Source organism: Mobula hypostoma, chromosome 8 (genome assembly GCF_963921235.1).
Source record: "Mobula hypostoma chromosome 8, sMobHyp1.1, whole genome shotgun sequence".
Taxonomy (NCBI): domain Eukaryota; kingdom Metazoa; phylum Chordata; class Chondrichthyes; order Myliobatiformes; family Myliobatidae; genus Mobula; species Mobula hypostoma.
Genome location: NC_086104.1, coordinates 99,403,625 through 99,458,799, shown reverse-complemented (window position 1 = coordinate 99,458,799; position 55,175 = coordinate 99,403,625). Strand labels below are relative to the sequence as shown.

General features: G+C 45.1%; 1 protein-coding gene across 1 annotated transcript; it reads left to right on the top strand.

Moving 5' to 3' along the window:
- The first annotated feature begins 2,178 nt into the window (after positions 1-2,178).
- LOC134350183 (epithelial cell-transforming sequence 2 oncogene-like) lies at positions 2,179-54,033 on the top strand. Its single transcript, XM_063055160.1, is given in 15 exon segments — positions 2,179-2,400; positions 11,586-11,641; positions 11,643-11,696; positions 19,210-19,372; positions 23,485-23,737; positions 27,294-27,418; positions 29,214-29,338; positions 33,769-33,799; positions 33,801-33,888; positions 35,932-36,102; positions 40,101-40,124; positions 40,127-40,192; positions 41,847-41,939; positions 44,467-44,649; positions 53,896-54,033. Coding segments are annotated over 15 exon segments (1,680 nt in total). The 3' UTR covers positions 53,922-54,033.
- Positions 54,034-55,175: the final 1,142 nt, after the last annotated feature.

Here is a 55,175-nt window from a genome sequence, read left to right as displayed (position 1 = left end):
AGAATGTACAAACTCCACACAGACAGCACCCGAGGGCAGGATTGGGCCTGTATCTGATTCTGCAAGGCAGAAAATGCACCACGTGTTCAATCTGAACCAATCTCTTTAGAATCACAGAGAGACAGTAGCACAGACACAGCCCTTCAGACCAAGGAGTCCATGGCAACCCTCACCTCCTACCCCCCCCCCACCCCGATGGAGTTATTGATGGATCTGGAGGTGATATTGCTCAGAAGGATCTTTGGAAGTCATAAATAAGGCAGCAGTGTTGTGATTATAATGTTTTATCAGATATTCATAACAAAGTTTACAGTAGATGGGTGATGAGGTATCTCCACTGGGTGATAGATGTTGGGGCAGCTCACACTGCTCTTCTTGGGCACTGGTATGATTGTCACGCTTTTGAAGCAGGTAGGAATGCCCGACTGCAACAGTGAGAGATTGAAGATATTTCTGAACACTCCATCTAGTTGGCACAGGTTTTTACTCACCTACCTAGAACACCATCAGGGCTGACGGCTTGTGAGCGTTCACCCCCCTGAAAGATGTTCTGACGTCAGCCTCCAAGACAGATATCACAGGGTCACTAGACAATGCAGGAATTTGCACGGGTGGAGTTTGATTCTCCCTTTCAAATTGTGCATAGAAGACATTGAGCTCATCAGGGTGTGAAGCATCAGAGCCATCCATGATGTTAGCTTTTGCCTTGTAGGAAGTAATGGTCGGCAAAACCTGCCTGGGCTGATGTGCATTCGGTTCCATCTCCAACTTGAATTGGAATTGTTTTCTCGCTCTTAAAATGGCCTTCGGTAGGTCGTACTTAGACTTCTTATATGGTTCTGGATCACCGGTCTTGAATACCACAGATTTAGCCCTCAGCAGACTACAAATCTCCTGGTTCATCCTTGGCTTTTGGTTTGGATATGTCTGGTATTTTCTCAAAGGCACACACTCATCCATACAGGTCTAGATGGAGTCATTGACAACTGTGGTGTATTCATTCAGGCTCACGGATAAATCCCTGAATATTACCCTGACTTCTACCTCAGTGCACTGTGTTATGATCTGATCTGAATTAACAATATACAAGGCAAGCTTTTCACTCTTGTCCAGTACATGTGATGATAATAATCCAATTCCAATTCCAAAGAGCCTTGTCTTGTGATTGTCTTTTTACCAAAAAGGAGCTCAAACTAGATAAGGGAATTTCTTAAAGATTAAGGACCAAAGATTGACTTTTATTTGTTTCATGTACATCAAAAGATACAGTGAAATGTGTCATTTGTATTAATGAACATCACAAGTGTTTTTGGTCCCGGCATCAAAACAGCTAGATTGAAAATCCGCTGAATATTTCTAGACCAACAGCTGATTATACCGACAGAAAAGCAAGGATAAAGAAAGCTAGACTACAAGAAAAACGACAATTCAGACCCTAAACCAACATTCATGATTCAAGATTGTTTATTGTCACTCTTCAGTATGTGAGTGTAAAGGGAAATGCAATGATTGTTACTCCGGATCCAATGCAGCACAAAGAACAAACAAAAAGCCACAAAAAAAATATAAAATGAATCTTATGGAACACAATGTAGAAGTAACTGTACATTCAGTGGCCACTTCAATATGTACATCTCTACACCTCGTTTATGCAAATATCTAATCAGCCAATCATGTGGAAGTAACTCAATATATAAAAGCATGCAGACATGGTCAAGAGGTTCATAGATTCATAGAAAAGTACAACATAGAAACAACCCCTTCAGCCTGTCTAGTCTGTGCCAAACCATTTAAAGTGCCTACTCCCATCACCTGCACACTGCCAAGAACCTTTGGCAGACCAAACATCAGAATGGGGAAGAAAGGTGATCTAAGTGAATTTGACCACAGAATGCTGTCAGACGGGTGGTTTCAGTAGATCAGAAACTGCTGATCTCCTGGGATTTTCATCCACAACTGTCTCTAGAGCAGTGGTGCCCAACCTGGAGACACAGACTCTTTGCTTAATGGTATTGGTCCATGGCATAAAAAAGGCTGGGAACCCCAGTGTAAAGAATGGTGTGGCAGTTCTTTGGGCAAAAATGCCTTGTTAATGACAGAAGTCAGAGGAGAGTGACTTTCAGGTGAAATGCACCAGAACAGAGGCCCTTGACACGGGACAGTGGCATTCGGGGGGCGATGGAAGCCACAGCTTCGCAGAAGTTGCCTGGTGTTAACACAGCAGTGTTCACCAGATCGAAGGCTCTGCAACGCAGCCTCAGACATTGGGAGATGCACGTTCCATCCCAGACCTCCAGAGAATTGGATCTACTGGTATCTGACCCAAAGTCATTCAGCCTCAACCAACAAACCGGGCTCAGCACATGGACACCCATAACACACAAGGCAGCCAATCAACAGGTGAATGGTAGCACATGGCACACTCAAGGCAGCCAATCAACAGGTGAATAGTAGGACATGGCACACAAAGCAGCCAATCAACAGGTGAATAGTAGCACATGCCACACAAAGCAGCCAATCAACAGGTGAATAGTAGCACATGGCACACTCAAGGCAGCCAATCATCTTGTGATTATTAGCATGTGACACGCAAGGTAGCTAATCAACATACACTAGCAGGCTGCTGGTGCAGCCAATAAGAGGTATCCTTGGTTTATCAATCAATCTGATCTTAAAGGGAATACAGGAAAAATAGTATAATTTTGGTAATATTTTCTTATATCCTTTTATACTTTTCTGTTCCATTTCACTTCAGGTACTCTTTCAGCTTTGGATTTGATTGGTGGTGTTTAGAAGGTTGCCGGAGGTTACAAAAAGGCATTGGCCAGGACAGAGAGCTGCTTGGAGAAGTGGCAGATGAAGTTCCATCTGGAAAAGTGTGAAATGATACACCTTGGAAGGTTGAATGTGAAGGAAAAGCACAGAGTTAACGGCAGGATTCTTGGCAGTGTGGAGGAACAGTGGGATCTTGGAACCATGGCCATAGATCTATCAAAGCTGCAGCACAAGTTGATAGAGTGGTTAAGAAGGTATATGGTGTGTTGGCCTTTATTATTTGGGGGATTTAGTTCAAGAGCCATGAGATAATGTTGTTGTTCTATAAAACCCTAGTTGGACCAGTCACCTCATTATAGGAAGGATGTGGAAAAGTCAAAGTCAAAGTGAAATTTATTATCAGAATACATACATGTCACCACATACAACCCTGAGATTCTTCTTCTGTGGGCGTACTTAGCAAATCTATGAAATAGTAAGTGTAAATAGGATCAATGGACAAGAAACTGTGCAAATACAGTTATAAATAAATAATAAACATGAAATAACAAGACAAAAGAGTCCTTAGATGAGTGTAGTTATCCCCTTTTGTTCAAGAGCCTGATGGTTGAGGGGTAGTAACTGTTCTTGAACCTGGTGGTATGAGTCTTGAGGCTCCTGTACCTTCTACCTGATGGCAGCAGTGAGAACAGTGTACGGACTGGGTGGTGAGGATCTTCAATGATGGATGTTGCTTTTCTATGGCAATTCAGCCAGATTTTCAATCTCCCTCCTATATGCTGGTTAATCACCACCTTTGATTTGGCCAACGACTGTGGTGTCATCAGCAAACTTGAATATGGCATTGAGGCTGTGCTTAGCCACACAGTCATAAGTGTAAAGTGAATAGAGCAGGGAGCTAAGAACACAGTCCTGTGGTGTACCTGTGCTGATGGAGATGGGGAGGAGATCTTTCCTCAAAGGATGGAGTCAGCCCTACTGAGTTCCTTTGTGTGAGTGTGTGTATGTGCGTTAAACATACACTTTCACCAACTAACCCACTGTTCCACCCCCACTACCACTACCAAGCTTCACGTTATGTATGTGTAGCCCCCTTGGCCAGCCTCAGGGTCGCTCCGCTTGCTGTCGTCTAGGGAAACAGCCTTCGGCCCCACCAAACTGGGTAATAGTTTGTGTGGTTGCTGTGTGATGTACCCCACCCCGCCCAAATAACAAACAATACACCAGATACGATTAAATGATTTACAGTTTATAGATATTACTGGAACTATATAATTAATAGAGAATAAAATATAAAAGGAAAATAAAAGGTGCCACACTTATCAAAGTTCAATCTCTTCGTGCACAAACAGTTGGAGCTCAGGACCCTCTTTCTTTGCCCTGCGACCCCTCGGACCACCTCGACCTGCCGCCTGGGACCGACAACGGTGGTCGACTAGACACTCCACAGGAATCCGTCTCCGTCTCCTCTCCTTGCCGAACACCCTGGGCCTCAGACTCCTGCTCGGGGTCCGACCCTATTAGCGGACTCACAGCACCTGGTCCATCCTCTGTCTCTCTCTCCCGCTTTCTGCACAAAAACCCGCCCATCACACTAACTTACAGACACACAGAAAGAATAACATCTATCCCAATTGGTTTGTTCACCCTCTTATCAGTAACTTGATCCAAACTAACTGCTAACTACTTTATTTTCAGAAGGCCTTTGACAAGGTGCCGCACATGAGGCTGCTTAGCAAGATAAGAGCCCATGGAATTACAGGGCAGTTACTAGCATGGGTGGAGCATTGGCTGGTTGGCAGAAAACAGAGAGTGGGAATAAAGGGTTCCTATTTTGGCTGGCTGCTGATTACCAGTGGAGTTCCACAGGGGTTGGTGTTGGGACTGTTACTTTTAGACTACGGTATTAATGGATTTGTGGCTAAATTTGCCGATGATACAAAGATTAGTGGAGGACCGGGTAGTGTTGAGGAAACAGAGAGCCTGCAGAGAGACTTAGATAGTTTAGGGGAATGGGCAAAGAAATGGCAAATTAAATACAATGTTGGAAAGTGTATGGTCATGCGCTTTGGTGGAAGAAATAAACGGGCAGACAATTATTTAGATGGGGAGAGAATTCAAAATGCAGAGATGCAAAGGGACTTGGGAGTCCTTGTGCAAGATACCCTAAAGGTTAACCTCCAGGTTGAGTCGGTGGTGAAGAAGGTGAATGCAATGTTGGCATTCATTTCTAGAGATATAGAATATAAGGGCCGGGATGTGATGTTGAGGCTCTATGAGGCACTCGTGAGACCACACTTGGAGTATTGTGTGCAGTTTTGGGTTCCTTATTTCAGAAAAGATATACTGACATTGGAGAGGGTTCAGAGAAGATTCACAAGAATGATTCCGGGAATGAAAGGATTACTGTATGAGGAACGCCTGGCAGCTCTTGGGCTGTATTCCCTGGAGTTCAGGAGAATGAGGGGGGATCTCATAGAAACATTCCAAATGTTAAAAGGCCTGAACAGATTAGATATGGCAAAGTTATTTCCCATGGTTGGGGATTCTAGGACAAGAGGGGACGACTTCAGGATTGAACAACGTCCTTTTAGGACTGAGATGTGGAGAAATTACTTTAGTCAGAGGCTAAAGTCATTGGGTGTATTTAAGGCAGAGATAAGTAGGTTCTTGATTAGCCAGGGCATCAAAGGGTACGGGGAGAAGGCAGGGAAATGGGGATGACTGGATGAAGTGGATCAGCTCATGATTGAATGGCGAAGCAGACTCAATGGGCCGAACGGCCTACTTCTGCTCCTATATCTTATGGTTTTATAGTCCAAAGACGGTACTAGTTAGCAGGTTGATTGGTCATTGTGAATTGTCCTGTGAGAGGCTCGGGTTACATAGGTGGGTTGATGAGAGGCACATCCTATTGAGCCAGAAAGGCCTGTTCCACACTGTATCTCTAATAAAGAGAATAAACTATAGAATCGTTACTTGTACATTGTGTCTTATAGGATTGCTTTTATATTTGTATGTATTGTGTTTTTTACTGAGATTTTTATGCTTATTGTATTTCTTCTTGCGGCATCGGATCCCGAGTAACAATTATTTTGTTCTCCTTTACACCTGTGTACTGAAGAACTTTGAATGTGGAATCTGGAATCGTGATTCTAAAATTTCCCAATCATTTCTCACCTCTCACATGTGTACTGTATATGGTGTTGGAGTTCCACCTAGAGGCCTGCCAGCTCATTACACTGACAGGCCGCCGGCTCCCTCTACTGGTGTCCTGCCTCACTGCGCCTGTAGGGTAACGCAATTGGTGGAAATGTACATAATTCACAACCACTGACATTGAGTTGGGGGTTTACCTTCAAGATGCTGGTCCGTCGGTATGACATAATTACAATGCTTGGTGTTCAGTGTTTGGAGTACAATAAATGAATTGTTACAGTTACTTTAAACATAATATGGCTCACACCATTTTTAGGAAAACCTACATTGGTGACCCCAGTGCTCTAGGACGTTTCCAGAGTTATTAAACATGTCAGCCAATGCAGTCGCTTTGAAACTGCTGGAGCTTTGGGGGCAAAATGCCATCGCTTGGTTTGTACAGGCTGCAGCATAATTCATGCTGTGAGAAATCACTGCTGACAACACCAAATATTTCTATGTGGTAACATTGCTCAGTAACTCCACGGCTGTGAGAGTAGTGAGTATACTCGAACACCCACCTAGACACGATAAATACTGATCACTGAAAACTCACCTTTTACAGACTTTTGGACTATCAGAGTCTGAGCACGCCAAACAGTTGCTCTCCTTGCCCGGCCTTGGTGATGGAAAGCCCTCAGAGTTAATGAACCACATGCTGTCTCTCCTTGGAAATCACCACCCTTGTTTTATTTTTAAAGAATTCTTCACGCAACAAATGCCCGGTCAAGTTCACATATCCCTTGCTAATGTCCCTGAGAAGGACTATAGGGAGCTTGTAAAATGGCTGATAGTCTACAGTCAACTAGGCAGTGATGCATCATTCCTCCTCCTTTCTCTACCTCAATAGCCCAGTCAGCAAGGCCCCCAACATAATGACACATGCGGCTACAAAGCGGACGATGCCAGGCCTGTGGTTTTACCACACTTGCTTTGGTACAAAGTCTAGGCAGTGCCAACCACCTTGAAGCTTTGACAGTGCCGGCACATCAGGGCATCAGAGGTCTGTGCCAGGGTCACCGACTGTTCATCACTGACACCCTTTCAGGGCGACATTTCCAGTGTGACACGGGTGCCCAAGTGAGTGTGCTGCCAGCATCGCCTCTTGATGAGAAGGCAACGAGTGACAAAATCTCACTGGATGGGCCAATGGCAGCAGGATCCAGACAGAGGATGTGATGGGTGACACTCTGCTTCAGTGGGCAGCGCATGGGATTTCATCCTGGCTAAAGTGGCTAGACATCTGCTTGATGCAGATTTCCTGTGTACCCAAGGACTATTTGTCAATCTTAAGAACTGCCAGCTCGTGGATGTCAAGGACATTGGGTTGTTACCCTGCTCCCCCAGTAAGTTCCCCAGAATGACTCTCAAATGCATGCCCCACCCTATGTGAATTTACTTGACTGCTGGGCAAATTCCCAAACCTCGCCAAGCCCACATTCTCTACTACAGTCACAAAACATAGGTTCGAGCACCCCATTCCCATAACCGGCCCACCAGTCCATGCCTGTGTACGTGGACTGCACCCAGAAAAGTTGGCAGCCACAAGGCTGAGTTTGCCAATGTGGAAAGATGGCATTGAATGCTGGTCGAACAGCCCCTGGGCTTCGCCCCTCCGTATGGTCCCTAATTCTGATGGTGGTTGCCACCCATATGGCGATTACTTTAACAAGACCACCACTCCTGTTTGTCACCTGGCCCCACACATCCAAGACTTTTTAGCATGTTTAGCCAGAAAGTTAATTTTTTCCACAGCCAATGTAGTTAGGGGATACCATAAGCTGCCTGTGTGCTCAGAGGACATTCCCAAAACTGCTGTGATAACCCCATGTAAGGGGTTTCTTCTTTTATGTTACTGCATAGACTAATCAAAATGGCTTCTTTGTTATGTTAACTGCTGAGAAAGTTCTCTCTCTAGCAGCTTGTTTGGGTTATGGAGAGAGTTGTATTCAGTTGCTAACCAATTGGGATAGATATTTTTTCTTGTGTCTATAAGCTATTCTGATGTGTGGGTTTTTGGGCAAAAGGCGCGATGGGGAGAGAGAGAGTGGACGTGATGCTGTGAGCTGGCCGACGGGGTGGACCCCGAGCTGGAGTCCAAGGTCCAGTGTGTTCGGCAAGGAGAGGAGACGAAGACAGACTCGTGTGGAATGTCTAGTCGACCACCGTGGTTGGTCCCAGGCGGCGGGTCGAGGGGTTCGGAGGGGATCAAATAGTGGAAAGAGGATCGTTACTAGAGCTCCAACTGTTTGTGCACGAAGAGATTGAACTTTGATAAGTTTGGCGCCTTTTACTTTCCTTTTATATTTTATCTCTATTAATTACATAGTTCCAGTAAGATCTATAAAGTGTAATCATTTAATTGTATCTGGTGTATTGTCTGTTATTTGGCGGGGTGGGGTACATCACACAGCATCCACACAAACTTGATTACCCAGTTTGGCGGGGCCAAAGGCTGCTCCCCCTAGACGACAGCGAGCTGAGCGAGCCTGAGGCTTACCAGGGGGCTACACCCGTTTGGCCTTTTTGAGTTTCTGAGTATACCGTTTGGGCTGGAAAATGTAGCACAGACTTTCCAACAGCTGATAGACTTTGTATGAAAAGATTTAGATTTTCTTTTAATTTACCTGGATGGCGTACTCGTTGCCAGTGCCTCCAAATCTGAACACGTATCTCATCTCCGCACACTTTTCCAGTGCTTAAGCCAACACTGGTTGATTATTAACCCTGCCAAATGCCAGCTTGGGTTGTGAACCATTGAGTTTCTCAGCTATCGCATCTCTGCAGAAGGTGCGAAACCCCTCCCATCAAAAGTAGTTGCTATTATGGATTTCCCACCGCACCACAATACTAAAAAACTACAGGAGTTTTTAGGTAAGGTGAATTTCTATCACCGCTTCATTCCACGAGCTGCTGAACTTATGCTTCTCCTGTTTCATGTGCTTAAAGGCAACACCCCTAATCGTGCTTGACTGGTCAGCGGACATGACCAGGGCATTTAGATCCCTTCCAGTCTGCCTACCAGCCTCGACTAGGAGTTGAGGATGCCATTGTCTACCTGCTGAACCGTGTCTACACCCACCTGGACAAGCCAGCGAGCACTGTGAGGGTCATGTTTTTTGACTTCTCCAGTGCGTTCAACACCATCCGCCCTGCTCTGCTGGGGGAGAAGCTGACAGCGATGCAGGTGGATGCTTTCCTGGTATCATGGATTCTTGATTACCTGACTGGCAGACCACAGTACGTGTGCTTGCAACACTGTGTGTCCGACAGAGTGATCAGCAGCACTGGGGCTCCACAGGGGACTGTCTTGTCTCCCTTTCTCTTCACCATTTACACCTCGGACTTCAACTACTGCACAGAGTCTTGTCATCTTCAGAAGTTTTCTGATGACTCTGCCATAGTTGGATGCATCAGCAAGGGAGATGAGGCTGAGTACAGGGCTACGGTGGGAAACTTTGTCACATGGTGTGAGCAGAATTATCTGCAGCTTAATGTGAAAAAGACTAAGGAGCTGGTGGTAGACCTGAGGAGAGCTAAGGTACAGGTAACCCCTGTTTCCATCCAGGGGGTCAGTGTGGACATGGTGGAGGATTACAAATACCTGGGGATACGAATTGACAATAAACTGGACTGGTCAAAGAACACTGAGGCTGTCTACAAGAAGGGTCAGAGCCGTCTCTATTTCCTGAGGAGACTGAGGTCCTCTAACATCTGCTTGACGATGCTGAGGATGTTCTATGAGTCTGTGGTGGCCAGTGCGATCATGTTTGCTGTTGTGTGCTAGGGCAGCAGGCTGAGGGTAGCAGACACCAACAGAATCAACAAACTCATTCATAAGGCCAGTGATGTTGTGGGGATGGAACTGGACTCTCTCACGGTGGTGTCTGAAAAGAGGATGCTGTCCAAGTTGCATGCCATCTTGGACAATGTCTCCCATCCACTACATAATGTACTGGTTGGGCACAGGAGTACATTCAGTCAGAGACTCATTCCACCGAGGTGCAACACAGAGCGTCATAGGAAGTCATTCCTGCCTGTGGCCATCAAACTTTACAACTCCTCCCTTGGAGGGTCAGACACCCTGAGCCGACAGGCTGGTCCTGGTCTTATTTCCTGGCATAATTTACATATCACTATTTAATTATTTATGGTGCAACTGTAACGAAAACCAATTCCCCCCCGGGATCAATAAAGTATGACTATGACTATGACTATTTGATGATACCAAATGATCTTTTTCCAACGTGACCCTACTGGTGCACCCACTCCCCACCCATAGCCATTACTACTGACACCTCAGACTATGCTGTGGGTGCTGTGCACGTACAGTTAGAGGTGAGTGGCAGTCACTCACCTTCTTCAACCGCCAGCTCCGTCTCCCCCAAAAAGAAGTACAACACATTTGATCGTGAGCTTCTCAGTCTCTATCTGGCTGTCCGCCATTTGCATTTTCTTCTAGAGGGTCGCTATTTCACGGCGTTCATTGACCACAAACCCCTTGGGCACACGAAGGTCAAAATATCAGACCCTTGGTCTACGCGGCAGCTATGCCAGCTGGCCGACATATCAGAGTTCACAGTTGATATACAACATAACAAGGGGAAAAATAATGCCGTGGCCTTACGCAGTCAGGTGTCCAGAGGTGGTGCATCCACCCCAGCCCAATGGCCGCAGTGTGTCATTTCACTGCTTCTTAAAGACTGCTCTGAGGGATTTCCTGACTGATGAGTGTTAACATGATCGTCTCCTCTGGATCCTGCTGGGGCTCAGAACAGCTCCAAAAGAGAACCTGCAGTCGTCCATGCCTGATTTGGTATAAGGGCAGCCGTTACGAGTGCCAGGTGATTTCATTCTTGATGCCACGACCGTCTGGCCAGTATGTCAACCACGTTCCACCCTCCTCAGCAAACTCAATCCTTTGCACCTATTCCTACCGCCCATCATGGTGCACAGCCCTCTCGGGTTCCTGTTGACTTGCACTCTGCCTCATTTGTTTTGACCCCCGTGATGCACACCAGCATCCCTTTAGGCCCCTTTACCATGGCCCGTATTGCATCTTGGAATGGAGAGAAAAGACTTTCATCATACATAGGAGGGTTAAACCTGAATGTATTTTCGTAGATCGCCTTAAACTGGCCCGCCAAGATCTAGAGGATTCCTGGCATCACAACACGACCATGAGCATGTCAATGCACCTCTGGATGAGCCAGGGGCACCTGCCGTTACTCAGCCCATGGAACACAGCAGCCGAGCCGGGGGGCTCCTCCAAGCTCCAGACAAGCTCACAATGCTGGTTTTCGTGAATTCTGGGGGTGGGGGGTGTCTGTGAGGGGTCACGTAATTGGGAGAAATGTACATAGTTCACAGCCACCAACATTGAGTTGGGGTTTACCTTTAAAAGGCTGGTCTGACCTGGTGATGTAATTACGTGAAGTATTTTTACTGCTCTTTTTGTATCTGTGTTTAGAGTACAATAAATGAGTTGTTGCGGCTTTTCTTAAACTTAAAACACTTCCACCATTTTATTTGTGAAAACCTACACACCCACCAACCAGTCCCAAGAAAACTCTGGCCACTCTTAACAGAATAACAACCTCCTTCTCTTGCAGCTCTTTGAAGAGAGAGTGATCCTTGTGGGTCATTGGTTTGACCTATGGACCGACAAACAGAAAACAGTTTATCTACAGTATTTTAAAGCATTGCAGCAAATCACAGCTCAAGTAAATATTAACAAAGCCATGGTCCAATAGAAGTAATATTTTCACCGTTGTACAGATTGTCAAGACACAAAGACTGGGAATAAAAGGTGCCTTTTCTGGTTGGCTGCCAGTGACTAGTGATGTTCTGCAGAGGTCGGTGTTGGGACCACTTCTTTTTGTATTGTATCTTAATGATTTGGATGACAGAATTGATGGGTTTTGAGGCCAAGTTTGCAGACGATATGAAGATATAGTGCTGCTAGAAAGTTTGTGACACTTTTCTCTATTTCTGCATAAATATGACCTAAAATGCGATCGGATCTCCACGCAAGTCCTAAAACTAGATAAAGAGAACTCAATTAAATAAATAACACAAATAACATTATACTTGTTCGTTTATTCATTGAGAAAAATGATCCAATATTATATGTATTTGTTGGAAAAAGTATGTGAACCTGTATTTTCTGTAACTGGTGTGACCTTCCCCCATCCCCTTCTACAGCAATAACTTCAACAAATCGTTTCTGGTAACTGTTGATCAGTCCTGCACGTCGGCTTGGAGAAATTTTAAGCCATTCCTCCTTACAAAACTGCTTCAGCTCTGGGATCTTGGTGGGCTTCCTTGCATGAACTGCTTGCTTCAGGTCCTTCCACAACATTTCTATACGGTTAAGGTCAGGACTTTGACTCGGCCATTCCAAAACATGAATTTTTTTTAGATTATGAGGACACTCAGTCCTCATTTATTGTCATTTAGAAATGCATGCATTAAAAAGTGATACAACGTTCCTCCAGAATGATATCACATGAAAAACATGGGACAAACCAAGACTAAAACTGACAAAACCACTTAATTATAACATATAGTTACAACAGTGCAAAGCAATACCATAACTTGATTAAGAGCCAGACCATGGGCACGGTAAAAAAAAGTCTCAAAGTCCCGATAGACTCATCATCTCACACAGGTGGCAGAAGGGAGAAAATCTCCCTGCCATGAACCTCCAAGCGCCGCAAACTTGCCGATGCAGCACCATTGGAAGCACCCGACCGCAGCGGACTCTGAGTCCGTCCGAAAACTTCGAGCCTCCAACCAGCCTCTCCGAGCACAATCCTCTGCTGAGAACTTTGACCCCGCCCCAGCCGCTGAGCAACAAGCAAAGCCCAGGACTTGGGGCCTTCCCCTCCAGAGATTCTGGACCACACAGTAGCAGCAGCAGCCTGAGACACATCCTGGAGATCAAGTGGATTGACCTAGTCACCAACAAAGAGGTCCTGGCCCATGCCTAGATACCTAGCCTCTTCACCCTGCTCCAACAACGCCGTCTCCGCTGGCTGAGCCACGTACACCGATCAATGAGATGATTGGAACACCTGACTCCTAGTAGCTTTTGCAGAAGGCATTATCCCAGAGGTTCACATACTTTTTCCAACAAATATGTGTAATATTGGATCATTTTTCTTAATAAATAAATGAACAAGTATAATGTTTTTTGTGTTATTTATTTAATTGGGTTCTCTTTATCTAGTTTTAGAACTTGTGTGAAGATCTGATTACTTTTTAGATCATATCTATGGAGAAATAGAGAAAATTCTACAGGGTTCACAAACTTTCTAGCACCACTGTAGGTGGTGGTGCAGGTAGTGATGAGGAAGCAGAGAGTCTTAGACAAATTGGGAGAATGGGCAGAGAAGTGGCAGATGGAATACAGTGTCATGCACTTTGGGAGAAGGAACAGAGGCATAGACTATTTTCTAAATGGGAAGAAAATTGAAAAATTCAAGTTGCAAAGGGACTTGGGAGTTCCTGTGCAGGATTTCCTAAAGGTTATCTTGCAGGTTGAGTTGGTGATGAGGAATGCAAATGCAATGTTAGCATTCATTTCAAGAGGACTAAGTATAAGAGCAAGGATGTAATGCTGAGGCTTTATAAGCCATTGGTCAGACCACACATTGAATATTGTGAGCAGTTTTGGACCTTTATCTAAGAAGGGGTGTGCTGGCATTGGGGAGGGTCCACAGGAGGTTCATGAGAATGATTCTGGGAATGAAACAGTTAACAATATGAAGAGCATTTGATGGCTGTGGGCCTCTACTCACTGGAATTTAGAAGGATGAGAGGGATCTCACTGAAGCCTATCGAATATTGAAAGGCCCAGATAGAGTGGATGTGGAGAGGATGTTTAGGTGGGTGGGCACAGACGCAGATTAGAGGAATGTCCATTTAGAACAGAGATGAGGAAGAATTTATTTAGCTAGAGGGTAGCGAATCTGTGGAATTCATTACCACAGACAGCTGTGAATGTCAAGTCAATGAGTATGCTTAAAGCACAGGTTGATGGGTTCTTGATTAGTAAGGATGTCAAAGTTTACAGGAAGAAGGCAAGAGATGGATAATAAATCAGCTATGGTTGAATGCCAGAGCAGACTTGATGGGCTGAATGGCCCTATTCTGCTCCCATAGAAAGCTGGGAAGCAGGACTTCCTGGGTAGTAATTTTTGGGATTGCTGCCTGTGCCATGCGCCAGTGAGGATAAAAACAGGGTGATTTGGCAAATTAATGCGTAGCTGAGAAGCTGGTGCAGGGGGCAGGGCTTCAGGTTCTTGGATCATTGGGATCTCTTCTGGGGGAAGGTATGACCTGTTCAAAAGTGACCGGTTGTACCTGAACCTGAGGGGAATGAATATTCTTGCGACAGGCTTGTTAGAGCTGTTGGGGAGCCTTTAAACTAATTTGGCAGAGGTGTGGAGTGAAGGGATTCAGTATAGGACAGATGGTAAAAAAGCAAAGATCACATGCAGTCAGACTGTCAGGAAGGACAGGCAGATGACAGGACATAATTGCAGCCAGCAGGGTGAGTATCAGTGCATTAGAGATGCAGAATCAAAAAGGGTAGCAAATACAGTGCTTCAGGTGTGATATTTTAATGCACAGAGTATAAGAAATAAGGTGGATGATCTTGTTGCACTATTACAGATTGTCAGGTATGATGTTGTGGCAATCACTGAATCATGACTGAAGGATGGTTGTAGTTGGAAGCTGAATGTCCAAGGTTACACATTGTATCAGAGGGATAGGAAGGCAGGCAGAGGGGATGGTGTGGCTCAACTAGTAAAGAATAGCATTAAATCAGTAGAAAGGTGTGGCTTAGGATCGAAAGATATTGAATCCTTGTGAGTTGAGTTAAGAAACTGCAAGGGTTAAAGGTCCCTGATGGCAGTTATATACAGGCCTCCCAACAGTAGCTGGGATGTGGACCACAGATTACAACAGGAAACAGAAAAAGTGTCAAAAGGGTAATGTTGTGATAGTTACAGGAGATTTCAACACGCAGGTGAATTGGGAAAATCAGTTTGGAAATGGATCTCAAGAGAGTGAGTTTGTTGAATGCATGTGAGATGGCTTTTTACAGCAATTTGTCATTGAGCCTACTAGGAGATCAGCTAAACTGGATTGGGTGTTATGTAATGAACTGGAGGTGATTAGAGAGCTTAAAGTAAAAGAACCCTTCGAAGGTAGTGATCACAATATGATTGAGTTCAACTTGAAATCTGATAGGGAGAAAGTAAAGTCTGACATAGCAATATTTCAGTGGAGTAAAGGAAATTACAGTGGTATGAGACGAGTTGGACAAAGTAAATTGGAAGGAGATGCTGGCAGGGATGACAGCAGAGCAGCAATGGTGTGAATTTCTGGGAAAAATGAGGAAGGCAGGATAGATGTATTCCAAAAATGAAGAGATACTCAAATGGCAAAATAGTACAACCGTTGCTGACAAGGGATGTCAAAGCTAATGTAAAAAGTAGGAGGAAGATAGAGGATTGGGAAGCCTTTAAAAACCTACAGAGAGCAAATAAAAGAATCATTAAGAGGGAAAAGATGAAGTATGAAAGCAAGCTAGCAAACATTATCAAAGTGGATAGTAAAAGCTTTTTCAAGTACATAAAAAATAAAAGAGAGATGAGAATAGATATAGGACTGTTAGAAAATGAGGCCGGAGAAATAACGACGGGGGCCAAGGAGATGGCAGATGAACTAAGATGAATATGCAGGACGTTTACAGAGACAGGTGTGTAAAAAAGGCCCAAACGATCATTGGGGACCCGAGTCACCCCAACCACAAACTGATCCAGCAGCTACCATACGACAGCATAAAAGCCAGGACCAACAAACTCCAGGACAACTTCTTCCACCAGGCCGTCAGTCTGATTAATTCATGCTGATACAATTGTATTTCTATGCTATATTGACTATCCTGTTGTACAAACTATTTATTACAAGTTGCTATAAATTGCACATTGCACATTCAGACGGAGGTGCTATGTAAAGATTTTTACTCATGTATGTGAAGGAGGTAAGAAATAAAGTCAATTCAATTCAAAGTGAGTATTTTGCATCAGTCTTCACTGTGGAAGACACTAGCAGTGTTCCAGATGCTGAAGGGTGTGAGGGAAGAGAAGTCAGTGCAGTTATTATTGCAAAGGAGAAGGTGCTCAAAAAACTGAAAGACCTAAGGGTACATAAGTCACCCGGACCGGAGGATCTGCCCCCTAGGGTTCTGAAACAGGTAACGGTAGAGATTGTAGAAGCATTAGTAATGATCTTTCAAAAATCATTGGACTCTGGCATGGTGTCAGAGGACTGGAAAATTGTAAATGTCACTCTACTCTAAAAAAGGAGGAAGGCAGCAGAAAGGAACTTATAGACCAGTTAGCCTGACCTCAGTGGTTGGGAAGGTGTTGGAGTCAATTGTTAAGGATGAGGTGATGGAGTACTTGGTGACACAGAACAAGATAGGACAAAATCAACATGGTTTCCTTAATGAAAAGTCTCGCCTGATGAACCTGTTGGAATTCTTCAAGGAGATTACACGTAGGATGGATAAAGGGGATGTAGTGGATGTTGTATATTTGGACTTTCAGAAGGCCTTTGACAAGGTGCCACGCATGAGGCTGCTTACCAAGTTAAGAGCCTATGGTATCACAGGAAAGTTACTGGCATGGTTAGAGCATTGGCTGATTGGTAGGAGGCAGCGAGTGGGAATAAAAGGATCCTTTTCTGGTTGGCTGCCAGTGACTAGTGGTGCTTTGCAGGGGTCGGTCTTGGGACCACTTCTTTTTATTAGATTAGATTACATTAGATCCAACTTTATTGTCATTATGCCGAGTACAGATACAAAGTCAATGAAATGCATTTAGCATCTGACCAGAAATGCAAAGAATAAAGGATTTAGATGATGGAATAGATGGTTTTGTTGCCAAGTTTGCAGATGATATGAAGATTGGTGGAGGGCAGGTAGTGTTGAGGAAACAGGTAGACTGCAGGACTTCGACAAATTGGGAGAATGGGCAAGAAAGTGGCAAATGAAATACAATTTTGGAAAATGTATGGTCATGCACTTTGGTAGTAGAAATAAACATGCAGACTATTTTCTAAATGGGGAGAAAATCCAAAAATCTGAGATGCAAAGGGACTTGGGAGTCCTTGTGCAGAACACCCTAAAGGTTAATTTGCACGTAGAGTTGGTGGTGAGGAAGGCAAATGCAATGTTAACATTCATTTCAAGAGGTCTAGAATACAAGAGCAGGGATGTGATGCTGAGACTTTTTAAGGCACTGCTGAGGCCTCAGCTTAAGCTTTGTGAATAGTTTTGGGCTCCTCATCTAAGAAAAGATGTGCTGGCATTGGAAAGGGTTCAGAGGATGTTCACAAGAGTGACTCCGGAAATGAAGGGGTTATCATACAAGGAACGTTTGATGTCTCTGGGTACTCACTGGAATTTAAAAGAATGAGGGTGGTGGGGGGTGTGGAATCTCATTGAAACCTTTTGAATGCTGAAAGGTCTAGACAAGGTAGATGTGTGGGGGAGTCTAGGACAAGAGGGCACAGCCTCAGGATAGTTGGGCATCCTTGTAAAACAGAGATGCAGAGAAATTTCTTAAGTCAGCGGGTGGTGAATTTGTGGAATTTATTACCACAGGCAGCTGTGGAGGCCAGGTCGTTGGGGTGTATTAAAGGCAGAGCTTGATAGGTTCTTGATTGGACACGGCAGCAGAGGTTATTGGGAGAAGGCCGGGGAGTGGGGCCGAGGAGGGGAAAGATGATCAGCCATGATTGAATGGTGGAGCAGACTTGATGGGCCAAATGGCCTAATTCTATTCCTATGTCTTATGGTCTTATATCTTGTGGTCTTATTGTCTGCCCCTGAGGTGCTTATGGAACTGGATTGGAGATTGAAATTGGTTTATTATTGTCACCTGTACTGAGATAGAGTGAAAAGCTTTGTTGGTAGGCCATCCAGACCAATCTTTCCATACATAAGAACACTGAGGTAGTACAAATGAAAATACAGAAGGAATTGTTACAGCTAGAGAGGGAGTACAGTGCAGGCTAACAGATAAAGTGCAAGGGGCACAATGACATAGATTGGGAGATCGAGAATTCATCTTTTCTTGTTTTAGACGTCCAGTCAAGAGTCTGATAATAACATAAAGTCAAGTCAAAGTCAAGTTATTATTAAAGTTCGTATATGTCACCATAGACTACCCTGGGATTCATTTACCTGTGGGCATTCATTGTAAAATAAAAAAATACAATAGAATTTATGGAAAAACTAGACACAAAGACTAACAAACAACTAATGTGCAAAAGAATACATTGTGCAAATAAAAAGCACATAAATATTATACAATATAATATTATAATATACAAAATATCATATAAAATAATAATATATATTGGTGTGGCACAGTAGCATAGTGGTTAGCTCAACACTTTACAGTAAGGCAGCCTGGGATCAGTTCTTGCCACTGCCTCGAAGGAGTTTGTACGTTCTTCCCATGACCGTGTGGATTTCCTCTGGGTGCTCCAGTTTCCTCCCACAGTCCAGAGACTTGTAGGTTAATTGGTCATTATAAGTTGTCCCGTGATTAGGCTCGGATTAAATTGGGGGAGTGATGAGCAAAGTGGCCCGAACGTGGAAGGGCCTATCCTGACTGTTTCTCAATAAATAAATATAATATAATATACTTTTATTTAAATACTATAATTATACGTATAATTACAAATGAATAATTATATAAAATTCAACTGAAAAGTACTGAGAACATGTGTTGTAGAGTCCTTCAAAGTGAGTCTGTAGATTGTGGACTCAGTTCAGTGTTGAGATGAGTGAAATTATCCTCACTGGTTCAAGAGCCTGATGGCTGAGGGGTAATAGTTGTTCCTGAACCAGGTGATGTGGGTCCTGAGGCTCCTGAATGGAAGCTGTCCTTCAACCGGGCGGTGTGTGCTTTCAGGGTTGTCTAACTTCTGCCCGATGGGTGAGGGAAGAAGACAGAATGTCCAGAATGGGGAGGGTCTTTGATTATGTTGGTTGCTTTCCTAAGGCTTTGGGAAGGTTACCTCATTAGGATCACATCCACTGTGATGCAGTGAGATTCAGATGTATTGAAAAGGACATTACTGAGCAGGAACATTGACCCTGGTCCTCCCTCCACAGCCACTGCCTGACCTTCTGAGTGTTTCCAGCAGGTTTGCTCAGGATTGGTTCACTGAAGCTGTCCCGATAGACAAGGTGGACTTCACTACTGTAATCCCCTGCTTCCTGTCTCTCTATGCCTTCTCGTTCTTGAGTCCCAGACAGCTCTGCTTGGCCTCTCAAGTCAACTGGCACTGGCGATTCCTGACTGAACAGGTCCGCTCTTCCACTGGCTTCGGTCCGGGTTTTCAGAAATACTCTGTTCCACTGTTGTGTGCTGAGGTTGGGGACACAAAAGGTTCTGCAGATGCTGGAAATGCAGAGCAACAGGCACACAAAATGCTGGAGGAACCCAGCAGGTCAGACAGCATCTATGGAGGGAATAAAGACCATAAAACATAGGAGCAGAATTGGGCCATTCAGACCATCAAGTCTGCTCCACCATTCCATCATGCCTGATTTATTATCCCTCTCAACCCCATTCTCCTGCCTTCTTCCCATAACCTCTGATGCCCTAATTAATCAAGAACCTCTGCTTTAAATACACCCAGTGACTTGGCCTCCTCAGCCATCTTTGGCAATAACTCTCCACCCTCTGGCTAAAGGCAAGGGATGTCCTTGTACTCTGTGGCTGTGCCCTCAGATCCTAGACTCCCCCACCATAGAAGACATCTTCTCCACATCGACTCTATCTAGGGCTTTCAATATTTGACAGTTTTCAATGAGATCCCCCCTAATTCTCCTAAGCTCCAGTGAGTACAGGCTCAGAACCATCAAACGTGATAAACAACCAGCATCGACTGTTTATCGTCTCTTGCTGAGTTCCTCCAGCATTTTGTGTACTTGGTAAGGTCGATGTTTATCGGTGATTATGAAGGTGACTGGTCAGCTAGGTACCACTCCTGGGCTTTATTGTCCCTCAGGCACACACACATCAAAGTCTCGCCCTTAAGGATAGAGAGTCACAGAGCCACTGACGCACCGGGGGCAGAAATCCCAGTTCAATCCCTTCCCCGACACTGTCTGCAAGGAGCCACAAGCAATCTGCTGGAGAAATATACCCAAAGGGCACCATGGGAGATAGTAATTAGCACAACGCTGTTACAGGTTGGAGCATCAGAGTTCGAACTTCAATCCTGGCAACCACTGTAAAGCACTTCATAATTTTTTCCAGTGAACACGAGTCTCAGCTGGATGCTCCAGTTTCCTCCCACAGTCCAAAGACATGCCGGTTAGTAGGTTAATCAGTCATTGTAAATTATCCATGGTTAGGCTAGGGATAACAATTGGAGGGTTGCTGAGTGACACGGCTCAATGGGCTGGGAAGGCCTGCAAGGACAGTCCACATGGTATCTCAATAAAATAAATAAATAACATAAACACGTTACAAAGACTTATGTACACATTACGGTTAGGGAGTTGTGGGATGATATGTTGGTACAGTTTAGGGTTAGGGAGTTGTGGGATGATATGTTGGTACAGATTAGAGTTAGGGAGTTGTGAGTACTATATATTGGTACAGATTAGGGTTAGGGAGTTGTGGGATGATATGTTGGTACAGATTAGAGTTAGGGAGTTGTGAGCACGATATATTGGTACAAGTTAGGGTTAGGGAGTTGTGAGCACGATATATTAGTACAGATTAGGGTTAGGGAGTTGTGGGCACGATATGTTGGTACAGATTAGGGTTAGGAAGTTGTGGGCACGATATGTTGGTACAGATTCGGGTTAGGAAGTTGTGGGCACGATATGTTGGTACAGATTCGGGTTAGGAAGTTGTGGGCACGATATGTTGGTACAGATTAGAGTTAGGAAGTTGTGGGATGATACGTTGGTACAGATTAGGGTTAGGAAGTTATGGGCATGATATGTTGGTACAGATTAGAGTTAGGAAATTGTGGGCATGATATGTTGCTACAGATTCGGGTTAGGAAGTTGTGGGCATGCTATGTTGGCGTCAGAAGCATGGTGACATTTGTGGACTGCCTCGAACTGTGTTGGTCCATTGATGCAAATGATGCATTTCACTGTAGTTTCGATGTGCATGTGAAAAATAAAGCAAATCTAGTCTTTAAATGCTGGGGGAACTCAACAAGTCAGACAGCCTCTGTGGAGAGGAACGAACAGTCGATGTTTTGGGCTGAGACTCTTTATCACCCTTCCTGATGAATGGTGTCGTCACAAAGCGTTGACTGTTGATTTCCCTCTATAGAGCAGCAGCTTGACCTGCTGTGTTCCCTCGCCTTTTCGCCCCAAAGACCTACTCAGTTCCTCCAGCAGATTGTTTGTTGCTCCAAATTTGTGTCTGCAGCCTCTTGTGTCTTCCCTCTCCATGTGGAGTTTGCAGTTCTCCCCATGTCCACTTGCCCCTCCCCAAATGCTCTAGTTTCCTCCCACATCCCAGAGATGTGCTTAAATGACCACTGCGAGCTCACCCCTAACACAGTTCTCCAGATGTGGTCTTTTGTCCATCTGCGGTGTGACATCCCATCCCTTGTTCTCAGTATCAGTTGTCTACCTTCCCTCTGGAGACAGCCTCTCTTTGCCCCCCACCAATCCCCTGCCCGTCCCCAGATTCTGTAGACTCTGCCGCTGGTACTGATCTGCACTCTGTCAATGTCAAAGAAAGGCTCTATGAATAAGCCAGGAAATTACAGACCAGTGAGCCTGACATCAGTAGTGGGGAAGTTCTTGGATGGTATTCTAAGGACTTATGTTTTATTTGATTGAGATACAGCATGAAACAGGCCCTTCCGGCCCTTCAAGTTGTGCAGCCCAGCAGCCCCCAGTTGAACCCTACCCTAATCACAGGGCAGTTTACAATGACCTATTAACCTCCCAACCAATACGTCTCTGGACTGTGGCAGGAAACCACAGCACTCTGGGGAAACACATGCGATCGTGGGGAGAACGTACAAACTCCTTACAGACAGCAGTGGAATTCGAACCCTGGCCACTGGAACTGTAAGGCATTGCACTAACCACCACACTCCCCTGCTGCTGGATATGTAATTAATTAGATAGGCATGGCCTGATTAGTGATAGTCAGCATGGCTGTGAGCATGGTAAGTCATGTCTAACCAATCCTAGAGTTTTTCCAGAAGGAAAGTTGATGAATGAAAAGCAGTGGAGGTGGTCTACATGGACTATAGCAAGGCCTTTGACAAGGCCTCCCATGGTAAGTTGGTCAAGAAGGTTCAGTCGCTCTGCATTCAAGATGAGGTAGTAAATTGGATTAGACATCGACTTTGCGGGAAAAGCCAGAGAGTGGTAGCAGACGGCTGCCTCTCTGACTGGAGACCTGCAACTAGTGGAGTGCTGTAGGGATTGGTGCTGGGTCTGTGGTTGTTTGTCAACTATATCAACTGTCTGGAAGATAACCTGGTTAACTGGATCCACAAATTTGCGGTGACACCAAGCTTGAAGGTATTGTGGACAGTGAGGAAACTATCAGAGCTTGCAGCAGGATCTGGACCAGCTGGAAAAATGGGCTGAAAATGGTAGAAGGGATTTGATACAGACAAGTGTGAGGTGTTGCACTTTGGGAGGACCAATTAGGGTAGGTATTACATGGTGAGTGGTAGGCCACTGAGGAGTGTGGTAGAACAGAGGTTTATGGAAATGCAGATCTATAATTCCTTGAAAGTGGTGTCACGGGTAGATAGGGTTGTAAAGAAAGCTTTTGGCATATCAGCCTTTGTAGATCAAAGTACTTGAGTACAGGAGGTGGGACATCATGTTGAAGTTGTATAAGACGTCGGTGTAATTTGGAGTATTGTGTGCAGTTTTGGTTACCTACCTACAGGACAGATGTAAATAAGATAGAAAGAGTGCAGAGAAGACTTACAAGGATGTTGCTGGGACAAGATGACATGAGCTACAGGGAAAGATTGAATAGATAAGGACTTCATTCCCTGGAGCGGAGGGGATTGAGAGGAGATTTGATAAAAGTATACAAAATCATGAGGGGTATAGATAGAGTAAATGCAAGCAGGATTTATCCCCTCAGGTTGGGTAAGACAAGGTCATAGGCTTAATGTGAAAGGTGGAATGTTTAAGGGAACATTGAGGGGAAACTTCTACACTCAGAAGGTTGTGTGGGTGTGGAACGAGCTGCCAACGCAGGTGGTGAATGAGGGTTGAATGTAGACATTTAAGAGAAGTTTCTATAGCTATATGGATAGAGCGAAATGGTCCATGGGAAGGTAGATGGTACGAGTCAGAATAACGATTTGGCACAGAGTGGATGGGCTGAGGGGCCTGTTTCTGTGCTGTGCAGTACTCTATGATAATGAGTGGCTACGTGATCCCGTGTGTCTCCTTGCCAGGACTGTCTATGGATGCCCAAGTGCGTGAAGCATGGCTGGTTTCCACCCTACAGCCCCCCGGACCACGCGTATGGGGCATGGAAGCGACACTACATCGCCTGCATCCGCAGCCTGGATTACCTCACGCCAGCTGAGGTGGCCAGGGTGTACGGGGTCACCGCTGAGCCCAACAAGGCAACATTGGAGCGGCAGGAGAGGCGGAGTGAGAGGTTGCTGAGGAGGCGAACCCAGCAATGGCTAACACGGCAGTAAAGTAAGGGTTAACATTCGATTGTCCATAGAGTCATACAGGAAAGAAACAGGCCCATCTGGTCCCTGCCAACCAAGCCGTCCATCTAAGCCAATCCCATTGGCCTGCCTGTGCTCCACATACTTCTACACCTTTCCTATCCAAAGACCTTCGGTGCCTGGGTAGTGCAACACTATTACAGCTCGGGGCCTCGGAGTTCAGAGTTCAATTCTGGCGTCCTCTGTCAGAAAGTTTGTACGTCATGTGGGTTTCCTCTGGGTATCCCAGTTTCCTCCCATTGTCCAAGGACTTACTGGCAATTGGTCATTATAAATTGTTTTGTGATTAGGCTAGGGTTAAATCGGTGGGTTGCTGGGCAGCACGGCTCGCTGGGCCGGGACTCCGGTACCAAGCTGGATGACTACACTAAATCAATAAGTGTCCTGTTATTGCACCTGCCTCTACCACTTCCTCTGGCAACTCGGTCCATATACTGACAAAGATGTTGCCCAAACTTGAGGACCTGAATCACAGGGAAAGGTTGAAATTAGGACATTATTACTTGAAAAACTGGGGGGAGATTTGATAGAGGTACACTAAATTATGAGAGGTCTGAGGCCTCTGTCAGTCGGCTGACCATGGATATTAGATCCTACCTGTCTAGATACGCAAGCCTGGGCAGTACGATATGGAGAGCAATTGAGTAACTTAAAGGATCGGCAGAGACAGATACAATTTGGTACCAGCAGCGTTGCAGGAGTTGCCAATCAGCATTGAACTCGATGTAGGACAGCCTTAGGCCCTCCAGCTCCAGATTTTTCCCCTGGGGTTTACTCCTGAAGCCTTCTCCATATGTGGGTATAACCACAAGACAGTAGCAGTTTGAGATCAGAGTTTTCCTTCTCCTTGATGAGCTGCCAACCACAGCTAACGAGCCCCATTTGCTTGAAGCAACTGGTTTTAAGACATCAGTAACCCGCCTTTGCTCCTTCTCCCGTCAGTAGAAATGGTTCCACAAGGCTTAGTAGCTAAGCCACAGGTGAAATCCAGGAGCTGGACTTGGCTGTCAGAGGCTATTTGAGACCCACACCATTGGGAGCATTTAATAGGTAGTAGGAGCTTGTCCCCATTACCACCCCCTGGCTATAATGACCTTAAGGAAGGGTATAGATAGGGTAAATGCAAGCAGGCTTTTTCCACAGAGGTTGAGTGAGAATGCAACTAGAGGTTATGGGTTAAGGGTGAAAGGCGAAATGTTCAAAGGGAAGTTGAGGGGAAACCTCTTCACTCAGAGGGTGGTGAGAGTGTGGGACGAGCTGCCAGCAGAAATGGTGGATGACTAGTCAGATATCAATTTGGCACGAACTAGATGGGCCAAAGGGCCTGTGTCATAGAGTTATACAGACATTGAACAATACACATACAAACAGGCCCTTTAGCCCATCCCATCTGGGCTGAACTACTTATCAGCTTAGTCCTATTGACCTGCACCAGACCATAGTCCTCCATACCCCTCCAAGCATGTATCTGGGACCTCGTTCCACACTCTCACCACCCTCCCAGTGAAGAAGTTCGCCCTTATGTCTCCTTAAACATTTCACCTTTAACCCTTAACCCCTGATGTCTAGTGTGTTACACAACCTATGAGAAAACTATAACCCTCATAATTTTGTATACCTCTATCAAATTTCTCCTCAATCTTCTATATTCTAAGGAATAAAGATATAACCTTTTCAACCTTTCCCTATAACACAGGCCCTCAAGTCCCGGCAACCTCCTTGTAAATTTTCTCTGCATTCTTTCACTCTTACATCTCTTCTGTAGGTAGATGACCAAAACCGCACATGAAACTCCAAATTCGGCCTCATCAATGTCTTATACAATTTCAACATAACATCCCAACTCCTGTACTCAATACTTTGATTTATGAAGGCCAATGTACCAAAAGCTTTCTTTACAACCCTATCCACTTGCGTCTGACACTATTTTCACCGAGAAATGGACCTGTGTTCCCAGATCCCTCTGTTCTACCACACTCCTCAGAGCCCAACCACTCACCGTGTAAGACGGGTAAGACACCTCACATGCAATTTGCTGCATTAAATTCCACCTGCCATTTTTCAGCTGGTCCAGATGCCACGGCAAGCTCTGATCGTCTTCCTCACTGTCCACTGCACCTCCAAGCTTGGTGTCATCTGCAAATTTTCTGATCTGGTGAACTACATCTTCTTCCAGATCATTGATATAGATGACAAACAACAACAGACCCAACACCGATGCTTGTGGCACTCCAGTTGTCACAGGCCTCCAGTCAGAGAGACAACGGTGTACTATCACTCTCTGGCTTCTCCTGCAAAGCCAATGTCCAATCCAGTTTACTATGCCATCTTGAATGCTGAGCGACTGAATCTTCGTGACCATGTGGGACCTTGTCAAACTCCTTGCTAAAGAATCAGGGTTTCCCAGCCTGGGGTTCAGGGACCCCTCAGTGAATGGAAAGGCTCCATGGCATAAGAAAGGATGGGAGCCCCTGTTCTGTGTAGTCAACATCTACTGCCTTGCCTTCATCAACATTCCTGGTAACATCCTCGAAAAGCTCTATACGATTGGTTAGACACCACTTACCACACACAAAGCCATGCTGACTATCCCTAATCAGTCCTCATCTATCCAAATACGTATATATCTGGTTTATTAGAATATCTTCCAATAGCTTACCAACTACTGATGTCAGGCTCACCAGCCTATAGTTTCCTGACTTATTCTTAAAGCCTTTCTTCAATAACGGAACAACATTAGGTATCATTGAATCTTCTGGCTTCTCACCTGTAGCTAATGATGCCTTAAGTATCTCTGCTACGGGCTCCTGAAATAGCTGAAATAGTGTCCTACAGAGTCTGAGGGAACACCTTGCTAAGCCCTGGAGATTTATCCACCCTAATTTATGGCACAACAGCAAACATCTCCTCCTCCATGACCTTTCTGTTGTTTTGCCTCACTTCTATAGACTCTGTCTGTCTCCTGAGTAAACGTAAATGCAATCCATTTAAGATCTCCCCCATTTCTTTTGGCTCCATGCATAGCCAACCACTTTGATCTTCCAGAGGACCAATTTTCTCCCTTTCTATCCTTCTGCTCTGAATATACCTGCAGAATGCCTCAGGGTTCACCTTCCCCTTGTCTCCTAGAGCAACCTCATGCCTTCCTTTAGTCCTCAGGATTTCTTTCTTAGATGTTCTCTCAATAAAAAGATTTTAAAAGAAATAAGATGTTCTCTTGCATTTCTTATACTCTGTAAGTACCTCATTTGTCCTGCCTGTCTGTACCTGCTATGCCCCTCCTTCTTAACCAGAGACCCGATATCTCTTGAAAACAAAAGTTTCCTAAACCAGTTATCCGTGCCTTTTATTCTGACAGGAACATACAAACCTTTATTCTCTTTATAAGTGACCTGATCCAAGTACATCACCACGTGACAAACCACTGTCTGATTACTCCATTTTGAAGATGCTATGCAAGAGCACATTGGCTGTTTGTGGGCTGGGCTCCTCATGCTTCACCCTGTCTGTTACTCCTCCAGGGGATTCGCTGAGCTACCGACCTCCGTGGCTGAGCGGAAAGTGGACTACTCGATGGTACAACACAAGAGCACGTCACAGCCCGACCCTGGAGAGGGCCAGGAGCAGCACATCACTGTGGCTGATGGTAACGCTTGATAATCTCTTTGTTAGCCAAATTAGGCCATTCAGCCCTCGCATCTCTGGCATCCCACCGAACATTCCCTAACTTTCCCCTTTACCTGTTCCTCACACATTCTTATGAGTTCCACAGTCACCCACTGGTCTATTCACCGGCGACCAATTAACCAATCACCCCATAGGAAACCCACATACTCACAGGGAGCGCATGGAAACTCCGCACAGACAGTGTCTGATGTTGGGATTGAGCACGGGTCTCTGGCATTGTGAGGCAGTGTTCAATAAACAAACCCCAATTCATAAAGAAAACCACTTTACACAGATACCCCACCCTGCAAGCAGGACCAGTGTGTTCTGCCTTGAATGGAGGGATTTTAGTGTAAATTAAATAAAACTATTTCTGTAGTAACCTCGATTGAGGCAGGAATTCACATGAGGTGGAGTTACTCTCTCCTATAATTACATTTCCGTCTGGATGGTCTCTGTCCCCCTCCATCTCTCCTCCCCCTCCCCCTGTCACTTCCCATCCCCTCCAACTCCCCTCCCCCTCCCCGTCACTCTCCGTCCCCTCCAACTCCCCTCCCCTTCCACCCACTTTCCACTCAGTCTCTCAACCTCTCTCTCCCCTGCTCCCCCTCTCTCCCCCTCTGTCTCCTCCCCCCTCCCCTCCCCCTCCTACTCTCTCTCACCCCTCCTTCTCCCCTCCCCCTTTCCCCCTCTCCCTCTCCCCTACTCTCTTTCACCACTCTCTCTCCTCCTCTCTTCTCCCTTTCCCCCTCTCTCCCCTCCCCCCTCTCCCTCTCTCTCTTTCTGTCCCCCTCTTCCCACCTGTGTCCCCCTCCCCCATCTCTCCCCCTCTTGCCCCTCTCCCCCCTCTCTAGTGTGTGGAAGAGCTAAGGGTTTGAAGAAGAAAGAATCTAAAGGGAAAGGAAAATGCACACCCTGCCCTTTCCCCACCTTCTTATTCTGGCTTCTTCTCCAGTCCTTTCCTGTCATGATGAAAGACCTCAGCCTGAAGCATCAACTGTTTACTCTTTTCTGCAGATGATGCCTGGCCTGTTGAGATCCTCCAGCATTTTGTGTGTGTTGCTCTGAATTTCCAGCAGAGTCTCCTGTGCCTCTGATTGGTGTTCCAGTACGTCTCTCCTATCTGTGGTGTGGTGTGCCCGTGACCTAACCAGCTAGTTTTCAGCTTCACCTCCCTTCACTGGTCAGGTCACTGAGTAAAAGTGTTACTGAGCTGTACGGGGCACTGGAGAGACCATACCTGGCAATTCTGATCACCATTTTTCTAGGAAAGACATGAATGAGGTAGAGAGGGTGATGAAACACACGAGTCACAAGGACGTTACCGCGACCGGCGGGCATGGGTTAGAAGGAGGGTGGATAAGTTGCGACTGTTTTCTCTGGAGCGAATGAGGCTGAGGGGTGACCTTGCAGAGGTTTATAAAATTTTAAGGCTGTGGATCAGGTGAATGGTCATGGCTCTTATCATTTTTGCCAGAGATGTAGCACAGTCACAGGCCCCTCCGGCTCTCCTGATCCTCTGCATTGGAGCCTCACACCAGGTGGTGAAGCAACAGGTCAGAATGAGCTCTGCAAGAGCACGTGGGTGATGCACCGCATCTCCTCAAACACGCGTGAATCCCCTTGTCCCTCCGTTCCTGCGGACTGATTTGAGCAGAGGTACTCCCCCTGCATGACCTTCCCTTTTGCCACAATGCATCAGCCCACACTTCTGTGAATCGATCTCTGCCTGCACCGTTAAGTCACCGATGAGCTCTGTTTTCCCCCTGTTGTAGGGAGATCGAACCCAGGCCAGTCTGCCCCTCTCCCATCTGCTGAGTGAAGAGAGCGTGGCCTCAGCCTCGCGGAGCCTGGCTGCGGACCAGCAGTGCTGGCTGGGATCAGCGGTAACACTGCAGGGGTGAGTGACAGAACGCCAGGAAGATGCCTGAGCAGGACGTCCCAGGCTAAAGATCCTCGCAAGATCCCGCTCCAGTTGCATTATTTTTACCGAACAAGTGTCACATTAGATGGCTCAGTAGCTCAGCAGGTAGCTCAGCGCCAGGGACCCAGGTTGGATCCCAAACTCAGGTCAGGTTCTGACTGTAAGGAATTTTTTACATTCCCCCCCCCCACAACACTGGGTACTCTTGGTAGTCCCCACCCCCAGATACTCTGGTACTCCCACAGCTCAATGATGTGCAGATCGGTAGGTTAACTGCGCACTGGAAATCACCATTTGTAGGTGGGTGGTGGAATCTGGGTGGAGTTAAAACAGAGCAATACAGGCCCTTCAGCCCACAATGTTGTACTGACCCTCTCACCTACTCCAAGTCAGTCTAAACCTCGCTTCCCAAAAAGCCCTCCATTTGCCTAAGAGCCTCTCTCAAATGTCCCTCCTGTATCTGCCTCCACTATCACCCCTGGCAGGGAGTTGCTGGGAATATGTGGAGAATGCAATGGGATTAATGCTGGTATTTATGATCAAGTTATTCCATATTTGTACTTATAACTGTATATACACAGAACGTAGACCAGTACAGCACAGGAACAGGCCCTCTGGCCCTCAATGTTGTGCCAAACCAATTAAGGCCATAGACCATAAGACACGGGATCAGCAAGTATAGTTCTTTGGACACTACTGGGGGTGAGTGATGCCCGTCAGATCACGACAGCAGCAGCCAGGCTGGTGTCACAGCGGCCAGCTTTGAGACTCTTCAGTCAGGCAGTGCGATAGTTACAGGAAACTCGATAGTTAGGGGGACGGACAGGAGATTCTCTGGCTGCAGAAGAAACACCAGATTGGTGTTGCCTGCCAGGTGCTAGGGTCCATGTTGCATCGGAGTGGCTGCGGGATATTCTCAAGGGGGAGGGGGTATACTGGCACCACTGACATAGGCAGAAAACTACGCGGTGTGTACATAGAGTTAGGAAAGAGGCTGAAGGGAAGGGCCTCCAAGGTTGTAGTCTCTGGATTACTCCCTGTGCCATGGGCTAGTGCAGGTAGGAGTGGGGTGATAGCATTGATGAATGAGTGGCTGAGGAGATGGTGCAGGGAACAGGGTTTCAAATTCTTGGATCATTGGAGCCTATTCTGGGGAAGAGGTGACCTGTACAAGAGGGACAGGTCATACCAAAACGGGAGGGAAACCAATATCCTGGTTGAGAGGTTTGCTGATACTTCTTGGGAGAGTTTAAATAATGTGAGGATTATTATGGGTAAAAGTGATGAACTTAGAGAGTGAATCAGTACATGGAACTATGATGTTGTGGTCATTACTGAGACTTGGTTGAAGGAGAGGCAGGAATAGATGATTAATGTACCAGGATTTGAAGTTTTAGAAAAGATAGAGAAGGAGGTAAAAGGGGTGGTGGGGTTGCTCTACTGATCACGGACAATATCACAGCTGTACTCAGGGGAGACATAATGGAGCCGTCAGACACTGAGTCCATTTGGGTGAAACTCAGGAACAGGAAGGGTGCAACCACACTGATGGGATTGTACTACAGACCCTCCAACAACCACCGGGACACTGAGGAACAGATAAGTAATCAGATTAAGGAAATGTGTAAAAATGATACGGTTGTTGTTGTGGGGGATTTCAACTTCCCGAATATAAACTGGGACCTCATTATGCAAGGGGTTTAGATGGGGTGGAATTTTTTAAGTGTATCCCAGAGAGTTTCTTAAATCAGTATGTGGACGGTCCAATGAGAGGACGGGCTGTACTGACCTGTTATTGGGTAGTGAGCCTGGCCAATTGACTGACCTTTCAGTGGGTGAACAGTTAGGGAACAGTGACCACGAATCCTTAACTTTCAGGATAGATGAGGATAGCAATGCACACAAAATGCTGGAGGAACTCAGCAGGCCACACAGCATCCATGCAAAAAAGAACAGTTGACATTTCGGGCCAAGACCCTTCGGCGGGATCTGGCCTGGCCTGCTGAATTCCCCCAGCATTTTGTGTGTGTTGCTTGGATTTCCAGCATCTGCAGATTTTCTCTTGTTTGTGGCAGATAAAGAGAGGTATGGTCCTTGTGAGAGAGTTTTACATTGGAGTAGGGCAAATGACAAAGGCATTAGGCAGGAACTAAGAAGTGTTAATTAGAAACACCCCCTTTTCTGGCAAATCCACATCAGTCATGTGGAGAGTGTTTAAAGGTCAACTCAGACAGTCCTTCCAGGTGAGGCAACACTTCACCTGTGAGTTGGCTGGGGTGATATACTGCGTCCGCTGCTCCCGGTGTGGTCTTTTATATATTGGCGAGACCTGACGCAGACTGGGAGACCGCTCTGCTGAACACCTACGCTCTGTCCGCCAGAGAAAGCGGGATCTCCCAGTGGCCACACATTTTAATTCCACATCCCATTCCCATTCTGACATGTCTATCCACGGCTTCCTCTACTGTAAAGATGAAGCCACACTCAGGTTGGAGGAACAACACCTTATATTCCGTCTGGGTAGCCTCCAACCTGATGGCATGAACATTGACTTCTCAAACTTCCGCTAATGCCCCACCTCCCCTCGTACCCCATCCGTTATTTATTTATATACACACATTCTTTCTCTCTCTCCTTTTTCTCCCTCTGTCCCTCTCACTATACCTCTTGCCCATCCTCTGGGTTTCCCCCCCTCCCCCTTTTCTTTCTCCCTAGGCCTCCTGTCCCATGATCCTCTCATATCCCTTTTGCCAATCACCTGTCCAGCTCTTGGCTCCATCCCTCCCCCTCCCATCATTTTGGATCTCCCCCTCCCCCTCCCACTTTCAAATCTCTTACTAGCTCTTCTTTCAGTTAGTCCTGACGAAGGGTCTCGGCCCGAAACGTCGACTGTACCTCTTCCTAGAGATGCTGCCTGACCTGCTGCGTTCACCTGCAACTTTGATGTGAACTGCACAGAGTACAGGAAAGGTATGTTCCTGTTAGAAGGAAGAACAGGGATGGAAAGATAAGAGGACCTTGGATGTCCAGAGAGATGATGAATTTAGTCAAGTAGGAAAAGGGAAAGTATGTAAAGCTTTGGAAGTTAAGATTAAACAGAACAAATGAGGAGTATAAAGAAACCTGAAAAGAACTAAAGAAGGGAATTAGGAAAGTCAGGAGGGACCATGAAAGTCCTTGGGAAGTGGAATTAAGGTGAATCCCCCTTGGAAGTTTTCATGTTTTATGATTTAATAGATCTCTACAAAGTGATCTAAATTAATTACAAATATAAAACACAAAATAATTGATTGCTTAAGAATTCTCCCCCCCCCCCCTTTAATATAACACACCATATCATCACTGGTGTGGCCAATTAGTTTTAGAAGTCACATAATCAGTTAAATGGAGATCTGTTTTTGGAGACCTGTGTGCAGTCAAGGTGTTTCAGTTGATTGTAGTAAAAATACACCTGTATCTGGAAGGTCCAACTGCTGGTGAGTCAGTATCCCAGCAAAAACCACGCCAAGACAAAAGAACACTCCAAGCAACTCCACAAAAAGGTTATTGAAAAGCACAAATCAGGAGATGGATACAAGAACATTTCCAAGTCACTGAATATCCCTTGGAGTACAGTTAAGTCAATCAACAAGAAATGGAAAGAATATGACACAGCTGTAAGTCTGCCTAGAGCAGGCCGTCCTCAAAAACTGAGTGACTGTGCAAGAAGGGGATGAGTGAGGGAGGCCACCAAGAGACCTCTGACAACTCTGGAGGAGTGACAAGCTTCAGTGGCTGAGATGGGAGAGACTGTGCATACAACAATTGTTGCCCAGGTGCTTCACCAGTTGCAGCTTTATGGGAGAGTAGCAAAGAGAAAGCCACTGTTGAAAAAAACTCACATGAAATCTCGGCTACAGTTTGCCAGAAGGAGATTCTATGGTCTGATGGAACCATAATTGAGCTTTCTGACCAAACTAAACGCTATGTTTGGCATAAGCCAAACACCACACATCATCAAAAACACACCATCCCTACTGTGAAGCATGGTGGTGGCTGAATCATGCTGTGGGGATGCTTCACTGCAGCAGGCCCTGGAAGGCTCGTGAAGGTAGGGAGTAAAGTGAATGCAGCAAAATACAGGGAAATCCTGGAGGAAAACCGGATACAGTCTGCATGAGAACTGCAACTTGGGAGACTTGTTTTCCAGCAAGGCCCAGCCGCGCAGTCATAGGTGCAGAGAAGGTAGAACAGTGGGCTAAACATGCATCCTGGTGGTGGGATGGGAAGGTTTGGAGGGATATGGTCCAGGTGTAAATTAATGGGACTAGGCAGAAGACCAGGTCAGCACAGACTAGATGGGCCAAAGGGCCTGTGACTCTACTATTTAATTTGTGTACTTAGTTCCTTTTCTCTATTATTTGCAGGAAGAGCCTCAGTGGTGGTGGTCCCTGCCCTGATGTCCCACAGCACGGCTGCCATGCCAGAGAATGGTACCTCTAACCACCCCCGAGTGGTTCTCATTTCGTCCAGGATCCCGGCGTGGGAGATAGGTTCCTCAAGCCCCTGCTTCAGAGGCAATGGTGAGGTGGCACAGGTGGACTGGTGATATGAGGACCCAGGGGTTTTTAATGGAGATAATTACTCCTGAGGCCTGATTAGCAAAACTATTAGATAGGGATAGAATTGACAAATACTGGAGGACTTTTAAGATAGGGGACGGTTTAACTGATATGCGTAGGACAAGAGTTTTATTTTTACACAGGATGTGGTTATGGACCAGGCTGCCAGGGATGGTTGTGGAAGCAGATATGACAGTGGAGTTTAAGAACTGTTGAACAGTCAAGTGAGTGTCACTCTCCGGTTCAGCTGGCAGCATTAGTCTAGGGAAGACAATCTCCGGCCTCACCAAACGTGTGAGAATGAGGTGCACAACCCCCTGTGTGTGTGGATGCTGTGTGATGTGTCACTCTGTTACAAATCAGTACCACCAAATAACAGACAGAAAACCATATGCAATTAAATGATTTAGCTTTATAATTCTTAATTTGACTAAAGGGTTAGTAAAGTAAAGCAAAAAGAAAAGGGCCCATTTCAATGAAACAGTCTAATGTGCACAAGTTGGAGCTCACAGTTTCCCTTCCACTGGTCCTCCATCGACTCCTGGCCCCACTCCAAATCCACTCCTTTCTGGTGTCTACGACCTCTCCTTTCTGGCATCTCTTTTCTCCATCTTCCACCGAACAAAAGACCCAGATCACCTCGGTCTCAGGCACACAACAAGAAAAAAACACTCCCTTCATAGGACGGCGCACATTCCAAAGCCCCTGTTATCTCCAGCCATAACCCGAACACTGCTGCTACAGAAAAACCATTACATTAGCAGTGAAACCTTTCCCCACAGCGTTACATGAATATGCAGTGAATAGAGGGATATTGACAGGGTGATAAGACAAGGTGTCAGGATCTGAGGTGAGAGCTAATTCTGCTCGCTCTCCACGATGGTCACTCCTCTCTCCATGGCCCTGAGGCTACGAAGACTGCCCCAGCTGCTGTGCTCCATGCTCACTAATATGATGAACTGATGTGAGGCTTTGGGCCTACTCCGGGTGCTCTGGGGTTTGGATTTGAGGACACAGTTTGGTTCAGAATGTTGTTGTTGGCTTCTATTGCTTGGATGATTTGTTTTTTTTTCATTTTCTTTCCCCTTTCTCTTGCTCGCTGGGTGTTGTTCTTTAATTTTGTTTCTTTAATTGGGTTCTTTCGGGTTTCTTGCTTTGTGGCTACCTGTGAGCAAACAAATCTCAAGGTTGTATAATCTGTTCATTCTTTGATAATAAATGTACTTTGAATCTTTGAATCTTGAACCTTTGGATACTGATCACATGCAGTCAGAAGAGATTTAGTTCAGTTTGGTGTTGTGTTCAGCACAGACATCATGGGCTGAAGGGCTTGTCCTGTGTTGTACTAGGGCTGTGTACACACACTTGTCTTCATAGATCAGGGCATAGGTGAGAATTAGTGCTATAGAATCATAGAGCGCTACAGTATAGAAATGGGCCTTTTGGCCCATCTAGTCTGTGCCATCTTGGTCTTCTGCCTACTCCCACCTATCAGCACTTGGACCATATAACTACATAACTCTCTCAGCCACGTACCTACCCAAACTTCTCTTTATTGAACAATTGTTTCAATTGGATAATTACAATCAAACCAACATCCTTCACTTTCACTGGCAGCTTGATCCACACTCTCACCACCCGCTAAGCCAAGAAGTTTCCCCTCTGGTTCCTCCGGGAAATATTTCACTTTTCACCCTTAACCTATGACCTTTAGGACAGCTTCCACACAGCTGTAAGAAGACCATTTCCTAGTACAATAAGGACTATCCATCCCATTTCGTTCTTGTACTTTATTGTTTACCTGCACTGCACTTTCTCTGTATTCTGCATTGTTCCTGCTTTACCTTGTTCTGTCCCAACTGTCTGTGTGGTGATCTAATCTGTAGGAACAGTGTGCAAGATAGGCTTTTCACTGTATCTCAGTACATGTGACAGCAATAAACCAATACCAATACCTGTTCTGTGTACAGGTGGCCCTGGACCGTGTGAGAGTCGAGGTGATACCCGTTGTGTATGACCATTGTGGAACGACGCTGGAGAGCCTCCTGTTTCGAGTGGAGCAGGATCTGAGAGGCCGGAGAGTGAGGAGCATTGGGATACTCACCGAGGAAGACTCGACCGAGCTGGACTTGGTCCAAGGTAAGGGTGATGAGACACGGATGGCCAGACAAGGTTTGGCTCTGGGTAGCATTGCCGACCAGAGTACCTGTTAGAACTAACCCTGTCCTATAATTATCAGTGACAGGAACAGTGAGTTTTTAAAAATTTAGTGAGCTACTGTGCGGTACAGGCTCTTCCGGCCCAGTGAGCCGAGCTGCCCAGTACCCACCTATTTAACCCGGGCCTAATCACAGGGCAATTTACAATGACCAATTCACCTACTAACCCGTACGTCTTTGGGCTGTAGCAGGCAACCGGAGCATCCGGAAAAGAACCCATGTAATCATGGGGAGAACATACAAGCTCCTTGCAGATGACCCCAGAGTTGAACTCTAAATTCTGACACGCTGAGATGCAACAGCATTGCACTAAACACTGCACTACTGTGGTGCCCAGTAATAAATCCCTGCATTTGGTGGTGACTTATAGACTCCAGAACCTCAATCAATGTAGAATGGCACCTCAAGACATTTGGCCAAGCACTTTAATAGGCAAGGAAAGTAGTCTCAGTGCCTGTAAATGTCATTAATGTAGACGGTCAAAATGATTGGCTTTGATGGGGTGTAGCGTTGAACGGATGTATGAATATGTGACTCTTTGAGTCCATAACCCAGAGCCATACCAGCATGGAAGCAGGCCCCCCAGCCAACTGGTTCATACCGACCAAAGTACCCATACAAGTTAGTCACGATTGCCTGCTTTTGGCCCATATTCCTCTACCTTTCCTATCCACGCACCTGTCCAGGTACCTTTTCAATGTCGTTGTCATTACCTGCCTCAGGTAGTTCATTCCATATACCCACCGCCATCTGTATACATAAAAACATCCAATTAAATCTCTTCCTTCTCCCCTTAAACCTCTGCCCTCTAATCTTTGATTCCTGAACCCCGGGAGAAAGTTTGTGTGCGTTCACTCCCTCTCTTTGCCCTTCATGGCTATTAAACAGCTCCAACAGCAAAACCGTTGTGGGAGCCAGGGTGGTTGAAGAAAACCATCTTTGGATATAAGACCACAAGACAGAGGAGCAGGATGAGGCATTCCACCCATCAGGTCTGCTCCGCAATTCCATCATGGCTGATTTATTGTCCCTCTCAGCCCCGTTCTCCTGCCTTCTCCTCGTAACCTTTGACGCCCTGACCAATCAAGAACCTACCAACCTCTGCTTTAAATATATTCAATGACTTGGACTATATTGCTGTCTGAGGCAATGAATTACACAAATTTACCACCGTTTGGCTAAAGAAATTCCTCCTCATCTCTGTCGTAAATAGACATCCCTCTCTTCTGAGGCTGTACCCTCTGATCCTAGACTCTCCAACCATAAGACATATTCTTCCCACTTTCACTCTATCTTGGCCGTTCAATATTTGATAGATTTTAATGAGACCCCCCCTGAGCCCCCCCGCCCTCAGACTCTTATAAACTTCAGCGAGTTAAGGGCCCAGAGCCATCAAATGCTCCTCATATATTAACCCTTTCATTCCCTGAATCTTTCTCCTGCACCTCCACTGAACCCTCTCCAATACCAGCACATCATTTCTTAGATAAGGGCCCCAAAGCTACTCACAATACTCAAAGTGTGGTCTGACCAGTGCCTTATAAATCCTCAGCATTACATCCTTACTTACGTATTCTAATGTTCTCAAAATGAATGTTAATATTGCATTTTCCTTCTTTACCACTGACTCTGCCTGAAAGTTAACCTTTAGAGAATCCTTCATGAGGACTCCCAAGTCCCTTTGCATCTTAGATTTTTGAGTATTCTCCGTTTAGAAAATACTCTACACTTTTATTGCTTCTGTCAAAGTGCATAACCTCTTACTTCCCGACACTGTATTCTATCTACCACTTCTTTGCCGATTTTGCTAATCTGTCCAAGTCCTTCTGTAGACTCCCTGCTTCCTCAACACTACCTGCCCCTTCATATCATCTGCCAGCTTGGTCACAAAGCTGTCAGTTATGTCATCTAAATTGTTGCAGTGATATATAATGTAAAAAGAAACATGCCCAACACCGATTCCTCTGGAGCACCACTAGTCAATGGCAGCCCACCAGGATAGGCTCCCTTTATTCCCACTCTTTTCTCTTGCCAGTCAGCCAATCTTCTATCCATCCTACTACGCTTTGGAGAGGAGGAGGATGAGAGGAGACATGATAGAGGTGTACAAGATATTAAGAGGAATAGATAGAGTGGACAGCCAGTACCTCTTCCCCAGGGCACCACTGCTCAATACAAGAAGACATTGCTTTAAGGTAAGGGGTGGGAAGTTCAAGGGGGATATTAGAGGAAGGTTTTTTACTCAGAGAGTGGTTGGTGCGTGGAATGCACTGCCTGAGTCAGTGGTGGAGGCAGATACACTAGTGAAATTTAAGAGACTACTAGATAGGTATATGGAGGAATTTAAGGTGGAGGGGTTATATGGGAGGCAGGGTTTGAGGGTCGGCACAACATTGTGGGCTGAAGGGCCTGCACTATTCTATGTTCTATGTTCTAGTATCTTTCCTGTAATAACATGGGCTCTTATCTTCTTAACAGCCTCATGTGTGGCAAATTGTCAAAGGCCATCTGAAAATTCAAGTACACAACATCCACTGACTCACCTTTGTCTATCCTGTGTATTATTTCCTTAACGGATCCCAACAGATTTGTCAGGCAAGAGTTCCCTTAAGGAAACTATGCAGACTTTGGCCTATTTCATCATGTGCCTCCAAGTACCTGAAAACCTCACCCTTAATAGGAGACTACAACATCTTTCCAACACTGAAGTCAAACTAACTGGCATATAATTTCCTTTCTTCTGCCTCCCCCCCTTAACTAAAGAGTGGAGTGATATTTGTAATTTTCTGGTCCTCCAGAGCCATGCCAGGATCTATTGATTCTTGAAAGATCATTACTAAAGCCTCCACAATCTCTTCAGCTACCTATTTCAGAACCCTGTGGTATAGTCCATCTGGTCCAGGTGACTTATCTTCCTTCAGACCTTTCCGATTCCAAAGCACCTTCTCCTTTGTAGGACACTTACTTCTGCCCCCAGACACTCTCGAATTTCTGGCATGCTTGTTTGAAGTTAATAGTTATAGAAAGAAAGGGAGATTGGGGCAATGAAGGCTGATGGGAGATGGTAGAGAACTAGAGATATTTTGGCCAGCGTCAGTCACTGGGATCCAGAGCCATTCCTGTTTGATCACCATTGCGTCATTATGGACCCATTAAGATCAGATTAACTGGGAGCAGGAGAAGGCCATTGATGGGGTAGCTGTGCACTTGCAGTGAGGAAATGATTTGAGTGGGCGTTGGGTCCTTGCATCACTTTCGATGTTGTAGTCCTCTCGGTCTCTACACATTTGCTGCCAAACCCTAGCGCAAAAATAGGATTCGTTGTCATCTCTCCCCTCTCAAGTTGCTTAAAGCCAGCCTTTTGTGCTCTTTGACACTAGGACCAGGCCATTCAGACCATCGAGTCCCATTGCTGGCCTTCATTTCTCTCCATTTGCCAGAGTTTGTTTCTTCTTGCATATTAACAACTTTAATCCAACCAAGTCCTTTTGATCCTGACCATATCCACTGACCCACAACACAGGTGGTGGCATGGCAGCGTAACGGTCAGTGTAACACTACTGCAGCCCCACTGTCTATCAGGAGTTTGTACGTTCTCCTCGTGACTGAAGGGGCTTGCTCCAGGTGCTCCAGTTTCTTCACACGTTCCAAAGACGTATAGATGAGTAGGTTAATTGGTCACATGGGTATAATTGTGTGGTGCGAGCTCGTTGGGCCGGGAGGGCCTGTTACAGTGCTGTATCTCTAAATAGTAAACGATACATGGATGGAGTCCCAGATTTCTGTCCTAGTGTTTGGGGAGTATAAGTTTGGCCACCAACACATACCAGAAGCTAACTGAAAACTAATTTGCAAAGAAGACATTCGGAATTCTTCTTCTTTAACTTGTTTGCATTTTATTTCTGATTTTTTTTTTAGGCTGCAGGGTCAGTTCAAAGAATCTTCGGGCTGCATCCTGCCACAAGAAGAAGGAGAAGACATCCACATCTTTGTGCGGTTGGCTGCAGCAGGTTAGATTCCTGGATCTCAGGAGTGGGTGTTACAGTGGCACAGCTTGTAGAGCTGCTGCCTCGCTGCACCAGAGACCTGGGTTCGATCCTGACCTCCGGAGTTGGTTTTATCATTGTCACATGTACCAAGATACAGTGAAAAGCTGTACAATCATTACACAGTGCACTGAGGTGGAACAAGGTAAAACAATAACAGAATGTAGAATGAAATGTAACAGCTATAGGGAAAGTGCAGAGCAGGTTAAGGATAAAGTACAAGATCATAATGAGGTAAATTGTGAGGAGAGACCATTTTGTCGTACAAGAGGTCCATTTAATAGTCGGATAACAGTGGGATAGAAGCTGTTCTTGTGGGTGGTGGTACGTGCTTTCAGGCTTTTGTATTGTCTGCTCGATGGGAGAGGAGAGGAGAGAGAATGTTTGGGATGAGTGGGGTCTTTGATTATGCTGGCTGCTTCACTGATAGCTTCCGATTTACCTCCAGTGCTGGCTGTGTGGGACTTGCATGCTCTCTTTGTGGCTGTGCGGGATTCCCCATGCCACATCTCAAAGATGTGTAGGTTGGCTGCTGTAAATGGTAATGGTTTATTATTGCCATGCTTACTGGGATACTCTGAAAAGTTTTGCTTGTGTGTATCAGAATTAGGTTTAATATCACTGATATACGTCGTGAAGTTTGTGGTTTGGTGCTGCAGAACTGAGTGATGCATAGAAAATTGCTATGTTACACTAAATACATAAATAGTGTAAAAGAGCAAATGTGAGGTAGTGTTCACGGGCCCCTAAATCGTTACTAATCCGAACATTTGTAGAACTGGAGCATCCGGAGGAAACGCATACAATCGTGGAGACAACATACAAACTCCTTACAGAGAGCAGCGGGATTCGAACTCTGATCGCTGGGATTGCTGGGGCTGTAAAGGGTTACACTATCTGTTGTGCTGCCCTGTTTTTCTTTATGTAACCCTTAGGTTCGGCTGGCGGTTTAATTTAGGGGGAGACAGCCTCCGGCCCAGCCAAACGAGAAATCTCGTTTGTGTGGATGCTGCGCGATGTGTCCCCTGTTACAAATCCGAAGCACAGAATAACAAACAGTACACAATATGCAACTAAACGATCAAGCTTTATGATTCTTAGTTTGACCATACGGTTAGTAAAGAAACAAAAAAAGAAAAAAAAGGGCCCATTCACATGAAACATTCTAATGCGCAATGTTGGCGTTCACGGTTCCATCCATTTGTTCCCCATCAACCTCCTCCGAGAGGCACCGACCCTCGGACCCTCGCTCCAACTCCCCTCTGCCCGGCGGACTACCAACTCTCTCCACTTGTGTCTTCTCTCTTCATCTCTCGCCGACAAAAGACCGCAAATACCTTTTCTCAGACCCCCAAGAAAGAAATAACATGCCTCTCATTGGATAGTCCCCACATTCCAAAGCCCCTGTTATCGCTAGTCATAATCCAAACATTGCTGCTACAGAGAAACCATTACATTAGCACTAAAACATTACAGAGAGGCCACTACATTAGCAGTGAGACCTTACAGTGCGTTACCTTTAGATTAGCTTTTTAATATTAGATTTGTCACATGTACATTGAGACATACAGTGGAAATATCCTGCATTGATTTATAAGCGGTCTTTCTCTGTGACCAGAGGCAGGAATGGAACTCCTGTCCCAGTTGTCTGCACTGACTGCTGTGTGCTGCAACATGCTTACAGGCATGGTGACTGGATCCTGCCAACATCGTAAGTGTACCACTTTTTTTGCGAGAGCTTTGTAAATAATTCCTATTGTAAGACCATAAGACATAGAGGCAGAAATAGGCCATTCGGCCTATCAAGTCTGCTCCTCCATTCCACCATGGCTGATTTATTATCCCTCTCAACTCCATTCTCCTGCCTTCTCCGGGTAACCTTTGATCCCCTGACTTATCAAGAACCTATCAACTTCTGCTTTAAGTATCCCAATAACTGGGCTTCCACAGCCCTCTGTGGCAATTAATTCCACAGAATCACCAGGTTCTGGCTAAAGAAATTTCTCCTCATCTCTGTTTTAAATGGAAGTCCCTCTATTCTGAGGCTGTGCCCTCTGGTCCTAGAACATTGAGGTGTAGTAATCTTGTGCAGTTTAGAAATCTGTCAATCTAATCAATAACTAAACAACCAAGTGGGTATAATATTTCATTCACAGATTCTGCCTCCTCCTACCCAATCCAATGAGCTTCTGAGATCCATTGCCTGCCATTTTGTCTTTCCTAGATTTTATCAGACAGTCACACAATGCTTCATACTAGGCATGTAATTGTTAACTTACCCAGGTGTATTTTAGCAATGCTCAAGTACCAAATTAACCAATCTAGCTCCAAATTAACCTAAATCTCTTCTGCCTCCATGTGATCCATAACTCTCTGTTGCCTTTATAGTCATCTGTCCGTCAAACAGCCTCTTAATCGCCACTATCGTATCTGCTTCCATCACCACCCTTAGCAGCTTGTTCCAGGCACCCACCACTCATTTCATAAAGAACATCTCCCTATACTTTCCTCCAATCACCTTCAAATGATGCCCCCTCCTATTAGCCAGTTTCACCATGGGAAAACTTCTCTAGCCATCCTCTTGATCTATGCCTCTTCTCATCTTGAACAGCCCTATCAAGTCACCTCTCATCTTCCTTCGCTCCAAAGAGAAAGCCATAACTTGCTCAACCTATCCTTATTAGACACGGTCTCTAGTCCAGGCAGAATCCTGGTAAACCTCCTCTGCACCCTCTCTGAAGCTTCCACCTCCTTACTTTATCTTTATGAAGTTTAAAGATCTCCTTTAAGCATTCCCCTATCATCTTAAATGCTTGGCCGCCAGTATTTGACATTTCTACCCTGTGAGAAAGATTCTCACTGTCTACCCTATCCATGCCATTTTCCTATAAATGTAGAACATAGAACAGAGAACAGTACAGTACAGGGACAGACCATATGGCCCACAATGTTGTGCCGAACCATCTAAAAAGCAAATCAAAAACACCCAAAAACTAATTCCTCCTACCTATACAATGTTCATATCCCTCCATCTTCCTTACATTATGTGTCTATCTAAATGTCTCTTAAAAGTCTCTAACGTACTTGCCTCTACTTCAAGACCAGACCTCCAGGCACCCACAACTCTCTGAGTAAATAACCCTCACATCCCCTCTGAACCTACGCCCCCCCCTCACCTTCAACGCATGCCCTTTGGTATTAGACATTTCAACCCTGCAAAACAGATACTCTCTGTCTGCTGTCTACTCTATCTCTGCCTCTCATAATCTTGTAAACCTCTATCAGATCTCCCCTCACCCTCTGCCACTCCAGAGAAAACAACCCAAGTTTGTCTAGCCTCTCATGACAGCACGTGCCCTCTAAACCAGGCAGCATCCTGGCACCCTCTCCAAAACCTCAACATCCTTCTTACAGTGGGGTGACCAGAACTGTACACAATACTCTAGTTGAGGCCTAACCAGAGTTTTATAAAGTTGCAACTCAATGCCCGCAAGGAATTCTATCAGGTATAGCCATGAGAGGATGCAATAACTTGCAGGCAGCGATCTACCAGCTTCATCTATTCAATATGGACACGTACCTACCAGTAATGGACTTACCAATGGAAATTCCCCAACCGAGAAAGCGCACCAACACCTCTACTTCCTCAGGAGCCTGAAGAAATTTGTCACGTCCCCGTCGACCCTTACCAATTTTTATTGACAGGCCGTTGACAACTTGGTACAGCAATTGCTCTGCCCAAGATTGCAAAAACAGCTGAGAGTTTTGGACATGGTCCAGCACATGACGGAGTCCTGGTGAAGGGTCTCGGCAGAATCCCACTTGTCCTCAGCAGGACTCTTTATCTCCATGCCTTCCTCACTTAAGCTTCTGTCTAAATGCTTCTTAAGTGTGGTTTCTCTGGCAGTGGCCAAGTTCAGGAACAGTCAATACCGTACAACCATCAGGCTCCTGAACCAGTGTGGATAACTTCACTCACCACAACTCTGAACTGATTCTGTGACCTACAGACTCACTTTCAAGGACTCTGCAACTCATGTTCTCAGTATTTTTTTTATTTGCAATTCCTTTTCTTTTGTACCATGGTAGTTTGTCACTGTTTGTGTATAGTTTTTTTTTGGTAAAATTCAGTTGTATTATCTATTTTTCCTGTGAATGCCTGCAAGATAACAAATCCCAATGTAACATATGGTCACAGGTGTGAACTTTGATAAGAGATTTGCTGTGTTGCCCACTAGTTTTCAGCGAGTGGCTGTGGGCAGCTGGGGTCCCCTCTCCCCCAGCCAGGGACTTCAATGAGAAGAAGCTGCTGACGTGGACCAGGATGGCAGAAGTGAGCGAGGAACTCCATGGGCACATCCGCAAGGCGATGGAACCACACTGCAGACATCTGCAGAGGCACCTCTACGGGAGGCTGATTGGTAAGACTTCAGGCATTTTTAATTTCTGGTCAGCCAAACATTTGAATGTCACAAGGGTCACTTTCAGCAGACACCGATAAGAAGGTTATTCCACCTAGGGATACAGCATAGAATACAGAACATAGTACGGCACAGGAATAGGCCCTTCAGCTAACAATGTAAAAAGAAACTTGCCTTGTATGTCTCCTTTAAGCTTTCCAGCTCTCACCTTAAAGCTGTGTCCTCCAGTATTTTGCAGTGTATTTGTATTTGAAATGTCAAGTACTGGAAGGCACCGTGCAGAATCTCTTCTGGAGAAGGTATGGCTGCACAAAAGAATGGCTGATAGCTAAACCCGAGGGGAACACTATCCTTGCAGGCAGCTTTGCTGGAGCTGTTGGGGAGGGTTTAAACAATTTGGCAGGGGGATGGAAACAGGAGTGATAGGGCTGAGAATGGGACTGTTGGTATATACAAGCAGATGCAGTGTGCAGTGAGACCGTGAGGAAGGACAGGATGATAGGGCAAAATTGCAGTCACTGGGATGAAATGAAGTGTAACGTAGTTGTAACATTGAAAAGGGTAATGAGTACAGGACTGAAGGTGTTATGTTTGAATGCACACAGTATACAGATGACCTTGTGGTGCAGTTACAGATTAGCATGTATGACATTGTGGGCATCACTGAGTCGTGGCTGAAAGAAGATTATAGTTGAGAGTTTAACATGCACAGGTACACATTGAATTGAAAGGACAAGCAGGTAGGCAGAGGGGGTGGGGTGGCTCTGCTGATAAAAAATGAAATCAAATCCTTAGAAAGAGGTGATATAGGATCAGAAGATGTAGAATCCTTGTAGGTAGAGTTACGAAGCGGCAAGGATAAAAGACACTGATGGGAGTTATATATAAGGCCTCGGAACGGTAGTCAGGATGTGGGCTACAAATTGCAATGGGAGGTAGAAAAGGCTTGTCAAATAGAACAATGTTACAGCAGTCATGGGGGATTTCAATTTAACACCATAAGACTATAAGATATAGGAGCAGAATTAGGCCATTTGGCCCATCGAGTCTGCTCCACCATTTCATTATGGTTGATCCATTTTCCTCTCAGCCCCAGTCCTCCCCGCCATATCCCTTCATGCCCTGACCAATCAAGAATCTATCAACTTCTGCCTTAAATATACATAAAGACTTAGCTTCCACAGACTCACCTCTCTCTGGCTAAAGAGATTCTTCCTCCTCTCCATTCTAAAAGGATGTCCCTCTATTCTGAGGCTGTGTCCTCTGGTCTTAAACACTCCCACTATAGAAGATATCCTCTCCACATCCTCTCTATCAAGGCCTTTCTCTATATGATAGGTTTCAATTAGGTCACCCCTCATTCTTCTGGATTCCAGTGAATACAGGCACAGAGCCATCAAACACTCTTCATATGACAAGTCATTTAATCCTGGAATCGATTTCACGAACCTCCTTTGAATCCTCCCCAGTGTCAGCACATCCTTTCTAAGATAAGGGGCCCAAATCTGCTCACAATACTCCAAGTGAGGCCTCACCAGTGCTTTATTAAGTGTTAACATTAAATCATTGGTTTTATATTCTCGTCCTCTTGAAATGAATGCTAACATTGCATTTGCCTTCCTCACCACAGGCTCAACTTGCAAGTTAACCTTTAGGAAATTGTGCATAAGGACTCCCAAGATTCTTTGTGCCTCAGTTTTTGGTATTTTCTCTCCATTTAGAAAACAGTCAACTGTTTCATTGCTTCTACCAAAGTGCATGACCATACACTTCCCGACACTGTATTCACAAAATACTCTGCAGATGCTGGGGTCAAAGCAACACTCTCAACACGCTGGAGGAACTCAGCAGGTTGGGCAGCATCCGTGGAAAAGATCAGTCAACATTTCCATGGATGCTTCCCGACCTGCTGAGTTCCTCCAGCGTGTTGTGAGTCTGACACTGCATTCCATCTGCCCGTTCTCCTATCTGTCCAAGTCCTTCTGTAGCCTCCCTACTTCCTCAAAACTACCTGCCCCTCCACCTATCTTTGTATCATCTGCAAACTCTTCAACAAAATCATAAATTCAATCATCCAAATCATTGACATATAATATAAAAAGAATCGGTCACAACACAGACCCCTGTGGAACACCACTAACTACTGGCAGCCAACCATAAATGGCTCCCTGTATTCCGCTGTTTGTCTCCTGCCAATCAGCCACTGCCTTATCCATACTGGAATCTTTCCTACAATACCATGGGATCATAGCTTGTTAAGCAGCCTCATGTGTGGTACCTTGTCGAAGGCCTTCTGAAAATCCAAGTACCAACATCAACCGGTTCTCCTTTGTCTATCCTGCTTCTTATTTCTTCAAAGAATTCCAGCAGATTTATCAGGGAAGGTTTTTCATTGAGGAAACCATTCTGACTACAGAGTGTTTTATCATGTGCCTCCAAGTACTCTGAGACCTTATTCTTAATGATCGACACAACATCTTCCCAACCACTGAGGTCAGACTAACTGGCCTATAGTTTCTTTTCTACTGCCTCTCTCCCTTCCTGAACTGTGGAGCGACATTTGCAATTTTCTAGTCTTCTGGAACCATATCAGAATCTAGTAATTCTTGAAAGATCATTACCAATGCCTATCATTAGTAATATGCAGATCAATTGGAATAAATCAGGTTGATGGTGGATCTGAAGAGAGGAAATTTGTGAATGCTTACAAGATGGCTTTAATATAAAGGAGGATACAAAAGCTTTATTTTTCAGAAATACAAAGAGTAAAAAAGAAGAGAATGGATATCAGACCACTGGAAAATGACCCTGGAGAGGTAGTACTGGGGACATGGAAATAGCGATTGAACTGAATAAGCATTTTGCATCGGTGTTCACTGTGGAAGAGACTAGAGAATGCCAGAGAAGCGAGAGTGTCAGGGAGCAAGGATATAATGCTGAGGATTATAAGGCATTGCTCATTCAACACTTGATATATTGTGAGCAGTTCTGGGCCTCTTATATAAGAAAAGATGTGTTGGCATTGGAGAGATTCCAGAGGAGGTTCAAGAGAATGAATCCAGGATTGAAAGGTTTAACATATGAGGAACGTTTGATGGCTCTGGGCCTGTGCTTGCTGGAGTTTAGAAGACTGAGGTGGGATCTCATTGAAACCTATCAAATATTGAAAGGCCTAGAAAGAGTGTATTGAAGAGAATGTTTTCTATAGTGTGGAAGTCTAGGACTAGAGGGCATTGCTTCAGAATTGGGGGACACCCATTCAAAACAGAGATGAGAAAAATTTTCTTTAGCCAGAGGGTAATAAATCTGTGGAATTCATTGCCACAGACAGCTGTGGAGGCAAAGTCTTTGGGTATATTTAAAGTGGAGGTTGATATTTTCTTGATTAATCAGGGTGTGAAAGATTATGGGGAGAAGGCAGGGGAATGGGGTTGAGAGGGATGTTACATCAGACATGGTGGTGTAGACTCAATGGGTCGAATGGCCTAATTCTGCTCCTATGTCTTATGGTCTTATAGATCTTTCCAGGCAAATAGATTGTGAGGTTAGGAGTCCTTCTTATTACACTAGAAAGCCATTTAATTGTCCTCTTTCGGCAGGGTAGAAGCTGTGCTGAAGTTGATAGGTTAGGGTGAAAAGTGAACCTCTTCATTCAGAGGGTGCTGCGAATGTGGATGAGCTGCCAATGCAAGTGGCGGATGTAGGTCTGATTGTATTTGTTCAATTGACACTTCAGTTTTCAATTGAGAAGTTTGGGTAGGTATGTGGATGAGAGATGTACATAGGAATATGGTCGATGTATAGATAGATAGAAGACCAGGATGGCATGGACTAGATGGGCCAAAAGGACTACTTCTGTGCTGTAGTGCTCTGACTCTAGCAACAGGTTAGAAACTGTCTTTTCCTTTCTGCATGTGGGCAGCATACCATAAGAGATAGAAGCAGAATTAGGCCATTCGGCCCATATGGAATGCTCTGCCATTTCATCATGGCTGATCAATTTCCCCTCCCAACTCCATTCTCCTGTCTTTAACACCCTGACTAATCAAGAACTTAGCAACCTCCGTCTTCAATACACCCAATGAGCTGGCCTCCACAGTGGCCTATGGCAAAAGTTTCCACAGATTCACCATCCTCAGGCTACAAAAATTCCTTGTCATTTCCATGTTTACTATCCTGAGGCAAATCAGGGTGGATAAATTAGTAATAGATATTGGACATGCTTCTGTTCCTTGGCACTCTCGAACTTCCGGCACAATGCTGTTGTCTTCCACAATGAAGAGTGACGTGAAGTACTCATTTAGTTTGTCCATCATTTCCTTGTCCCCTGTATACCACCCCTCCAGTGTCATTTTCCAGCAGTCTCATAGCTACTCTCGACTCTTTCACTCTTCATATACATATCTGGGAAAAAATATTGGTATCCTCTTTGGTATTATTGGCTAGCTTACCTTCATAGTTCATCTTTTCCCTTCTTATGGCTTTTTTAGTTGCCCTGCTGGATTTTTTAAAAATTCCAATCCTCTGACTTTTGCTGTATTACATGCTTTTGCTTTTGCTTTTCTGGTGTTTTTGACTTCCCTTGTCAGCCATGATTGCCTCATTCTCTCCTTAGAATACTACTTAGTCTTTGGGATGTTTCTATCCAAAATTCTGTCAGAAACTTCAGCCATTGCTGTTCTGCTGTTTTCCCTACTGGTATCTCCTTCCAATTAACTTTGGCCAGCTCCACTCTGTAATTCTCTTTACTCCAATGTAATACTGATACATCTGATTTTAGTTCATCCCTCTCAAACTGCAGGGTGAAGTCTATCATATTCTGGTCACTGCCTCCTAAGGGTTCATTTGTCAAATCTGGTTCATTACACAACATCCATACCCTGGCTACTGTTCAGAGGTCTGTGTATATCTCTCAAAAGGATATTTTTGCCTTTTCAGTTTCTTAATTTTACCCACAAGAATTCTACATCTTTCCATCTTATGTCACCTGTTTCTAAGAATTTGATTTCACTTTTTACCAATAGAGCCATCCCACGCCCTCTGCCGACCTGCCTGTCCTTTCAATACTACATGTATCCTTGGATGTTAAGCTCCCAACTATGACCTTCTATCAGCCACGATGTCATACCTGCCAATCTCTGATTGCTCTATAACAGCATCTACCCTATTCCATATGCAGTGTGCATTCAGATATAACACCTGCAGTCTTGTATCGATCACCCTTTTTGATTTGCCTCCATGTTACACTTGACTTCAATCTTGCCCCATCATCTGCCCGTTCCTCACAGTCATAGTGGTTAGCATGAAGCTTTGCAGCGTTAGCTGTAAGATTGAAGTTCAGTTCCCACCACTGTCTGTAAGGGGTCTGTACATTCTCCCTGTGACCGTGTGGGTTTCCTCTGGGTGCTCTGGTTTCCTCCCAAATTCCAAAGACGTACAGGTTCGAGTTAGTGGATTGTGGGCATGCTAAGTTGGTTACACTTGCACAATCCTTGCTGATTTGACTTGGCACAAACGATGTATTTCACAGTGTCTCCATGTACATGTGACAAATAAAGCTAATCTTTATTTGTACTCTTCGATCTTGTGGAAAAGATTGTTACCATCCACCTTACCTACTCTCCCCACTTGTTCACAATTCTGTAAGGTGTAAAGAAATAAAGACCCACCCTGGTCAAAAACTCTCTCTAGTTTCAAGTCCTGCTGTCCTTGTAAATCTTCTCACATCTTCAAATATCAATTGATATGTCCCTAGAGACAGGGGTTTAGATGGGGTGGAGTTTGTTAGGTGTGTTCAGGAAGGTTTCTTGACACAATATGTAGATAAGCCTACAAGAGGAGAGGCTGTACTTGATCTGGTATTGGGAAATGAACCTGGTCAGGTGTCAGGTCTCTCAGTGGGAGAGCATTTTGGTGATAGTAATCACAATTCCATCTCCTTTACCATGACATTGGCGAGGGATAGGAACAGACAAGTTAGGAAAGCGTTTAATTGGAGTAAGGAGAAATATGAGGCTATCAGGCAGGAACTTGGAAGCATAAATTTGGAACAGATGTTCTCAGGGAAATATACAGAAGAAATGTGGCAAATGTTCAGGGGATATTTGTGTGAAATTCTGCATATGTATATTCCAATGAGACGGAAAGGATGGTAGAGTACAGGAATCATGGTGTACAAAAGCTGTTGTAAGTCTAATCAAGAAGAAAAGAAGAGCTTACGAAAGGTTTAAAAAAACTAGATAATGATAGTGATCTAGAAGATTATAAGGCTAGCAGGAAGGAGCTTAAGAATGAAATTAGGAGAGCCAGAAGGGGCCATGAGAAGGCCTTGGCAGACAGGATTAAGGAAAACCCCAAGGCATTCCACAAGTATGTGAAGTGCAAGAGGATAAGATGTGAGAGAATAGGACCAATCAAGTCTGACAGTGGAAAAGTGTGTATGGAACCGGAGGAGATAGCAGAGATACTTAATGAATACTTTGCTTCAGTATTCACTACGGAAAAGGATCTTGGCAATTGTAGAGATGACTTACAGTGGACTGAAAAACTTGAGCATGTAGATATTAAGAAAGAGGATGTGCTGGAGCTTTTGGAAAGAAAAAAGTTGGATAAGTCACCGGGACTGGACGAGATGTACCCCAGGCTACTGTGGGAGGTGAGGGAGGAGATTGCTGAGCCTCTGACATGTTTAGCACAGCTTTATAGGCTGAAGGGTCTGTATTGTCTCAACTCTGTCTTGCCACCGGATCCAGATGGGAATTGGGAAGAGAGAGCGAGGCTGACACTGTGCAACTCTCCCTCACTTAAATCCAAATCATGTGCTAGTCTTGACATCATCATAATAGTGTCAAGGTCCTCATCGACGTTGACGATGGACAAACACTAGATTGTGCTTTAGGTTTTCTATGTTCTATCTTCTGGATAAACAAGCTAGTTTACTATCAGGCTATCTTGGTTGTTGGTACTGGTTGCTAATGCTATGGCTATGTTTATCCAATAAGCAGGACCCAAAACCATCCTGACTTCTAATGTTTGCACACAGATTAGTTGTCACATTTAGTTGAATGATTCTTCAAAAAGTTCTTTGTCGGAGCAATCCAAGTTTGTGAAAGGATTAATAATTTCTGAAGTGTACGTGGAAGCTTTTAACGGAGTCCGATGGGGAGGTGTGATGAACTGCTCAGCCTAAGAAATGGTTCCAGGGTCATAGAGCGCTACAGCTCAGAAAGAGGCCCTTTGGCCCATCTAGTCCATGCTGAACTATTATTCTGTCTAGTCCCATTGACCACAGTCCTCCATAGCCCTCCTATCCATGTACCTATTCCAATGCCAATTAAATATTGAAATTGAACCTGCATTCACCACTTCCACTGGCAACTCATTCCACATTCTCACCACCCTCTGAGTGAAGAAGTTCCCTTTAAATATTTCACTTTTCATCTGAGACCTATGACCTCTAGTTCCGGTCTCATCAAACCAAAGTGGAAAAAATCTGCTTACATTTGTCCTGTCTATACCCCTCATAATGATGTATTTTTTTATTTAAAGACACCGCATGGAATAGGCCCTCTGGTACTTTGATCAATACCGCCCTGTAACCCCCGACAACACCGAGTTACCTCTAACCTAATCATGAAATAATTTATAGTGAACAATTCTATATACCGCTTTCAAATCTCCCCTCATTCTCCTGCATTTCAGGGAATAAAGTCCTATTCTATTCAAGCTTTCCTTATAACTCAGGCCCTCAAGTCCCAGCAACATCCTTGTAAATTTTCTCTGCACTCTTTCAATCATATTGATATCTTTCCTGTAGTTAAGTGATCAGAACTGCATGTAATACTCCAAGTTAGGTCTTACCAATCTCCTAAACGATTTCAACATAACATCCCAACTCTGGTCCTCAATACTTTGATTTATGAAGGCCAATGTGCCAAAAGCTTTCTTTTTGACCCGATCTACCTGTGCCACCACTTTCAAGGAATTATAGATTTTATATTTCTTGTTCTACCTCACCCCTCAGTACACTACCACTCACCATGTAAGTCCTCCTAAAGTGCAACACCTCACACTTGCCTCCATTAAGTTCTATCTGCCATTTTTCAGCCTATTTTTTCAGCTGGTTTAGATCCTGCTGCAAGCTTTGATTGCCTTTCATAGTCTGCCATAGTTGGATGCATCAGCAAGGGAGATGAGGCTGAGTACAGGGCTATGGTAGGAAACTTTGTCACATGGTGTGAGCAGAATTATCTGCAGCTTAATGTGAAAAAGACTAAGGAGCTGGTGGCAGACCTGAGGAGAGCTAAGGTACCAGTGACCCCTGTTTCCATCCGGGGGATCAGTGTGGACATGGTGGAGGATTACAAATACCTGGGGATACGAGTTGACAATAAACTGGACTGGTCAAAGAACATTGAGGCTGTCTACAAAAAGGGTCAGAGCTGTCTCTATTTCCTGAGGAGACTGAGGTCCTTTAACATCTGCCAGTCGATGCTGAGGATGTTCTATGAGCCTGTGGTGGCCAGTGCTATCATGTTTGCTGTTGTGTGCTGGGGCAGAAGGCTGAGGGTAGCAGACACCAACAGAATCAACAAACTCATTCATAAGGCCAGTGATGTTGTGGGGATGGAACTGGACTCTCTGACGGTGGTGTCTGAAAAGAGGATGCTGTCTAAGTTGCATGCCATCTTGGACAATGTCTCCCATCCACTACATAATGTACTGGGTGGGCACAGGAGTACATTCAGCCAGAGACTCATTCCACCGAGATGCAACACTGAGCGTCATAGGAAGTCATTCCTGCCTGTGGCCATCAAACTTTACAACTCCTCCCTTGGAGGGTCAGACACCCTGATCCAATAGGCTGGTCCTGGACTTATTTCCTGGCATAATTTACTTTTTACTATTTAACTATTTATGGTTTATTATTATTTATTATTTCTGGTGCAACTGTAACAAAAACCAATTTCCCCCGGGATCAATAAAGTATGACTATGACTATGACTTCCAGGTTGTCCGCTACACCCCCAATCTTGGCGCCATTCTCAAATTTGTTGATGCAGTTTACCACCTTAAGATCTAAGGTTTCAAGATGGTTTAAATGCATTTGAAAATTCCAAGCCCCACTTATTAGAGCAAACTTCAGAACATACGATATGGTACACTCCCATGTAACATTAAATAATCTAACAGCAAATTTTAAATACTGTTTGTGAATTTTTAAGAACTGTTGATTTCTTTCCCCAGGATTTACGAGTACGTCAGTGACCTGACCCTCTTCCTTTTCAATGATGCCCTTCTTTTTGCCTCAAGAAGAGTTTCCCATCTGCCCTTCAAACGGAATCCAAAGGCATCGCTCAGGTTCTCGGCATCCGTGGCTCTCTCCGGGCTTTTTGTTGAAGACATTCCAGATTCCAAATGTACAGCAATGTTATGTGTTCTCTTGTCTAAGTTTCTAAGCTGCACACACACAAGACAGACATTAAATTTGCAGATAGGGTCTTTCTTTAACAGGAATATTGAGTGGATGTCTAATGTGACACAAATTTTTAAGCTGATGGTATTTCTCCTGGCTATTCTTGATTTTGTGTTGTTGTTGTTATTATTGTTGCTTGTGTTGCTCTGCGTACATTGTGGGCCCGTTGTATTGGCACTGGAGTGGGTGGCGACACTTACGGACTGGTCCTTGGTTGCTTTTTTTTTAATGCAAATGACTCATTTCCCTGTATGTTTGAATGTGTATGTGATAAATAAATGAATCTTTGGGACCCCATCACCAAAAAAAGTGTATGCTGGCATTGGACAGGGTCCCGAGGAGTTTATGAGAATGGTCTCATTGGCATGGGCCTCCGTCGGTCAGAGTCGACCATGGATATTGCGTCCTGGCCATCTAGATACACAAGCCTGGACGGTACGATATGGACAGCAAGCTGTTGCCCATGTAGCAAGCTCCCTGCTCCACGCATCTGATGAACCCAAAGCAGTGGCAGCGACCGATACAGTTTGGTACCAGCAGCGACGCAGGAGTTGCCAGTCAGCATTGAACTCAATGTAAGACTGCCTGAGGGACTCCAGCTCCAGATATTTCCCTCGGGATTTGATCCCAAAGCTTCCTCCATGAGTGGGTATGGCCGCAAGGCAGTGGAGGTTTGAAATCAGAGCTTTCCTTCTCCAGGAGCACCCTCCAGCCACAGCTGACGAGCCCCATCTATCCGAAGCAACTGGTTTTAAAGCATCAGTAACCCACCTTTGCCCCTTCTCCTGTCAGTAGAAACAGTTCCGGCAGGCTTAGTGGCTAAACCACACGTGAAGGCCAGGAGCTGGACCTGGCTGTCATAGGCTATCTGAGGCGCACAGCATTGGGAGCATTTCAAGGGTTGTGGGAGCTTTTCCCCATTACTATTCCCAGTGAAAACAACCTTAAGGAACCCACCTTAATGTCCCAGTAATAAAAGAGTTATTTCTGAGGAGTGTTTGATGACTCTGGGCCTGTACTTGCTGGAGCTTAGAAGAATGAGGTGGGGGAG